Source organism: Hypomesus transpacificus, unplaced genomic scaffold (assembly GCF_021917145.1).
Source record: "Hypomesus transpacificus isolate Combined female unplaced genomic scaffold, fHypTra1 scaffold_255, whole genome shotgun sequence".
NCBI lineage: Eukaryota > Metazoa > Chordata > Actinopteri > Osmeriformes > Osmeridae > Hypomesus > Hypomesus transpacificus.
This window is the reverse complement of record NW_025813782.1, coordinates 12,397-84,485: the sequence shown is the minus strand read 5'-3', so window position 1 is coordinate 84,485 and position 72,089 is coordinate 12,397. Positions and strand designations below refer to the sequence as shown.

At 42.0% G+C, this 72,089-nt stretch overlaps 2 protein-coding genes and 1 pseudogene across 2 annotated transcripts; 1 reads left to right on the top strand and 2 right to left on the bottom strand.

Moving 5' to 3' along the window:
* Nucleotides 1-1,163: 1,163 nt before the first annotated feature.
* On the bottom strand, nt 1,164-2,939 carry LOC124462845 (piggyBac transposable element-derived protein 4-like). The gene is made up of 2 exons (XM_047014514.1): nt 2,592-2,939; nt 1,164-2,384 (listed from the first exon to the last, which is right to left on the bottom strand). The coding sequence occupies exons 1-2, from the start codon at nt 2,799-2,801 to the stop codon at nt 1,164-1,166; spliced, it is 1,431 nt and encodes a 476-aa protein (XP_046870470.1). The 5' UTR covers nt 2,802-2,939.
* Nucleotides 2,940-15,072: 12,133 nt separating this feature from the next.
* On the bottom strand, nt 15,073-18,893 carry cntrl (centriolin). The gene is made up of 8 exons (XM_047014513.1): nt 18,586-18,893; nt 18,347-18,482; nt 17,821-18,041; nt 17,338-17,499; nt 17,053-17,187; nt 16,754-16,930; nt 15,793-15,969; nt 15,073-15,232 (listed from the first exon to the last, which is right to left on the bottom strand). The coding sequence occupies exons 2-8, from the start codon at nt 18,459-18,461 to the stop codon at nt 15,119-15,121; spliced, it is 1,101 nt and encodes a 366-aa protein (XP_046870469.1). The 5' UTR covers nt 18,462-18,482; nt 18,586-18,893; the 3' UTR covers nt 15,073-15,118.
* An 18,641-nt stretch (nt 18,894-37,534) lies between these two features.
* LOC124462847 lies at nt 37,535-37,652 on the top strand (annotated as a pseudogene).
* The last annotated feature ends 34,437 nt before the right edge of the window (nt 37,653-72,089 follow it).

Here is a 72,089-nt window from a genome sequence, read left to right as displayed (position 1 = left end):
AGCTCCTGAATAGCGTTTTCCATGCATTTACAATGTTTGGCATGTAACTTCTGGCTGAAGGGTTTTCTTGATGTTTTCACTGCTTTAACATATTTATGTGGGTGTAACTACATGGAAAATGTGTTTTGTGAAGATGTTTAGCCATCAGATCCCGTTTTTTAGACTTTGTTTTTTTTATTGCCTTAAAGTGCTTTTCAGCTCCTGAATAGCGTTTTCCATGCATTTACAATGTATGGCATGTCACTTTCTGGCTGAAGGGTTTTCTTGATGTTTTCACTGCTCTAACGTGTTTATGTGGGTGTAACTACATGGAAAAGGTGTTTTGTGAAGATGTTTAGCCATCAGATCCCGTTTTTGAGACTTTGGTTTTTTTATTGCCTTAAAGTGCTTTTCAGCTCCTGAATAGCGTTTTCCATGCATTTACAATGTTTGGCATGTAACTTCTGGCTGAAGGGTTTTCTTGATGTTTTCACTGCTTTAACATATTTATGTGGGTGTAACTACATGGAACATGTGTTTTGTGAAGATGTTTAGCCATCAGATCCCGTTTTTTAGACTTTGTTTTTTTTATTGCCTTAAAGTGCTTTTCAGCTCCTGAATAGCGTTTTCCATGCATTTACAATGTATGGCATGTCACTTTTGGCTGAAGGGTTTTCTTGATGTTTTCACTGCTCTAACGTGTTTATGTGGGTGTAACTACATGGAAAAGGTGTTTTGTGAAGATGTTTAGCCATCAGATCCCGTTTTTGAGACTTTGGTTTTTTTATTACCTTAAAGTGCTTTTCAGCTCCTGAATAGCGTTTTCCATGCATTTACAATGTTTGGCATGTAACTTCTGGCTGAAGGGTTTTCTTGATGTTTTCACTGCTTTAACATATTTATGTGGGTGTAACTACATGGAACATGTGTTTTGTGAAGATGTTTAGCCATCAGATCCCGTTTTTTAGACTTTGTTTTTTTTATTGCCTTAAAGTGCTTTTCAGCTCCTGAATAGCGTTTTCCATGCATTTACAATGTATGGCATGTCACTTTTGGCTGAAGGGTTTTCTTGATGTTTTCACTGCTCTAACGTGTTTATGTGGGTGTAACTACATGGAAAAGGTGTTTTGTGAAGATGTTTAGCCATCAGATCCCGTTTTTGAGACTTTGGTTTTTTTATTGCCTTAAAAGCTTTGTAAGGAAATTATGTAATTTGAAATGTATTGTGCATTTCTCTCACCAGACTGTTGACGGTGGACGATGTCGCCATTGAGAACAGCAGTGTCTACCAAGTGAAAGAAGACTTTCTTATACCACTTGGTAGTCTTCCTGGCACATTCGACAAAGCTGTTCACCATGTCCGCCTTGTCCACAGCCCCCATCTTCTTGTTATAGTCAAGAACACAAGCTGGCTTGAGTTTCCTCTCCCCGGTGGCATGATCAATCCTTGCCGTGGCTGACATCACTGATGAATAAACAGTGGTGAGCATATGAACGTCACGTTTATCATGCCACTTAACGGCCAACTGACTGCCATTTTGTTTAAACTCCACTTCACCCTTCTTCATTTTAGGGCTGAAGGCTGGCATCCCCTTCCGATCTGCACGAACGGTCCCACAGGCCCCCGTTCCTCGGGAGAGGAGGTGCTGGAACAATGTTGGACTGCTGTACCAGTTGTCGATGTACAGGACGTGGCCCTTTTTTAGGTGGGGTGCAAGTAAGGTCATCACGACCGAGCCAGATATCCCAAGTCCTGGAAAGTTGGTGATGTCAGTGGTGGATCCCGTGTAAATGATCATGTCCTGCACGTAACCGGTCAACACATCACAAAGGACAAAGAATTTGACACCAAACCTATGCCTTTTTGATGGGATGTACTGCCGAAATGCCAGCCTACCCTTCCACTTCATTAGGGATTCATCGACACAGAGGTCTCTGTGTGGCACAAAAACCCTTTGGAATGAAGTGGTGAGAGCACTAAACACATTTCGGATCTTGTGCAGGGGATCATTTACGTTAGCGCTTGCACTGTCGACGAAGTGCAAGCAACGGAGGAGAAGCAGGAAACGGTCCTGGGAGAAAATTGTGGCGAAGAAGGGGGTCAGGAGGATGGGATCTGTGGTCCAGTAGTCTCGGAGGGACGACTTTCTCACAATTCCCATCAGGAGGACAGCGACCAAGAATGAGTACATCTCATTCACGGTTGTCCGCACCCATTTAGCAATCTTGCCTTTTACTCCGGACGGCATCATCTCCTGCTGCACTGAAGCATAGCGGTTTGTTTCCTCCACTATCTCCTCGACTAGTTCTTCTGTGAGGAACAGTTTGAAACACTGAGCCTCAGTGGGATCTTCGGGGGGGGTCTGCACCCCAGACAGTGTTTCATTAAACACAACTCTGGGTCCCTGGAGGAGGGGATCCCTCTCTGAATTGCTCCTCCCAAGGTTTCTTCCATTTTTTCTCCCGGTGGGAGTTTTTCTGGGAGTTTTTCCTTGTCTTCCTTGAGGGTTTAGGTTGGTTGAGGGGCAGTTCTATGGGCGCATGTGAAGCCCTCTGTGACATGCTTGCGTGTAAAAAGGGCTATACAAATAAATTTGATTTGATTTTGATCCAGGGGGAGTGAAATCACTGGCGGCCAACCAGCTCGTGGAACTCACCTCCTCCACTTCATCCCCCATTTCCATTTCACCTTCACTAGAGGGACCTTCGGCCTCTGGGTTTGCAAGGTCCTCTAGGTTTGGGGGCAGACCCTCACCATCACTGTCATCACTGCTACTTGCATCGGTGTTGTACTCCTCCTCTTCATCTGAATTAAAAAACATTTCTTGGATGTCGATGTCTGTAAGTTGCTTCCTTTTGCCCGAAAAATATGCAATTTCTGGAGTAATACTCTGGATAAGTGAGTCTGCTAATTGACTAAATGTCGTTTGTTTGCTGTAAGTTTGCTGTCGGTGTTGTCCTTGTCGAGTACGAGTAGCAAGTGGCGGGTTGCGAGAGACACTGACAGCAACGTTACGTCATCTGTCATTGAATGGGGAAAGAATCTCAGCAGTGCTGAGGTATAAATATTTGATTTGCTTATGTTTTCACATATTTTTACAAATAGGGGGCGTATCAGATATTCCGATTATCCAATATATTCAAATGAACCCAAAATTGCCTTTTATATGGAAGTTGTACAGATGACAACAAGTTAGCTTCCAAAAGCTATTGATTTGCCGGTGATGGGGGCAGCCATATTTGTTTACATTGCAATGCAGTATGGGTGGATCAGTAAGTGAAAATAAATTACTTGTAAAAAGTTAGTGTGGTCAAATACAACGTAATGTCTTTCTTTTCACCAGGTTATTGCTACGTACGGTGTATATACTGTTCCGATTTTCAAATATTCACATATAGTGATTTTAACGTGTTTATGATGTGTGCACGTTAGTTATGTGGACAGAGATATGAGCTAATGTGGCTAATAGGGATCAGATAGACTGCTTTGTTTTCTCTTGCTTTGGTTAGCTCGTCATAGCGAGTGACCGGTGGGAGGGGTCAAATGTACAGTGGCTTAGCATCTTGCCGCCTATCCCCCTTGAAATTTTGGAGGCGTGCCAACTTATTTACATATCTTTACCTTTATTTGCTGTCAATATCTATCAATTACTTTATTACTATTACAATGGATATCTGGATCGTTGGATTATCAATCGTCCACTGGCTGGAGCGCCACCTGACCGCCACCCGGTCTGCAAGGTTCGCCCGAACCCTGGGGCTGGACTGCCAGGTCCACTGGATGGGCCGACGCGGGATGAGGTGGGAGCAGCTGGTGCCACTCCTTCGCCGGACGTCGGGACCAGCACCGGCCGTGATGGTTATTCATCTCGGGGGGAACAATCTCGGGTCGCAGTCGGGGTGTAGCCTTTTGCGCAGCATTAGGCGAGACCTCGACTGCATCCACTGGATGTTCCCCGACACCATGGTGCTGTTCTCCGATATCATCCAGCGGAGAGTGTACCGGAGCCAGGCGAGGGGCCGCAGTGCCTATGGCATTGAGAGGTCAAGGCGGTTCGTGAATGCCGGAGTGGCCGGCTTCATGGGCAGAGTTGGAGTCGCCAACAGCAACATCCGCCATGACCAGGACGTTTTTAGGAGGGACGGGGTTCATCTGAACCGTAGGGGGAACGAGCTGTTCCTCGAGAATGTCCTGGTCGGCCTGAGAACCGTCCTGTAAGCGTGTGGCTTACGAAACAACACAAAGGCTATTTTCAAAGCCACCCAAATACCCAGTAAATGTGCAATTTTCATAATGTGATCAATCACCAATAGGCTATAAACCTGCACTGATGCGCAGCGCGAAACAGTAACGCGCACTCGATGTAGAAAGTTGTGGGATGTTGCTGTGGCTGTACCAGTAATATTAGTATTGATGCCGGTGGGACTTTTGTAGTAAGGGTCAGCCGGATGGTCCAGCGGAACGGCAGGTTGTGGACACCACATGTCAGTGTTTCTGTGTTCACAGTCGCAGGAGTTTGGAGCGGGAGTGTAGGCTACCGACCGGCAGGAGTTTGGAGCGGGAGTGTAAGCTACCGACCGGCAGGACTCAAGGCGCAGATAGAGGACGACACTGAACAAAACGAGATAAACGTGTGCCTCGACTAGAACCAATGCCTTGAATTAAAACGTTGTAATGCCAAATTGTTTCGTCTGTTTATAATCTGTTTTCATTTAGGTGTGCCATATTATTTGGGTGTGCCACACGTGTTATTCGGCAAGATTACCATCAGAATTTAAAAAAACTTCAAGTTAAAGTATTTTATTGTCAGATGCACACAACAACACAAGGTCAGACTGGGCACCGAAATTCTTGGGACAAGACAAAGCTAAGCAACCTGGCATAACATATGTACTCAATGTGTCATCATTGTGGAAAAGTAATATTTCTCTGACTGGTGAATGTGAGCGCAAATCATGTGAGCGGGAATCATGTGAGTGACGTGTCTGACGACAAATATTAGTAAAAAGTTACTGTACTGTGGTAAAATTAAACGTATATTCCTTTTTAAAACACGTTGTTGCAAATTAGGGAAGTAGTTGCTATTCCGATATTCAAATATTAACATATTGTGGTTGTGGTATATGATTTTAGTGGTAATGGTAGTGTATAGGATGATAAGCTAATTGCTATTACCGATAACGTAGGCTGCCATGTTTATTGTTTTGATCAGTACTCAATGAATTGTGGGTGTCAAAGGGTCAACGAGATAACCTACTCTTCTCACGAGAAAATACTGAGGCGTACGGGGTCAAGTGGTACATCATCAAGGGTCATATTTGTTGCCGGAAGATTTAAAAAAATCAAGAGCAGTGAAAACATCAAGAAAACCCTTCAGCCAGAAGTTACATGCCAAACATTGTAAATGCATGGAAAACGCTATTCAAGAGCTGAAAAGCACTTTAAAGCAATAAAAAAATCCAAGTGTCAAAAACGGGATTTGATGGCTAAACATCTTCACAAAACACCTTTTCCATGTAGTAACACCCACATAAACACGTTAGAGCAGTGAAAACATCAAGAAAACCCTTCAGCCAGAAGTAACATGCCAAACATTGTAAATGGATGGAAAACGCTATACAGGAGCTGAAAAGCACTTTAAAGCAATAAAAAAATCAAAGTCTCAAAAACGGGATCTGACGGCTAAACATCTTCACAAAACACCTTTTCCATGTAGTAACACCCACATAAACACGTTAGACCAGTGAAAACATCAAGAAAACCCTTCAGCCAGATGTAACATGCCAAACATTGTAAATGCATGGAAAACGCTATACAGGAGCTGAAAAGCACTTTAAAGCAATAAAAAAACCAAAGTCTCAAAAACGGGATCTGACGGCTAAATATCTTCACAAACTACCTTTTACATGTAGTAACACCCACATAAACACGTTAGAGCAGTGAAAACATCAAGAAAACCCTTCAGCCAGAAGTTACATGCCAAACATTGTAAATGCATGGAAAACGCTATTCAGGAGCTGAAAAGCACTATAAAGCAATAAAAAAATCCAAGTCTCAAAAACGGGATTTGATGGCTAAACATCTTCACAAAACACCTTTTCCATGTAGTAACACCCACATAAACACGTTAGAGCAGTGAAAACATCAAGAAAACCCTTCAGCCAGAAGTAACATGCCAAACATTGTAAATGGATGGAAAACGCTATACAGGAGCTGAAAAGCACTTTAAAGCAATAAAAAAATCAAAGTCTCAAAAACGGGATCTGACGGCTAAACATCTTCACAAAACACCTTTTCCATGTAGTAACACCCACATAAACACGTTAGACCAGTGAAAACATCAAGAAAACCCTTCAGCCAGATGTAACATGCCAAACATTGTAAATGCATGGAAAACGCTATACAGGAGCTGAAGAGCACTTTAAAGCAATAAAAAAACCAAAGTCTCAAAAACGGGATCTGACGGCTAAATATCTTCACAAACTACCTTTTACATGTAGTAACACCCACATAAACACGTTAGAGCAGTGAAAACATCAAGAAAACCCTTCAGCCAGAAGTTACATGCCAAACATTGTAAATGCATGGAAAACGCTATTCAGGAGCTGAAAAGCACTATAAAGCAATAAAAAAATAAAAGTCTCAAAAACGGGATCTGATGGCCAAACATCTTCACAAAACACCTTTTCCATGTAGTAACACCCACGTAAACACGTTAGAGCAGTGAAAACATCAAGAAAACCCTTCAGCCAGATGTAACATGCCAAACATTGTAAATGCATGGAAAACGCTATACAGGAGCTGAAAAGCACTTTAAAGCAATAAAAAAACCAAAGTCTCAAAAACGGGATCTGACGGCTAAATATCTTCACAACCTACCTTTTACATGTAGTAACACCCACATAAACACGTTAGAGCAGTGAAAACATCAAGAAAACCCTTTAGCCAGAAGTTACAGGCCAAACATTGTAAATGCATGGAAAACGCTATTCAGGAGCTGAAAAGCACTTTAAAGCAATAAAAAAATAAAAGTCTCAAAAACGGGATCTGATGGCCAAACATTTTCACAAAACACCTTTTCCATGTAGTAACACCCACGTAAACACGTTAGAGCAGTGAAAACATCAAGAAAACCCTTTAGCCAGAAGTAACATGCCAAACATTGTAAATGGATGGAAAACACTATACAGGAGCTGAAAAGCACTTTAAAGCAATAAAAAAATGATCGTCTCAAAAACGGGATCTAATGGCTAAACATCCTCACAAAACACCTTTTCCATGTAGTTACACCCACATAAACACGTTAGAGCAGTGAAAACATCAAGAAAACCCTTCAGCCAGAAGTTACATGCCAAACATTGTAAATGCATGGAAAATGCTATTCAGGAGCTGAAAAGTACTTTAAGTGTACAGATGGCTTGCTGCTGTTTAAAATCATTTATGTTGTTATATGAATATTCAGATCCGTCTACGCATATGAATCTTCCCTAGGAGCACTGTTGAAATATTTTGGAGCTGGGTCACAACCAACGCTACCTGCACCACGTGCCAGTGCTACAGTTGATGATACAGCAGGTCCGTTTTCAGCAATCCCAGATCAGTATATATTGTAGGTATTTAATTTAATATCAGTTTCTTAAGAAATAAGAAATACTGTAATACTGTTTATCTTTAACTTATTTGGAGTTGAATGTTTTGCACTTTTGCACATTGCTTTTTTAAACCATAAGCTATGGCTAACAAGTGGTTAACTTGTGTACAATAGATGCATTGTCTGGTTTATTTAGCTACTTTTCAGTACACCACATTAAGGACACCACTTAGTACTGTAAGACTTTGAATACTTCAAGTTTAAATCATCACCTGACCAATCTTGTGGGTTTGCTTCTGTTAAAATTTGAAACCGTATAAGGGTGAAAACATGCCAGGCAAACATTGATATGATGTAAGCAACACAACCAATAATATTAGTTATAAGTTGTTAACATTACATACTGTGGCACTCTGAGTTTCAGAATGTACAGTGTGTTATACATTTTAAAAATCATTATTATTAACATTGCTAATTAGTGCATTAGATTAAAGTGTTCGAATAATCAAGCATCAAGAATTATCAATAATATTTGCGTCACAGGGGGGCCCCTAAATCAATTCTACTTAAGGCCCCATAAAAGCTTGGCCCGGCCCTGAGGACATGTATTTTATGTATGTGTATAACCTATTATCCTTATCCGACATAAAACCGCAGTGAAAAAGCAGAGGGCAGGCAAACAGTGCGAGAGCCTGGAAACTGGACTTTCAATCGAAACGTGACGTGATAAATAATGGGAGACCAACGCCGGAGCTAAAAGGTTTATTTCAAACGACGGGACAAAAGATAATGCGATCGACTACTCACATTCAAAGCCAAATCGTTTTTTTGAACCTCCAGAATAGATTTGGCTTTGGATGAACAGCGGAGACTAAATATTAGCAAGGGCGGCTGATTTTGGTGAGCTGATTTTGAGAAATTAAACTTAGCAGCCTAAGTTGTGTTTCTGGTTGCTATGGTAATTTAGTTGCTATGCTAGCTAACTAGCTAGATAAGGAAACTTTAAATAACCTTAAGCGATTTAAATGGAAGAGTTCAATCTGCATGAAATGATAGCTAGTACCTGATGTTATAGTCTCTTAGATGTAACTTATACAATTATAATGGGAAAAGGTAGAAACCCCCAGGGTGCTTGTGCAACTTCATTTAAAAGTGTTAATATTCAGATATTAACACAAGTTTATCACAAGCCAACTGTATGTACCTTACCTATGTGTGTGTGTAAAGAATGCTGATTTGAAATATGAAAAACAACCAGTAGTCAATGTGCAAGCTGCCAATTGTATTATATAATTCCTCATCAACAGCAGGAATCCTTTAACTACAAAAAACCATAGCATCCTTTTAAAAGTAGTGATGGCATAAATTTTTTTTTAGTACGGCCGATCATACTGGCTCTTTGCCGACACAAGGGACAAATCATAAGCTTATATGTGAGCTTTACGGCTGTTTTACGGTGGCCCTGAAGTGCAAATGACACCCCCTAATATGAGTACATCCCCGAAATGAAAACACCCCCCCCCCCAATACGAGTCAACTCCCCCTAAATCGGATGACTTGTTCACCTCCGCCCAATACAAAAACACGCTCCCCCAACTGGAAAACGACATTACATTAACTCAAAAACACATTACATTAACTCTGAACGGAAAGGGTAGGTACTACACTTTAGCGCTGATTGGATGCAGTAGGCTAACTAACAAGAAATATGAAATTGATCGACAGAAGTACAAAATGCCATAGCCTGGCAGAGTTACGTGCACCAGAACATTTGTTTGGCTATCGAAGAATGTAGCAAATAGTAGGCTACTTAGGCAAAAGTATTTTGTGTAAATGTAAAAATCGATAGCCAAACAATTATCCTGGTCCACGTTACTCTGTCATTGTGGCATTTTGTTCGTCTGTAGTGGACTACTAGTTTTTTTTTTCTGATAAGTCCTGCTTCCTTCAACTGCGTTTTTAGCGTGCACATAGGCTATATTGTAAAACGTCAGCATATCTGAGATTATTTCATAGGAATGACCCTGATTAAAATAAAGAGTAGTGTCATGACTCTGAATTGTAAACATTAATGTTTCCTCTTTCCTTCCAACCAAAACGATCAAGTTCATGATAATAACAGAGTTACATGGACTAGTTGTTTGGCTATCGATGTTTACGTTTAACACGCAATTTATGCTTTTGCATACGTAACCTATGCTACATGCTTCGATACCCAAATAAATGTCCTGGTGCACGTAACTCTGTCAGGCTATTGCATTTTGTACTTCTGTCGATCAATTTCTTATTTCTTGTTAGCGCTTAAGTGTAGTACCTACCCTTTCCATTCAGAGTTAATGTAATGTGTTTTTGAGTTAATGTGCTTGTTGTTTTCCATTTGGGGGTGCGTGTTTTTGTATTGGGGGGAGGTGAATAAGTCATCCGATTGGGGGGAGTTGACTCGTATTGGGGGGGAGTGTTTTCATTTGGGGGATGTACACTTTTAGGGGGTGTCATTTGCACTTCAGGGCCACCGTACTGTTTGGATGTCAACACATGCACATACACACACGTGGATGCCTGCTAAAAGAATGACATCGATTTGTTGGGTAATGCATAGAATGCGTATAGGTGGATAGATGGATCTTTAAATGATGATGTATTTCTTTCAACAATGGGATGTCTAATACATCTGTTGGAAAGGAATTTGTTGTGCAAACTGAACCGAAATGTTACGCACTACTGATTTTCTTGTCTATTCCTTAGGATAAAGAACACTTGGCCTAGCAATCCCATACACATCCCCCAGCAGTGGATTACATTAAATTTACATTTAGCAGACTCTCTTATCCAGAGCGACATACAGTAAGTACAGGGACATTCCCCCCGAGGCAAGTAGGGTGAAGTGCCTTGCCCAAGGACACAACATCATTTGGCACGGCAGGGAATCGATCCAGCAACCTTCTGATTACTAGCCCGACTCCCTCACCGCTCAGCCATCTGACTCCCAGTGGAATGCAAAGATTTTTGCGACCACATACGTGGCCTTCCTAGAAGCTGGGCCTGAGCTCCTGTGGTTCACACACGCTAATCATATTGGGCGCATTAAGACTGCTACCCCAGTTGTTATCATTGTTTGTAGTACGACTCTTGAAAACCGTACCTCAGTATGCTAGTAATAGAGAAGTAGGGAAAGGTATTGTCCTAGATATTGATGCTTTGTTGAAACAAGGAGTCAAAGGTAGACTTAAGGTCAATTTGATCCTTTAAGGCTATTAAAATACTTGACATCGATTTGTTGCGTAATGCCAAGGGAGTAGGTTTGATTTGGACATTGGTGGGGTCCGTGGGATATGAAAGTGCTTCCTAAAGTTGATTGTTTTTTTTGTATTCGCAATGATAATTGAAAAGAAATCAATAAATCGGCTTAATTAACATGTTTATAATGCATATCTGAATATCAAAAGAGAATATGCATTCTGTAATGTTATAGGTTAAAGCAACTAATGAAAGAAAATTAGTCAACTTAGAAGAGTTTTCAACTTTACTCTGGTGCAACTGTAAACAACATCAACAACATTGTAAATAAATATTTTTGAAATAATACAACAACAGGTGTATCACTAAATGTACAGATCAGTATAATTTCCTGCTGGGCATTTCTTCCTCCAGTGCCCATGAGCCAGCTGCAGGGTCATCAGCCAGGAATCACTAATACTAACATATACACAGATTAGTGTCCATTGTGCTCTTCCTATTTGAAAGAACCAAACACACGCCTACGTCTTTCTGTAACAGAAATGAACTGCTGATAGATTTCTTTAAGGTCAATGTTGTCCAGTGTCTCCTGATGGACATGGCACACTGCAAGATTGTTCAATCTGACTTGAGTCATGGTGGTTCTCAGCCATGTTTTAAGCCTCCTGAGAGCACTGAAACTTATTTCAGCCTCAGCTGATGCAACTGGTATGACTAAAAGCAGCCTGATAAGGGACTCAACCTGATCAAACAGACCTCTCACTTCAACTGTCAATCCTCTCATTATTTCTGCCACTTCAACACTAGATTTGACAGTGTATTTGGACCTAAACATGGCTAGTTGGACCTTAGTATGTCCCTGTTCAGCTCTGGGTACTGATCTACAATGTCATTCACTTCTCCAGTCAGGGGAGTTTCCTCCAGCTTTTGGAAGACATTTAGATCTGGTTGGTTGAACCTCTCCTCAAACTGAATGTAAACACTATCAAGCATTTTCTAGAACTCTGTTCTATAATGCTCCTCTGCTGACTTGGGGATGTGCTGGCTTGCTTCACTCGTGAATCGTTTTGGTGGCATTCTTTGGTGAGGAATCTGAATGGGCTCAATCCCAAGGGAGTCAACCATAGCCACTGCTTTCTCAAAAACCTCATGAAAGCTCTCCTCATTTCTTTTGGCATGTACAGTAGATTTCACACACTGTATGGCACTTCTCATACCTGCAACAGTTTCAGTCCTTTTTTGAAGGGATGTGTTCAGACACTCCAGCTCCTCTATCACTTCTAATGCCAGACAAAGACCAAGTACCGTTTTCCCTTTCTCAAATCTCTCACGCAGACCATTTGCTCTCATGCCTGTGTTTGACCCACTTGATGCCATCTCCTCCAAGCTAGACAAAACACGTTCGTACTGAGACAGCACCGCTCTGATAGCTTTGCCCCGCACTGTCCACCTGGTTGGACAAAGTGGTCTGAGTGATTTTAATGGTACCTCTGAACTTATGGCTTTGGAAAATATGTTCTTGAATTTTCCTGATTGCTTGTTTAATGTGCCAAGCTCATGCACCCACTGTAAGGAATCATTGATCAAGGGACTGGCTCTGCATGCAGACTGCGTAATCAGGTTAAGACAGCGTGCCCCACAATGTACATACAACGCTAACGGTTGCTGTCTCTTCAGTTCTGCTTGTGCTCCAGAATATTTGCCTGACATATTAGCAGCACCATCATATGTCTGGCCTCTTAACCCAGAAATGGGAATATTGAGCCTCAAGAGGACATCCTCAGCCATTCTTGCAATCTCCACTCCAGTAGTACCAGGGACCTCATACAAACCAATGAAAACCTCCCGTGGTACCAGGTCATGGTCCACATATCTAAAACAAATAGCCTCTTGTTCTGTTCCTGTGACATCTTGTGTGCCATCAATGATGAGTGAATACTGCAAAACTGGTAGCATCTGGATGGATTGTGCAATACTCCTGACAATACAGTTTCCTAGCATCTGCAAAACCTCATTTTGCACTTGAGGAGAGGTATAGTCATGACAGCGAGCTAACCAAGTACTGAGACGTACATCATCCCTGGCTTTAAATTTCAGAAGTTGAAATGGATTGCCATCTTTTGTCTCATGGCCTCGTAGTGCTATGCCCTGCCTGGCAAGGTACTGTATTGATCCTACAATATTTTGTAGGCAGCACCTAGCATCCTCTTGTTGCTGTGCCCATGCACTTGAGAGCTGCGAATCTATTGGGCTTCCCTCTTGAGCACTAACTGTCATGGCATGATGGTGGGATTTGGTATTTTGATGCCGCTGAAAACTGGCAAGTGCATTCTTCCAATTATTAAATCCTTTTGACGAAAAGGCAGGGTCTACCTTTTTATATAGTGTGCTTTTCTTTATAGTGTATGTTTTCACACAGTGAAAACAGAGAACCCCTTTGATGGAGGGGCTAAAGTGCAGCCATGGATACTGCTTGAACCAATTCTCTTGAAAATGGAGGAGCTTGTGTGACACTGATTTTTAACCCTTTGTGTGCTATAATTCTTGCCTAAACAATACGGACAGCGGGTGTATTATTGTATTGTATATTGTATATACACAGTAGTGGCTGGATTTTGGTAGGGTCGGGACCCTACCATCCCTATATAATCCTACGCCCTTGGGTAATGCATAGAATGCGTATGATATTCAAGTCAAGCGCCCCCCCATAGTGAACGCAAAAACATTACATTTGGCTCCCCCCCTCCCCCCAGGGTGCTAATGTGGAAGAAATTGCGATTTCCTGTGTGCTTACATTATTTACTAATCAATAGAACTAGTCATTGGATACTAGTTAGTATGTTCTCATGTAAGCTTGCTATTAATAAGAGTAGATTGTGTGGGTTAATAAATGTTCGGGATCAGGAGAAAGTACTGGCTAAATGTTCCTTGTCATGACTACAAGGAGAGTTCCAACTATGAACTCTCTAGTCTGAGTGGTCATGTGTGGGGAGCTGTGAATCTCTTTCTCTGAGACTGTTGTAACATCATTACTGCCTGACTGTCACTATCTATGTTTACGTTCTTGTGCCTTATAAAAGATGGTCCTCCGGCCTTCAGAGCCGAGAGAGACATGATTGAGACCTAAGCCTGGTGTTGTGTTGTCATTTTATTGTCAGAGGTCTGGTTTTCTCTCCCAATCTGCAGATTGATAATACTTATTAAAATCCAGAACTTAACTGAACTTAGTCACTCCGTTTATGAAGAGACGGACAAAACACTTTCTTCATCACTAGGGAATAGCCTCCCTAGCACCCTGCTAGGCCATTAGCTAGCTTAACATAATAATTTGCAATCCACCTAGTAGTGACCACTATTTACCCAACTTGTATCCTAGTTATCCTGCCCGACCATAGTGTATGTAGGCTATAACTTGAAATGTATATCCATCACAATAGCCGTAGGTTACCTGTGTGAGGGCAGCGATACTGATCCCAGCTGAACTGTTTGCACTGCTGCTAGCAGGGGAGACGTCTGTGTCGGGGTCGTCCTTGTCGGGGTCGTCCGTGTCGGGGTCGTCCATGTCGGGGTCGTCCGTGTTTTGTTTTTCTGCTTCCACTCTTATGCTTAAAAGGCATGTTCAGTTGTGTTGTGCTCAATGAACTGCGTTGTTGTGACTTTCGAATCGTAGTAACTATAGTGTATTGTATCGTCACATGATCAAATAGAGACTTGACATTGGACAACAACATACATATTACCCAGCAATCATCATTGCCAATCACAAAAATACCAAATAAAATAACATATTATTCATTTCATTGAATAGTTTTTTGACAGTTTCTAAAGTACATGTAGGATAAGCATATGAATTTTGAATAAATTGCTACTTTTCCCCAAAATATTATAACAACCATGACTGAGATAAGTTTGCCTTTTTAGGTGTGTAAATAGCATTTGACAATACTGCCATATTATCAACAGCGCATATTAGAACATAAGTATATCCAGGGAGTACAGCGCTGTACTGAAGGAGGGCCCGTCGTACGAAGGTACTTGGAGGGGGGACCCGTCGAGTGACGCATGTAGGTCTTCGGGCCCCAACAACCCATGGACTCAGGTGCACCCGCACCTGCTGCTACCCCTGTAGTTACGCCCCTGGATGGAGGTATAATAAACCGGTGGCTACCAACTAGATAACACGTGGAAATATGGACCATTAGGTTGAAAGTTTCCAATGCGGTAAGTGAATACCCATAGGTGTCATTACCAGAAAAGCACATAATCAAGTTGTCAAAACATTTATTAAGTAAAACAATAATGAGATCATCTCAAAATAACTGGGTCATCTTCCCCCACAGATGCATCGGAGGGGACTGAGGTACCACAGGATGAAGGCTTGCTGGCGCAACTCTGTCTGTGTTGGCTGGACTCGGAGGCTGAGACTGTAGCACATACAGATAATTAATTAATGAGTAATTCTACTTCTAATTAAAGTTTGATTTTAAGTGGATTTATTATTCAGTCGGATCAACTACATAAAATCTAATAAATTGAATACTTCACACACAATTATCGGTGGTTTGAATGGACCAACTATAAGTCTCACATCAACAGAAGTTATACAGAATATGCAATACATTGTGCGAGCTAGACCTGAGGTATTAGATGTTCCTGCGTAAGGATTGGGAAGAAGAGACTGCTCACAGTTCAGAACCCTCATGGGCTTCTAACCCTCAAAATGAGGGTAAAAGAGTCAAGTAAATACTGAACCTTTATTTGGAAAACTCCTTATGATGCTGGCTGATCTAAACACAGTCAATGGCTGATTTTAGCTTGATTAAATGACTCATATACAATTGATTGTCTTAAATGGAGTACCTTAATACTATATAATGTGAATTTTGTATTTAGAAAATGTTGTTTTCTAAGAGCACTAATAACTCCCCATTGGTGGACTCGGTTGCCAAGGCGTGGCCTTGCTTGAAAATAATTTTGACGATACCTGAGTCTCCATGTATATCCTGGGAACAGTGCGGTGCAGAGAACTGAGCTGGTCAGTAGCAGTAGTCAGCTGCTGGGCAGCTATCTTGTCAGCTAAGGACATGTCCGTTTTGATCTTCCTTAGCAGCCTGTTGAGACTCCTCATGTACTGCTGGCTCTCATGCTCTGCCATCCTTGCCTGCTCAAAGACACATACTGTCACTGCTGGGTGTAACACATTTGATCTTCAGGCAACTTGCTGATCTACCTTTGTGAAGATGTTAGCAAAGAATAGGACACTGGGAAAATGACTTAACTTGTTTAAACTCATATGGCACTAAAAGTCAGTCTACTTCATTTAACTAAGTTGGGTGCATCCAGTGCCCAACAAGTATTTTGCCTTAAGCCAAATTTTTCCATAAGTCGCCGACACTTTTGAAATGGTCGCAGACAAAAAAAAAAGTGTTGCTCAGGCTGCTGCATTTATACTTCGGCAAACAGTCGCCTGTGCTTAAGGTTCGCGAGACGTAAACAGAATCATTTTACCGTTACATTCATAGCCATGGTTACATTGTTAACGCTTTGTAGCCAGGCAATCGATCGGAGAAAATGGCTGTAGCTAATTTTGAGAAGCATAATAAAGGTGTGGATATGTTCAAACTTGCTCCGCCAATCTCTCCTCTATTCCTTCCACCATAAACAGCTGTTGAGCGTTCACTGGAAATTCAAAACAATGAAGTCAACGACGCGTGCCGTCTATTTAGCCAATCATTGCGCGACACTATGTGACGACATCAGCGCCAGTAGAAATTTCTCCTGGTAGGCGACTCTTTCAAGCGACGGTTAAGTGTCGACCGTGAAGCCATTTCTGTCGGCGACCTTTTCAAAAGTGTCTGCGACCTAAGTATAAATTGGGCTTTAGTGTATTTACAAATACTATTTCACCCAGGAGTTAGGAGTTCTGTTTCTGATTGACCTCTGACCTGACTGCAGTGGCCCTCCAGCACAGCCAGCAGACAATCCCTCTCCTCTTGGCTCTGCTCTAGCTGCAGTGACACCTCCACCTGCAGCCTGTTCGCTTTCTCTAGCTCCTCCTCCAGCCTGCCAAGCTTCTCCCTCAGACCCTGCAGTTCTGTTTCTCTGTGAAACTCTGTGGACAGCTGGGGACACATAACCATGAATGATGAATGATTAACATGAAATCCCACATTCAATGTTACATTAGCGCAGTGTGATAGTAAATAATGGTAATGGTCCCATTAATGCAGACAGAAAGAAATACCTTCAATGAAGAGAGCGGCTTCTGCAGGTCTGCAACCTTCTGCTCCCTCTGTGTAGCCAGCTGCACCTGGGCCAAGATGTCCTGCTTTGCCTGCCGCTCCTTCTCTAACTCTAGCTGCAGAGCAGTCTGCTTCACCTATACAAACCAATTTATTTTTAAGTCTGTCCCAATGCATCAAGGCTGTTATTTCCCATTCCACTTTGGCCCAGTATCTACTGTCCCTCCACACTGTTGTCTATTGCAGTGTCTATAACATTCTGCCCTTGTATATAATGTATGATGTACCAGGCTGCGCCTGTGGAGTCTCTCTAGTTCCTCTTTGAGTTGGCCAGCCTGCATGTGGTGCTCCAGCGGCTGGCTTTCCAGCTCTGCCTCATAGGCACACATCTTGCCCTGAGACTCCCTCGGTGCAGCATTGCCCTTCAGCAGGGCATCTAGCTCTCCCATCTGGATAACGCATAAAACAGAAAAGGCATGACACAAAGTCAAATCAGCACTCAACATAATAACATCAGTCAGTAAAAGGTCATGACATCATACTCATAAATAAGCCCCATCCTACCCCTCTTCTTTATATTATTTCTATTGGGGGCCTTTATCAGCTTAATTTTATTCATGGGACATAGAGAAAGTCAGGAAAGCAAGGAGAAAGAGGGTGAAAGTTATGCAAGAAATGGCCTCTGTTGGATTCAAACCCAGGCCCCATGTCTTAATCGTACACATTATTTCCAAGTGAGCTACCGGGGCACCCCTGACCCCTCTTCTAACCTTCTGGCAAGTCTGTGTGGCCTTGGCTGCGGTCTCCAGTTGGCTGAGGTTGTGTTGACTGCACTCTAGCTGACGCATTAGTGCTTCATTTTCCTTCTGTAACTTCTGGCAATGTTCCTGTGCCTTGTATGCCTGGTCTCTAACTCCCCTCAGGTACTCCTTCAGCCCTGTGATGATACCTTCCAGGTCTTTCTGTAAAACGTTGTTTGCCAGGATTTGATCTGGAGGACAGTGTGGTAAGGACAGGTTAACGATTCAAAGAATACCCGTATAGATGGTTTGCAGATGATGAAGTAATAACTAACACAAGCACTTCTGATACTCTAGCCCTCGGTCTTGCCCCTAACCAACTTGCTTAGTTGTTAACACTTTTATTGGCATAGATTATAATACTGCTGGGGGCCTATTAGTAATCAATCACTAGCCTAGAATTAGTTGATCGCCATGAAGCTAAGATGATAACAATCGACCATAGTGAATTACAACCAAACCAGCCCAAAACTGGCCACTTGGGTTGGTCACTTACTGTCTGTGAATTGCTGCTCCAGGTCTTTGATCTCCTCTGTCTCCCTGGCTATGCGAGAAAGCATGTTGTCAAGACGACCCTCCAGTTCATGGTGTTTCCTGCTCCTCATATCCATAAGTTGCGTCTTACTGGCTGCCTGGGCAGTCATTTGGGTATGAGTAAACGTATAGGCGGCCCATCAGAACGTTATAATAAAGCCTCTAGGGTCGAAAAGAGGGACCCTTTTTAAAGACACTCACTTTTTCTCCTCTTGCCTACTACCCTCCACCCTCAGATTCTTCTGTTCCCACACAGAGATGGCTGATGTTGCCTTTCGAACTTCACGGTTCTCTACACACTCACATCCAGACTACTACTTACCTTCCCCTACCCATTTTCTATCATTCTCTCTTGTTCTCTCTTTTCCTGTCAACCTTCCCTGATTCTTCATAGATTCTCTCACATTCCCTTTCCGCATCAACATAGGCTTAATATGTCTAACCAGCGAGCAGGAATTAGATCAAACAAAGGTCTTGGCATGTAGCCTCAAAAAGAGGGAAGTTCCATAGCTCCACCCCTGTGGTATGTCCCCTGGGAGAGTTCTCAGAGTTCTTAAAAGCACAGTGTCCTGTTTCTCCACTTGTTGCTCTAAGATCTCAGTCAACAGCCTTCTCTCTTGTCTAGCAGGCAACTTTGATTATCTTTTCAGAGATGGCTGTTATGATCAGATTAGATTCAGCTGCCATGGAAACACACAAACATTTTTAAGAGCACCCTGTATCCAAACCAACCAATGTTAACCAGGGATGGGCAGTATTTATTATACATACATTTCAAATATGTATTTCAAATACAAAATAGTATTTTTCATATTTATTTTTTTGATATTCCCGTGATAAAGTCGGTGATTGCACACACACACAGATGTCTGGAATTATATATAGGGCACAGTGCCCGTGATGCAGCCCGAGAAAAGCTTTTCTCAGTGGCTTTGGTACCTAATCTCTCAGACCACTATTTTGATTCTCAAGTACTTCAATCTCCACAATTTCTAGACTTTCTATCATAAATTTCGTTTTTTTTTCTTTTGACCAAATTGCCAATGTTCTTGTTCAATAATTCAAATTATTATGTTGCCTCAAATCTGCTGTGTCCTACATGATCAATTACTTATGTCCTGTTGATCAAAATGTAATATATTGGTTCTCTGATAAATAGTCTTAACCCCACAAACATCTACACATTTGTTACGGTGTAGTAGAGTGGACCAAACGCAGCACAACATCTTTCAGAATGCGAAGCTCTCAGCCATCAACCACTGATCCGCACATCCTTTATGTGCTGAGATGGACACCTGCAAAATGTGCACAATGCCATGTTCCCAAGGTAATTGCCCCCCCCCCCTTCCGAAAACACTATGACATTTGCACAGACAGACAGTGATTCCTTGCATTATAATATAGATGCTGCCTCTGATTGGTGCCTACTCAGTAATTTGCCCAGATTAGTTGAATTCAGTGGTTGGAGTTGGGTAAATACTCCTTGACAAGTTCTGTTGCTACTTTCTAATTACATTTCCGGCTACATTTAAAATCAAAACATATTGATTGATCTGTTTTCAATCAAATGATTGTAAATAAATATTTGATTGTTAAATGATTGTACCCTAATTTAATTGTTTAGTAGGTTCATAATTTTGCAAACCATTGCATGAATAACTGCCTGACACATAATTTTGTATTATATTTATGATTAACAGTCAAATTAATAATTATTTAAAAAGTTAGTTTCTATTGAGGAGGTCTGTCTTTAACCACTGATCAATTGACAATAACTAATGATTACTTTATTACTTTTATACTGTTTGGAATGCTCTGAATATAATAAACAATGTTTGAAACTATACCCTGCTATATTAGCTCATGAGAACATGGAACTTCAGGGCCATTTCTAGGAGCCCAATATAAAGCCTAAGCAAACGCTGTCTAGCACCATGAATGTGGCGTCTTCTGTCTGTGCTTGCGAAGGCTATGTTGATCACCCCCTTAACGTTTCTTGTGGGAGTAAAACCTATTATTGATACAAGACGTAGCCCACCTGAAATATTCACAGATATTTAAGACAGTGAAGTAATGATCTTTAGAACTATGTTAGCAAAGCAAAGTTAAAATAAGAGTGCATATGACTCCTTTGGAATTTATGCAAGCTGATTCGAGGACTCCCTGACAAGGTTGTTATTAAACTGGGGGAGATGGTTGACTGATGGTTTGAGCATTACAAAAAGATTTCAAACATTATACACCACCATGCAGCACATTTAAAATAGATAGAGAAAGAGGAGGAGAACATGGTTAAAACTAACTCCCAGCTTGTCAAAAGAAACTAACCACTATGTGCACAGCCAGAAAAATACCACCCCTGAGCCTTAAATCCTAATTTGTCTCAGTTCAAGTCCAAAGTGTTCCCCGTAGCTTCATACAACCATCATCCACCACCACCCCAGCCTAGAAATGGCACATATAGGCTAGCATCAGCATACTATCAGGGACAGGCCCCATACCCACAAGGAGGAAGGAAAGGGCCTGGAGGTGCAGAGGGAGAGAGAGGGGAGATATTCAGGGTGATACATTGTGTTTTGGTTGCTGACCGTATGGGTATTCGTTTTGTGTCCAGCTGAGGGGCAACTAGAACTGAAGCACCCCTTCCCCCCAGTCAAATTGAATGGGACAATCCAGTGTGGAAACACTGGGATAATTGTGAACTTTCCTAGAATCTACAAAATTGGTTGTTGGACTTTTGCAGACGCATTGAGACAGGATTATAACAAGGATTACATTCCAAATATGATGCACAAAATATACTTTCACTGTAACATGAACTATGACCCTGACTCCATAGATTTTTAATGGGGCATTGAATGGGAGGAGTACTTTGATGGATGACACTCTGGATTTTTTGAACAACAAGACTAGGGGGCCCATGGTAAGAAATGACTGCACCATCACACCTAGCTCCCTTTAACCAACAGTGGGAACTATCACAGCTGAGAGACTTTTTGAGAGGGATGTTAAAGGGGCAATTGACTGCAAAACCGATTTTACCTTGTCATTGTTGAAAAACGACAGTTCGGAGGGTAAACTGAACATACCGTGAATATCAAAGTCTATTGACACCTCTTTCCTATTCAAATCTCAAAAAGAAAAAATTTGGCTGTAAAACGCTAGCTTTTCAACAAAGCCACCGGTCCTACGTAGGACCGGTGATCGCCCTCTTATTGGCTCTGGTCTGTATCTTTGTCACGCCCCAGAATTTACATCCAGACCAACCAGAGGTAGCGTCTATCTCCGATACTAGTTTAGCTGCGCGCTGCTCTGTGTAGGCTACTTATAAGGAATTACAAAGAAGAACGTTTTGAATTATAACAAGGATATTGATTATGGACCACGGTCGTAAATGCTGTGTTCCTGTACAGGGAAGGCTAACACTTACAGTCTTCCCAAGGAGCCAAACATTCAACAGGCATGGCTGCTGTTGTCTATGAGAAGATCCAGGCGAAGTTCGACACTCAATCATTCATTTGCTCTGAACATTTCACCCAAGACAGTTTTGACAACCTTGGACAATTTCAAGCAGGATATGCTAGGAAGCTGAACCTGGAAAGGAGGTGCTGTTCCAACGTATGCTCATTGCAACCGCAAGCTATAAGGACAGTAAGATGTTGTGCTAACAGTTATTAGCAATGCTAACGTTTCCTGTATATAGCATACCAGGTAGAATGCTAAATACGTTTCTACACACATCAAATGACCTTAGCTAGACTAGCTGTAGTCGGCATTAGAAGGGAAGCTTCCGAAAAATACCCAGAAAACGAACTGCAGTCTGGCTTATTGCTAACGCCTGTCTAGATAATCTATTTGAAAGAACTGGAGAAAGGCAGGTTTTAGATACAGGATACATTAGCATTGCTAGTAACTGTTACTAGTAACACCTAGACTGTAGGCATGTTAACAAGTTTAGCTTGCTAGTTAATGCAAGAGCATAGAATGTGTAATAATTTAGCCTAGTTTATTGGCAATGGGGCTAACGTTGATTCATGTTCCTGACTGTGTTTCATTCAAATAAATAACCTGTGTAATGAAAATCGACAATTCACGATGCATGTTTGTCCAGATCTTTGTCATGTTATTTTACAGCAGGGGTGTCGAGCTCCGGTCCTCGAGGGCCGCTGTCCTGCATGTTTTAGATGTTTCCCTGATCCAGCTCACCTGATTCAAATGAATGGTCGTTATAACAACCCTTTTAATTGAATCAGGTGTGTTGGAGCAGGGAAACATCTAAAACATGCAGGACCGCGGCCCTCGAGGACCGGAGTTTGACACCCCTGTTTTACAGCAAGATATCTAGAGCTAGCCTAGCTAGCTAACTGAAGCCGAGTAGAATCACGATTGCAACAACGTTTGGTTGCTAAGCTGTAGCCTAATGTTCTACCCACCTAAGTCAATCCAGTTTGCTTCAACAACAGAAGTGGAAACAAGTAATGTTATCATTTCAAATGTTATATAGTAAATCTGTTGAAAACAGTGTTGTGTAGACACAATAGATTTATTTGCGCGTTTTTATTTCAAGTCTCCAACTTCAGTGTTTCAGCGAGTGCTGCTGTTGGCCGTGTTGCGTTTTTGCTCCCAGCTTCACTCGTTGATAACCAACCAATCAGCGCGCAGTTTATCTAAATATTAATGAGCATACCATAAAAGCAGAAAAGCTAGTGTTTTTTCCCGGGAACATTTCAGACGATCTGTAAGAGGGCATAGAACAGCACCCGGGCCATTTTCAACCCAACCAATGTTACATACCCTATTCGGAGACCTTAAGGAACAGTGTGAAATACCCAAAAAACCCAGTCAATTGCCCCTTTAAAATAACAGCAGAGAGCCATGTTGTAACCACTGAACCCAGACAAGTGGTGCTCGAGGCATCTGTCTGTTTTCGCTGGTGACCCCTGAACTCGACAGGGTTGTACTCTGTTTTCGATTCCATACCACAAGCAAAAGCATCACAGTATCACCTCACATTCACCTATGATGGAAAACAATACACACACACATCACATTTTTTGTGATTCACCCTCCATCTTCAACCTGTCACGATGTGAGGTGGGGTTGGACCCAAATGCAGGGGAGTACCAAGGCATAGTGAGGAACACAGGTTTAATTCTCAAAACGGGAAACAGACAGGGTACACGCAGGGACAAAGGGTAATGCTAAGACCAAGACTGGACATAAAGCAGGAACCTAAATACACAGAAACAAACAAGACACAGGTGAACACAATGAAACTAACGACAACTGAACGAGACAGGTGACGACAATGACAGGGAAACACTAGGGCAGGGCAAAACCAAAAACAATAGGGGGGCACGGCTGTGGCCGTGACAGTACCCCCCTCTCAAGGGACGTCACCCGACGACCCACAAGGCAGGGCAGGGGGTCAGGGCAGGTCCGGGGGACGACCTGGAGGCAGGGCAGAGGGTCGGGGCAGGTCCGGGGGGCGACCCGGAGGCAGGGCAGAGGGTAGAGGCAGGTCCGGGGGGCGGCCCGGACGCCGGAGCACGGGCACGGGGGCACCTGGGAGCGCGGACGAGGAGGCGCCTGGGAGCGCGGACGAGGGGGCGCCTGGGAGCGCGGACGAGGGGGCGCCTGGGAGCGCGGACGAGGGGGCGCCTGGGAGCGTGGACGAGGGGGCGTCTGGGAGCGCGGACGAGGGGGCGTCTGGGAGCGCGGACGAGGAGGCGCCTGGGAGCGCGGACGAGGAGGCGCCTGGGAGCGGGGGCACCGGGGCGCATGGGAGCGCGGGCACCGGGGCGCATGGGAGCGCGGGCACCGGGGCGCATGGGAGCGCGGGCACCGGGGCAGGCAGCAGCCAGAAGTCCTCGGGCGGAGGAGGAGGCCAGAAGTCCTCGGGCGGAGGAGGCGGCGACCAGGAGTCCTCGGGCGGAGGAGGAGGCGGCCAGGAGTCCTCGGGCGGAGGAGGAGGCGGCCAGGAGTCCTCGGGCGGAGGAGGAGGCGGCCAGGAGTCCTCGGATGGCCTGGCACTGGGCGGCACAACCTCGGGGCGAGGCAGGGGCTCAGGGCAGGAACGAGGCTGGGGCACAGGGCAGGATTGAGGCTGGGGCACAGGGCAGAAACGAGGCTGGGGCACAGGGCAGGAACGAGGCTGGGGCACCGGGCAGGAACGAGGCTGGGGTACAGGGTAGGAACGAGGCTGGGTGAACTCTCTGCTGGGTCCCATCTTGGTCTTAGCATTCTGTCACGACGTGAGGTGGGGTTGGACCCAAATGCAGGGGAGTACCAAGGCATAGTGAGGAACACAGGTTTAATTCTCAAACCGGGAAACAGACAGGGTACACGCAGGGACAAAGGGTAATGCTAAGACCAAGACTGGACACAAAGCAGGAACCTAAATACACAGAAACAAACAAGACACAGGTGAACACAATGAAACTAACGACAACTGAACGAGACAAGTGACGACAATGACAGGGAAACACTAGGGCAGGGCAAAACCAAAAACAATAGGGGGGCACGGCTGTGGCCGTGACACAACCGTATTTTCCAGCATCTAACAGGTTTACAGTTGCTTAACAACTCTGTTCTCATGACATACATTGATGAGCTTTAAATTTGTTATAAAACCATGAGTCATGCCAAGCAGGCTCGTTATATTAATTGACAGTCCTGCCTGATAAATGACATAAAGCAGCCAAAACAAAGATACATTGGTATCAGGAGGAGGTACTGTTCCTAGGTCTGTTGATTAGCAATAACACTAAACGCAAGACCCTAGACAAGATATCAGAAACCCAAAACATGTCAAAACTATAATTAAGCTGAGAAGGCCAAGCCTCTTCGAGAATTGACTATTATTAAGGATTGAAACCACTACCCTTCAAAAACGGTGGAGGCCTGATAGGATAGATCTTTCTGTCAGAAGGCAGGCCGGAAGGATGCACGACAATGACAAAGGGTTCACTTCATTTATTTAGCACCAGATCATGTGACCGTCCACGGCAGAGTGGTCAGCATGAGTGGGGCAACAGGTCTCACAGACGTTCTTATAGACATTAGCTAGACATGTCCGAACATAGAATGTACAGACTTGTTTCCTTACATAGTCTAACATGATCAGTACATGGATACGGTAGAACAGACAAACAGGTGGCATCGTAACTCATATAAGTATTGTTTATACATGTTTCCTCCTTCCTGTCTCCCAAGAGTCTAAACAGAGTGCATTCCTATTCCAAATCCATACTGGCGGAGGCTCATTGTATGGCCTCTTGACCTCAGCAAAGGACATGTTTCTTGTGTACAAAACAATGCAGATCAAGGCCCCACTGTTTTTTATTAGTAAACTTTGCTGTGATGCTCACGGTAGCTAGCGCATCGTGAAAGAGGGGAGATGGTGGAGAAATTATATACAATTATTAGTGGTGGGCAAAGATTATTTTTTTAAATCTAGATTAATCTCACTGTAATCTTGGAATTAATCTAGATTAATCTAAATTAAAATGGCTCATTTAAATTCTGCCAAGGGATTAAGAATATGTGTGCTACCCAAATAATTACTAAAAGTAAGTCTTTGAGAACGGGTTTCTCAGGTGAGCGAGGAGATTAGTTAGCTTGGCTGATAGAACTGTGCTGACGGGCTTACCTCGGTTGCACTCAAACATGGTAGTTTGACGACAACTCTTCCCCTGCGCTACATCAGTGCTTGGCCCGGCATATTCACATTAACTAAGGGATGCTTTGCGTTCTCACGTTAACGCAGCACATTAACGCCGATAATTGCCCACCGCTAATGATTATTATAATAATTGGTTAACCCTTTCAGTCAAGACCACTGTGCAAACCACCTGAGAAGCTGTGCAATATTCGTAAGACCAACTGTCAAACTTTCTCTCTCAGAACAACCTGCTAGACCCCAACCAATCAGGCTTCAAGACTCCACTCCACTGAAACTGCCCTGCTGTCAGTCACTACTTCCCTCCAGTCTGCCAGAGCTGCTTCAAGGTCATCCATCATCATTCTCCTGGACCTTTCTGCAGCATTAGATACAGTGAACCATCAGATCCTGCTTGCTAGACTTTCTGAAATGGGCATCTCTGGCACTGCACTTCAGTTGACCTCCTCCTACCCGTTGGGAAGATCCTACCAGGTCTCCTGGGGAGGCAGCTCTCCACTGGTGTCCCACAGGGCTCTGTCCTATAGGACCCCTCCTCTTCTCCCTGTACACCAGCTCACTTGGACCGATCATCACCTCCCATGGCTTCTCCTACCACTGCTACGCTGACGACATGCAGCTGTACCTGTCGTTCCCTCCTGATACGGGGATCTCACCTAGAATCGAGGCCTGCCTCACAGACATCTCTGCGTGGATGACCAAGCACCAACTCCAGCTGAACCTCGCTAAAATAGAACTTCTCATCATCCCGGCCAAACCCTCCATCTCCCACGATCTCTCAATCACCCTGGGATCTGTGACGGTGACCCCATCATCCTCTGCCATTTTTTTTTTGTTACAGGAATGTGTTATACAGACTAATGTCATTGTTGTAATTGTGCCAACACAAAAGAAACTGAGGAACTGGAAGATAACTGTCCTGGCACTGACAGTGAGGACTGAGTGTCCTTAATCTGTTATTCCTTATTCTTTTTCGTACAGTTTTATATATCATATTTCATGAAAATAGTTTTTATGGTTGATCAGTGTTGTTTTGATTTGTGGAAGAATAAATGAACAACGAACAAATGGACATTGCTATAAGTACAATTATTAACGACATAAGTCTGTGCAACACAGTCCGGCAAAAAAACAAAAAACAGCTGCCTGTCTCACAGGCACTTTTGCAGCCGCAGTGTATCACATGCAAAACACTGTCAGGGGCCGGATTTCTGATCATCCAGGTGACGTGCCAACCATATCCTATTACATATCCAAATGAGCTACCTTATTGGTATAGAATGATCACGTGTCGAACCGTGCCACCAAAATCCTATTACGCTCTGAAGATACTAGTTCTGCATAAAACATAGACGCATCGATAATCGACTGGAATTTCAGCAACAAACTTTTTTTTTGGTAGCTTAGCACGACTCGTTCTTTTTATGAGCTAAAGATTGTGTAGATGCCAGACTGTGGAGCGGGATGAAACGATAACAGGGTTCACCTCACAGCCCAACATAACAGAAATAAACATATTTTTTGTCGAGGTCCAGAGAACTTGAACAGAGGTCGGTCTTTAACCACTGATCAATTAACCATAACTAATGATTACTTTATTACTTTTATACTGTTTGGAATGCTCGGAATATAATAAACAATGTTTGAACTATACCCTGCTATATTAGTAATAACTAGAGAGCGTACAATTTCTGGGGAAATTGTGGGGTGTGCTTGCTTGTTGGTGGGTCCGTTTTCCCATTTAGTGATATTTTCAAGCATTTAGCATAATCATACTGCATAATTCATTAAGAACACCCTTTGAAACAAGAAACCCCCTTGAAACAAGCTACTGTAACAACGTTGTCACTGGCAGTATTTCAAATGGAATTGCGATTCAAACAGTAGGCTACTGTCTGTTAACTGAAAATAGGACCGCCAAAACATAAATAAGTTTGATATTAATTTAAGGGGACATGGCTAATTCAAAAGCAGTTTGCTAGAGGCAAGTTAGCTGCTGTTGCTATCCACACTTCACTGATTCTTTGAAAGCGCCGGAAATGAGAATGTTTCTTTTGTAATGGATAATGTATAGAACGCTGGTCATTATTGGGAAAATAAGCCCCTTCAGGGCTAAAGGGTTTACCCTGTCGGGGTTTATTTTCCCAATAATGACCAGCGTTCTGTACATTATCCCACTTATTACACGGCTACTTGCCAACAAAAATAACTTAACACAGTGTCTCTTTTTACAATGTATTTGTTACCATTTTTATTGTTGATTAGCAGAGAAATTGTTCGCAAAAGACGTTGAACTTCATAGACTTTGAACATTCTTCAGGCTTCAAATCAGCTGACGTCACTAAGCAACAGAGTAGGCTGGGGTTGAAAAGTTACCGGACTCCTTGCCGAGTGCTACGAAAGACGTGAATCTGAGGCAAAAATGCCACTTCCCTTGACAGCTGTCAAATATACATAGCAACAGTGTTGTGCACGTTCAAACCTCTCATGAACTCGTTCAAAGTTCAGTTCATACAAGTCAATATGAATCGTTCACGTTCATAGTTCATCATTTTAATTCTGAACGCGTTCATAGTTCAGTTCATTTCATAGTTATAATGCGGAAATTGCAAATTAAAGACTTAACTTGTTTTTTAACACAGGGTGACCAGACGTCCTCTTTTACCCGGACATGTCCTCTTTTCAAGATCTAAAAAATGCGTCCAGCACGGATTCCAAAAACGTCTGGGATTTCGTCTCGTTGGATGTTTGTGTTTCTTTGGGTCTTGGCCACCGTACGATAGACATATATACATGTCTTTAACAAACTGTTAATTACGCCCTTACAAGTTTAGACAAATGTATCTCCCTTATGTTCCACCTTCTTGCGCGAGCAAGAAGTGTTGCCAGATGCACGATCATTATCCTCCAAATACAATAATTTCGAGCCTTTGGTAGCTACGATACTTCGGCATTTCCAATCTGGCAACCCTGAGCACCTTACCGCCTCCACTAGTTGCATTGTTTACAACAGCACATGACATCTGCAGCCATGCCGAAACGTAAATGTGTCTTTATTTTCTTATTTTAATATGTGGCTATATAAATAATGTATTATTTGTTATATTTATTGCTTTAATATATGGACAAGCCACATAAACAACCACTGAAAAGCCATCTTAAGTTGGCTTCCGTTACCTAGCAACCTAGCGTTGCTTGTTTGGTCTACATGTGTGTGGAATGAATCATGGGTAACGTAGTGCGAAGTCGAGTTAGTTAGTTTAGGTTAGTCTACATTGCAAACATTTTACAGGCACTGAGCAACTACATAGTGCAAGCATTCGTTTTAGACAGCGTCAGTCCTTAAGAGAAGGAAAACATTCCGTAACGTTTTAGCTAGACCTCCGATAATATTAATTATCAATTAATTATTTGTCATTAAGTTTCGTTCAGTTCATCGTTTTCATAAAAATGAACGTGTTCAATGAACGGGTCCATACACAACACCGCATAGCAACGGTCAAATATGCAAAAATTGTTCACCGCAGAACGTTGGGAAGCCCCATTCAAGTGAATGGAGCATTCTACAGTATTAAGAACAGCCGTGTAATAAGACATGATTAAGTTTAGCCATAGCTGTGGCATTGAAGACAGTACTGTAGCCTACACTGCCAGCGGGCGAGCCGAGTCTGTGACTCAGAGGCTAACGTCAAAACAAGACGCGGTCTCAATCAAATTCCAAGTTTTACACAAATAACAAAAATACTCTGACCCAATGGCTGTCTTCACAATCGCCATATCTTTAAAACTCTGTCCAAAAAGCTGTCCATTTGGATGTAGAATTGACCCTGGCACGAAATTAAGAAAATACTCATCAGACGCATCAGACGCAGTGTAAACAGTCATTGACAACCATAGACTTAGTTGACAAAACTGTTGCTGCCGCAATCGTCAATGGAGGCTGACGGGGCTCCCACGTAGCAAACAAATAAACGTTTTTACAGCAACCTACATTAAAATATCACCACCTGGCTGTCTTCACAATAGTCATAGCGTCATAAAATTTTCCTCTTTCAGTTTTTTTAGTGTAAAATTGAACTATAAAATTAGCTACTAAAAATACTACTATGACGCTTTAGCATGGCTGCCGCCTAAAGACTAGGCGGTCTCACGGGCGACCCAGACTCTCTCAAATTACAAAGACTTTGACGACCTAAATCAAACATCCGAGATTGCAGTTCCACTCGAAATCGCTTTCTCAACAAAGCCAAATGGTTGGGATTATTTGGGGTGGTATTTTTTACTCGTAATCCAAGCTCCAATATGTGTGCTAGAACGTCTCTATCACGTTGTATCCATGCGTCGCTGCTAACGTGTGTTGACGTTGTGACGTAGCTGCTAACGTGTGTTGACGTGGTGACGTAGCTAGCACAGGTTACCCTTTGTCGACTAAAGGCACTTTGTCGCCACAAAAACGTTGTAACCTCCTAAACTGTGCAACTGAACGTAAATCCGAATAGAAGCAACGCAATCGCTACCAAGACGAAACTTTTGACACCACCGTTGTCTATGTGGTCCAAATATTGACTGAGCCTTAGGGGCGCGAAATTAAACAATAAATAATATATATGTGAGATAACAATGGTTTGTGCTCGCCGAAGGCAGCACACCCCAATAATAGTAAGTCGCTCTGGATAAGAGCGTCTGCTAAATGTAAGTGTAAACATAATAAACTTCCAGCGACTCTGTGTGTAACAGACGTGGTCTTGCAAGTTCCGTCAGAGGCATACGGGCCACTGTCCGCTCCGTACGGGAGTCGAACTTACCACCTCTGACTTCCCAAGCGCCACCACTACCAACTACGCCAACGAAAAGCTAGCAATTCCGGCTACATGTGCACTACTTGAGAAACGATTTTCCCAACAATTAGCTCAGCCGCTGCTTCATTTTTACACTGCAGTCATTGAGTCTGTTCTCTGCACATCCATCACTGTCTGGTTTGGATCAGCCACTAAACTAGACAGGAACAGACTACAACGGACAGTCAGGTCTGCAGAAATGATTATTGGTGCTGACCTGCCCACCATCCAGGACCTGTACATCTCCAGAACCAGGAAACAGGCAGGGGAAATCATTGCAGACCCCTCAAACTCTGGACATAATCTATTCCAACTCCTTCCCTCTGGCAGGCACTACAGAAAACACCAGACACAGGAACAGTTTTTCCCCCTTGCCGTCAACAGTTGACAAATGAATATATTTTATTATTATATGGCAACGACGGTACGACCTTTCTGATTGGCTAATGGGTAGTCATGCCAGCCACGTATTGACCGCGGTCTGATAAGTATTCTTAATGCCCTCTGACGTCATCTTCAAAATGGGTGATATCGACGAGTCAGCTGCTGAGTTTTACTATCCAGATGATGCTGAAAACATCAACAGTGACGAGGAAAAAACAGCAGAAAAGTGTTAACACCGAGAGAAAAACGACAAGCAACCTGAAAACATTTAAAGTTTTTTACAATCAATCAACAAGGGACATAGACAAACGTCTAATTTACCAGCTCTTGAGCTTGACTGTTTGCTTTCAAAATTCTTCAAGGACGCACACAAAGTAAATGGCGAAGCATACGAGCCCGATACTGTCTCTAGCATTCAAAGGAGTATTCATCGCTTCCTAACAGACGATAAATATCCTCACAACATCCCTAAAGGACACGGCCTTTGAAACATCCCGTACAGTCTTGGCTGCCAAAAGGAAACAGCTGATTGTCAAACATGGGAAAGGAAACAGACCAAACGCCACCCGGCCAATTACACATTGCGACGAGGAGAAGTTGTTTGACAGCGGAGATTTAGGCATTTCCAACCCCTGAGGCCCTTCAAAGAACCATGTGGTGTGCTGGGGCGACGTAGAAATGCAGCGTGACGAGAATGGCAAAGAGTTGTTGGTGTGGCTTAGCGAACGCGGCACAAAGACCCGTAGAGGCCAAGAAAATGGTCACCGAAGAGCTTTTCGGCCAAAAATGTATGCCACTGGCACTATAGATGTCCAGTAATGATTTATAAGATCTTTAAAAGCCATAGGCCAGCTGAGACGAATTCTGAAGATTCGCCCTTCTTTCTTGCTTTGTCACAAAGTAGCCAGGACAGAAACATCTGGTACAAGAACGCCCCCCTAGGCAAAAATGAAATCGGCAAGTTTATACAGAAAGCTGCTGAACGCTCTGGTATAGCTAAGCGAATCGGTGGAAAAGTGAGCAACCACTCTGCCCGCAAAACAAGCATCAGCAGGCTATTGGATGCCAACACACCAGAAAACTTTGTGGCACAGTTGAGTGGACACAAGAACACCCAAAGCCTTCAATCTTATAAATCGGCCAGTGAACAGCAGCAGCGGGACATGTCCAGTATCCTGAGCCGAACACAACGACCTCCAAACCAGAACATACCAGCCCCCTCGTAACGTCCTTATACTGATGCCTCCTAGTTGCCTACTAATGCAAATGATGATGAACACAGCAAGTAGGCCTCCCCTTCCCTCGGCATTGCTAGGAGAAAACACACCAGCCGCATTCGCCGGGGCAAACATCAGCAGTATTACTGGCTGTAACTTTCAAATCTTTAATGGTCCAGTTAAAATATGCCACAGCTTTCAGAAGAAGCGAAGATTTGGCATCGAAAGTGAGGATGAAGACTGGACTCTTTGAATCACTTGTGTCGTTATTTTGTGTTGAAATTAAAGCCATTTTAGCATGTTGTCCGCTTTCTATCAAAAGTAATGAGTACAACACATGACACATGTCAAGTGTACTATAATGTTTTAGTGTAAATGCCATGTGTATTATGTGCTGGACTGTTATGTGTTGAATGTGTCTGTGTTCGGGGCGTTGCTATGCTCTACAAATGCTGCTGCGATAATTGCCAATGACCGGGCAATTGTGTAATTGCCAATGACCGGGCAATTGGCTAATTGCCAATGACCGGGCAATTAGCTTGATGGGAAGAGAGTGGTGTAGGGCGTGGGGATAGGTCCGTTCCCTGTATAAGAGGTGGATGAACGTGGGGGGGAGATTGACACGACGGACGGGAGCGCTAGCAATTCGACAGCTCTGGCGACAACGGAGTGAGAAGGGACCCTGGGGAGGCTCCGGATGCGGTGCCTGGTCTGGTGTCGAGGCTGACGTTCAACCTGCTCTACGTTCGCCTTGCAAAGGGAAGTTCATTACTAGGGATGGGCGAACGATGCCTTGTGAAGCTTTGGTGGTTTCTTCCGGATTGTGCCGGCCCAAAGAGCCGAACTATCGGCGCATTGAAAATGAACAGCGTCATCTAGCAGCCGCTTAAACTGGCTGAATGAGGCGTAGTGGTTGTCTCCGACGGTAGACTACCCTACGTTATTCAATATTTAATTAAGGCTACATGTGTTCATTTTGATCTGATATTAGTTCTCACACATTAAAATGTTGTGATACATCCGTAGGCCTTTAGAATTGTCATTTTCTCACAGTAAAAGTTAAAGAACGTCGTACGAGAGTCCCTGCATTGGGGCGCGAACTCAGGATTCCAGATTCGCATTAACAATATGTTGGCGTACAATGCTTTAACCAACTACACCACCGAAGAAATCATTACTTTTTGTTGCGGGTGGACGGAGTTTATACGATATGGTCTTTATATCAATTAAACTAGATAACACCGATTTTTTCTTAATATTTGTGATATGTAGGTCTATTGTGAACTGGGGGAACTTTATTTTTACAAATTATTATTACTGTTGACAATGTTGACGAATCATCAACATTTGTTTTCTGGGCACTGTATAGACCTACCTAGTCCTATCATGTTACGTTTCATTTCAATAAAATAACACAACACAAATGCACGGATTTATAATTATTACTATACGGATATGGCTAAATAATAATGACTGATGGAAGAAACTCTAGCGATGCCTGGTGCTGCTTCTCTGACAATGTGAGATTTGTCTTTAACAAGAAGCGGTGGCTTTGTTCCTTCCATGGCTCTGGTTCAGAAGAGCGGCAAAACTTCGAACCAGTTTGTGACGTTTGAAGCATTGAACATCATCTGTCACGTGGTTTCGAAATTTGATACAAGCTCCAAAACACTTTTTCGAAACTGTGCGTATTGGTTTTGCGACACAAGCATCGATGCGTCAGTGCCATACGTCCCATCCCTATTCATTACTCCACCTCACTGTGCTTCTGTTCCACTAGCTCGGTCTGTTAAAGGGTGTGAATTTGCCTAAGCATTCCAGTCCCGCACTTCCGTTCTTTGCAGCTTGGGGAAGTCCTCAAGGTGGGCGGAGTGGCGCGTCACCAGCGTCATTACGGAGGCATTCGCAGCCGACAGTGGTGCGCAGATCAGGGTCAGCGCTGGAGCAGGCGAAGGCGTGTGTCTGCCGTACTGGACAGTGACTGCACGCTTCACCGACGGTATTCAGCGCGGGGCTACTGCATAGACTGCCTGTTTCATTGTTTTTAATACTGGTCGGTAGGGACCGACTGACCAGTACCAATTTATATTTGTCAGTACTGCAGGCTGTTGGAGAGGACAAGGGACTGTTAGGTGTGGGAGCAGGGCCCACCATGGTCGGCTATTGCCCAGCGACTACTCCCCTCTTGGTAGTGACTTGGCGGTGATTTTGTGGTGACTTTGCTGTGCTCTGTTGTGGGTACTTAAGTACCTTGCTGTGGGGTACATTGTTCTGTGGGGGCGCTCGCCGGTCAAGGCATATCTGGCCAGTAAGGGGGGGGTATGTCCATCACCAAGTGGGGTCCCAGATACAACTGTTCTGTGCCACAGTCCTGCCTTTTCGTAAAAATAAACGTATTCTGTTTCTGGGTATTGTCTGTGACCTGGGAGGATCTGGTACTTGAGCGTGCTGCTAGGCGCGACACACACGACTTGAGAGCTAGGTAAAATTAGCCAAGAGGTACCATTTTCGTAAAAGAAATGAAAAGAAGCTAAAAATGCCTAAAATACTTAGAGCCTCGACCGTTCGGTCATGCTGGGAAATATAAAACCTCGTTCCAGCCTCAGTTTGATATTTCCCGGCATGACCTCACTCTCGGTTAGTAAGTAGTTATTATTAAATGATATATTATATTTATTCATTTTATCCTAAACATTTCTGTTATACTGCATATTTTCAGTTTAAGTACATTGAGAGCAACCAAACCCAGAAAAAAATCCTTGTATCTGATAATGTACTTGGCCAATAAACATGATTCAGATGATAACATGGGACGTCAAGGCCATCAAATAGGCAGATAGATGGAAGGTTTGTTTGATTTCATGATTCTTTGTAAAAAATAAATATATATATTTAAAATACACTAATTTGTTTTGATACATGGTGTGGTTGCTGTATTGTGTAGGTAATTTTGTTACACTTAAAGTCAAGGTATTTGGTATGTAATTTTAAAACATGCAAGTTGTAAGATGTATCTTAAACGATACAAATATTTAATCGTGATTAATTGCATTAATGCCGTAGTTGACTCGCGATTAATCGCACATTTTTATCCATTTTAAATGTCCCTTGATTTCTTTTTATCTCGTTATTTTTTCTAATTTTCATGCTCTTATCAACGTGGAAAAGTGGATGGGAATGCTTAATGCATGTTTACAAATGAGCAAGCATGTGAAAAAAAAGTACTAATTTTACTAGGCCAAAAACAATGTTAATCGCGCGAAAAACAAAATGTACGCCGTTGATTTGGGTTTGCGTTAGCCGTTAATAACGCGTTAAACTGGCAGCACTAATCTATTTCCATCCCTGGTTCCATATGCCATTTTGCATAAACCGACACCAAAAGGTTGTGGTTCAATGCCCAGTTTGACTGAGACTTGAAATGTGTTATTTTAGTTGTTAAGGTTTTACATTGAAACTACAGGCCACGAGTATCTCCCACACCATTTACCATGACAGTTTTAAAATGGTGTGCCATTTTTCCGGAGGAATCCACCATTGCTTCTGTCATGGCTCTAGGTTAATAAGCCTCCTTCCCCTCTGTGTGCACGTGTGTCACTGCAGCTGTTCAATTCCTCTTTACTTTTATTTTGTGTTTTTTTTCCCAGTATGGAATCCTTGTTTTTGTCCTCTTGGAGACCAGGGGGCTATTGCACGAAACCAGGATAAGGGATTAAATCGGGATTTTCAAGTTATTCTGGATGAATTTAGCTTTGACTTTGTTGCAAGAAAGCAGGTTGAATTAAACCCAACCTAGTAACCATGGAGATGTATTATTTAACAGCCAGGCTAAAATTAATCCTGGAGTGTCGTGTTAAATCAGCTGCCGCTCTGATCCGAAATAAACGTTTTTACAGTTATTCCGTTGTCTTCTGAGTGTGTTCTTATGTATTATTCTTATGTGTTTTATTAACATGCATTTCTTGTCACTATTGCTATCACAAGTTAGATTTTAAACCCTACTATTGCAATTGTTTAGAAATGGTTGATGAAGTTGCAACTGATTTCAATGAAGTCAGTAATGAAGGCGAAATACACTGCTCAGAAAATAAAGGGAACACTAAATTAACACAACCTAGATCTAAATGAATAAAATAATCTCATAAAATACTTTACTTTGATTCCATTGCTAATTGATAATTTTTGTTGTCAGCAAATTCAACTATGTAAAGAAAAAGGTATTTTATGAGATTATATCATTCATTCAGATCTAGGATGTGTTATTTTAGTGTTCCCTTAATTTTTTTGAGCAGTGTATAAAGTCCCATTCACCTGTGTTTCTTACTGCACCATGGCATGCCGATTTCTGAACTAAGTTTTGGATGACGAAGCATTGATATTGAGACATGCTTTCAGACGTCAGAGAGAGACAAAATACATTGTTTTACAGATATGCCTAAATGTGGATTTAAGTCACTTTTTTCTAGTTTCTTTATCTCCAGATACAGTTTCCTCACTTTTCCTTTTTTATTTAAATACCAAGGTCTAGATCCTGGAGACTTTGACTGACAGTATTCTGTGCATCTGCCAGCTCAATTAGCTTTTTCAGATGTTGAGTAGAGACATCTGACACTTTGTGAATTCTTTAAACCACCCATTGATTAGCACAGCAGGAATTGTGCATGATTTAGATTTCCTTTTGCCCAAACTATGTTGCCAGGCTGGCTGTCAGGCTGTAGCCTACTGCATCTGGATCCTGTAACAAATATATATGAGTGCTATATAACTGACTTTTATTGTGTTAATTGTTGTGTGGTTTGAGGTGAATTCTCATGTGATGCCTTCTTGCTGCATACAAATTGCCATTTGAGCAAAGAATAAACTGAACTGAAACAACTTCTCAACCTTTACGGGCCAAATATGCATTTCCAGACGATTTACATGATACCTCAGACCTTCTGGAGTCCAGTGACACAGTCTCCTCATCATCAGCTGCAGAAGTCGCTTCCCATACTGCAGAAGTTCCTTCCCCCTGCCATATTGAATATATTTCGTACTGCTAAACCAGCGTGGCAACGCACGATCTTGTCCGATCTCGGAAGCTAAGTAGGGTTGGGCCTGGTTAGTACTTGGATGGGAGACGCCTGGGAATACCAGGTGCTGTATGCTATTTTGCTCACTCATTCACTTACAAAACAGAAATCTTGCAATATGCACAAGTAGTACCTTCATAAAAATGTCTGGAAGCTGTTTTCATTTTGCTGAGAGAGACCACCTTGGATTGGCAAATACAAAATCTGGATATGAATGAGTAACCTATGGTTGTCAAACTATTTCATACAGCCGAACCAGCATGGCAACGCACAATCTCGTCCGATCTCGGAAGCTAAGTAAGGGTTGGGCCTGGTTAGTAATTGGATGGGAGACCGCCTGGGAATAAGTGGTGCTTTGTGCTCTTTTGCTCACTCACTCACTTAGAAAGAGAATTATTGCAATACGCACAAGTAGTGCCTTCATGAAAATGACTGGAAGCTGTTTTCATTTTGTTGAGAGAGAGAGACAGAGAGAGACCACCTTGGATTGGCAAATACCAAATCTGGATATGAATGAGAAGCCTATGGTTGTGGGCCTGGTTAGTACTTGGATGGGAGACTGCCTGGGAATAACCGTTGCTTTATGCTCTATTGCTCACTCACTCACTGAGAAATCTTGCAATATGCACAAGCAATACCTCCATGAAAGGGGCTGGAAGCTGTCTTCATTTTGCTGAGAGAGAGACCACCTTGGATTGGCAAATACCAAATCTGGATATGAATGAGAAGGCTATGGTTGTCAAACTATTTCGCATGGCAACGCACAATCTCGTCCGATCTCTGAAGCTAAGTAGGGTTGGGCCTGGTTAATACTTGGATGGGAGACCTCCATTGCAATAGCAAAATTGCACTGTTGTAATTGGTTTTCGGTTGATTTTGGTAAGGTGGAAGTTAAGCCTGTGTTGACTGACACTGTATATATGTTATGTTATCTTTCTATTCTCTATCTTGGGACGCGACCACTCATGAGAGAAGCTGGACGGTTAGCTCTCGTGGTGCGTCAACTTGGGGAACCAGTATAAGCTAAAAGTAGCTTCTATGTTTTTGTCCGGCCTGTTTGGAAATCGGTTAACGGACTGACCTCAGTGATGTTCGAGAACTGTTCTTGGTTCTGGATAATGGAATGGATGTTGGAACCCAGGCTAAAAGGACCATTGTGTCAGAAATATTAATCTATCAAGCATTGCACAGTCAGTCGGTGAACAAGTTTAAGAACGTTTATTGCTTGCGGCTGGCCCACAAGGAGGCAAAACATCACACGCCATTGTGCTACAAGTTTGTCTGCTAGCATGTTGTGCGTGTGTGTGCCTTTTGACCCCTGTAAGCTTGACCACATGATTCACCCAACACAGATAAGGCCAGACATCTTTTATGGCCTCTCCAGTAAGAGAGGGTGGTCAGCCCAGGTCACCTTGTTTACATATGCCTCATGTTACCCAAAATTCAGATTTGGGGGTAGGCTTCTCTATACACACAAGGAATGCTGAACACAGAATCATTCTTATACAGGATAAATGTGTTACATCTTCAAGTTTTCCAACATATCCCTCCTGTTTATCCAGAATGAAATGTGTTATTCAAAAGCCACGCCTACATACAGTCAATAAAATAAAAAATACATAAAATAAAAAATGTGTTATATTCAATAAGACTGCATTATAATCTAGTAGTGTGAATGCTTGTACATGACGGAAGCCCATGGTATTGGGTAAAACCCGTCATCACGCAGCAGAATGGTCATTTGACGTGTGATGAGTTGGACCTCATCTCAGATCTCCTTCAGATAAAATCAAATGGAAACAAAGATTGCAACAAAGACATCAATACAGAAATTATCAGGATATAAGAACATGCCTACTTGTTGTCTACATGGTCATCTCTAAACCATCAAACATTCAGTAGACTGTCAGTCAGGTTTTTCTAAGACAGGCCCTGATTGTGCTCTTCCTCTCCAGTTTAGGTGATAAGCATTTCTCTCCAAGTCAGGGAGTCATAAGCTTCAGTTGACCAAACAAAAACCTGTTTAACCCTTAAGTCACCCCGGATTTTGTCTCCAAATGCACTCCCCCACAACTTATCTCCATTTAATAGATGGCAAAAGAAGCTCCCCCTCCCCCGAAGGTGATCTCCTACAGAGTAGTCAGGACTTTAGATCAACAGACATTTCTCTCCAGCCTACTGATAACTCTTTTACAACCTCTTCATGATAAAAGATCTCTTTGGCACATCTCCTGAAATCTCCTTACATGTTCTCAATTTGTTTTCAAATTAATATCAACTTTCTGTGGTGCAACCAAGTTTCTCAAAAACTAAACATCAAGTTTAATGCAACTCCCAAATAATACTTCATCAAGTCACATAAATGAAGTATTGTAGTATCACGGTCACAGTATTGTTATCTCCTCTTCCAACAGTCAATAACTGTTCTCAAAACATTCAAACTTCTGGCCTGGAACGTAACAAATCAACTGGAACATCTTTACATAACTGGTAGAACGTATCATCATCCTTTTCTTTGGCTCTCGACGAAGGCGGTCGCATTTCTCTCCCTCCCTGACCTTCCCTGCTTGGCTCTGTCTTGTCTTGTCTGTCTCAAGATACTCTCTCTCCACTACTCTCCGAAACTAGAAGCATGGAATTAATTAGCTGGTCTCTCAATGCAATTGACACCATCTTCTCGAAGAGAAGCTCGGGTTTGGGGGAACCCAACTGTCCTGACGGGACGTACGTAGCTGGCTACACAATGGACGCGTGGGGGAATTGGCGTGTCGTGTGTCTAGCGGCGCTTTCCGTGGAGGACGTTGAAGACATCTTTATATTCGGAACCGTGATCACAGGCTTTCTGCTGTTTGGAATAGGCGGTTGGCTTGTATATCGGAAAGCCAAGTATATGGCTGCAGCCATCAAAAGCCTCCTTAGGCTGCCCGACCTGATTGATACGGTGGGTAGAGCCGTTGGAGCTCTGACTGTGAATTTACAGCGTAATATGGATTACAACAGGGAGAAGTTCGCGGCTCTGCAAAGGAAGTTCAAGGAGCTGGAGATCTTCCTGAAGGGTGGACGTGAAAATTGAGTCGCGTCTACTCGTCTAAACAACTAGACCAATCTTATCTACTTTCGGCCCCGTAACCAGCACAGGCCTTGGCCAAGGCCGTATTTTCCAGGACTTAACGTGTCAAATCGGTCACCACAATCCAGTCTCCTTAGGCAGGGACCTCTCACTGGATTGAGACAGCATCTCTCTCCTGTCTGCGAATTTCAGAAGAATTAGACTACACAGTAATTAAAATTAAATTCTCACAGAGGTCAGTTGAAAGCAACTGACTCGTCATTGATCCATACCTAAGTCTTTACAACATTTTGTTAGCTCAATAAAGTTCATGCATAACTTGTTCTCTCTCAAATAAAGTATGCTAAAAAAAAAAAAAAATCTTAGTTTTTCTTGAATTGCAAATCCATATGCTGTGAACACTCTTGTTATCACTCCCTCCTGTTGAGACATGATTAATCTCATGGCTCAATATTATAGCATAACGAAATAAATTCTTCAGAAAACATAAGTTCCTCCTGTGAATTTACACAACCCATAATTTTGGTGACACTTCTTGCATATCTCTCAAGACAGTCACATCCCCATTATACCTTTCCTAATGTTAGGACAGACCTGTATGGCTGCCTCTTTTGCTGCCACATCTGCTTTAGCATTCCCAGAAAAATAAAATCAATGTAATCAGTATGAACTTCTAGTAGAGCAAACAAATTCTCCATAATCGCTCTCTTTCCTTGTAGATAGTCACTGAGGTTAAAACATTGCATATTTTAACCATAGGGAACAGCAATGAGATGCTCTTGCATTGTTCAGTAACATAAAACTATTGTTAAAATGTTGAAGCACACTTTGTAAACCTGTGTAATATGTTTAATCACTCAGCCGGAATAGCACTGTGCCTTGTTGAGGTCTCGCTTGGCGCATGCAAGACAGTTGGACTGCCCTTTTATTTAATTTTATTTGAGCAGTAAACATGATCCATTCCAACCACTAATTTTCAGTCAGAATCCAGACTAATCAGACTAATCCAGTTCTTAATGCTAGTTTGTTTTGCTCTTCTCAGCAGTGTTGTCTTTATCTGTCCTATTGTTTCCACTAGTGGCATCATACAGGAGCAATCACCTTTTCAAACCATAGTAAAGGGAAGACTGTTATGAATTTTAGCAACAGTAAGCTACAAATGGTACCACGGAGGTCACAATACTACGGATGAGGAAATAGGTCACCCATCCTTTCTACCTTTCCCTGCTTACTGTCTCCTATCTTTTTAGCCTATTTAGTCTACACCCTATGTCTCTGTTGGCCGTTGATTTCTTCACTGAGTTTGAGACGTGCCTTTCTTTAAGAGAATGACTCCTCTTTGTAGTCAGACTCGTGCCTCAAGACTGTGGTGAGTAACTAATCTGTTCCTGTATCAATGTCCCTTACTTTCTTACAATGTGACAAATGCATCCAAGACGTCCTCTCTGCTATTTTGACTGCAGTGGGTGTGGTGAGTACCTGATACGGTCCCTCCCACCTGGGCTGGACCAGGTCTTTCTTTTAATAACTTTAATCAATACCCAATCTCCTGGTTTTACTCATCCACTCTTTGGTTTACTGCTTCACCAGGAACAGAATTTAGCAGAAGTTATCTCTTTTCTAGTTAGCATTTTGTATGAAATCGGTTAACTTTTTGAACCACCTCTTCAGGAATTTGGACTACTTCTAGTAGAACCAACACAAGTTCTTCAGAATTCTCTTCATATATATATAGAGAGAGAATCTTTCCTGGTGATCATTGCCCTATTCATCCATTGTTGAGCAAACATATATAACAAGACAATACCTCATCATTTGATATTCAACTCCTATTACTTATGTCTAGATATCTGTTTCTTTGTTCCCTTTTAAACAAAATCAACTGTTAGTCTAATTTCTTTTACTCCAAAACCTTTCTTTCTTTCAAAACAGTTAAGTTTAAGATCTAAATTATTTTAGATTCTCTGTTTAACCAAATCACACCTCTTTTAGTCAAATATATGATAAAAACCATTGTCATTATCCCAAACCATAACTAAATTTGTATGTTTCTCAAATGAAAATATAGACTAAATAATGTTCCCAATGTAGCTATTAACAAAACATGTTTTCAACTATATTTTCCATAAAGGTCAGATAGGTAGAACTTCATAACTTGCTTTGGCTGCAGTCCAAAACAAGCTAATTAGCACAAACTATCATAACCACAATTTATCAGACTTAATGAGTCTTCCCAAATTATTTCAGAACAAAGGTTATAATAACCCTCCTTATGCACTAATACCGTTTATTAATACAACCTTATCAGAGCCTAACTGTTTATCCGAATTACTGAGCACCTCGAGTGGAGTACTGTAGCTAATGCTGCCAGGAACCTTGGGGTTACCATGGATGACGAGCTCTCCCTCATGGCCCACATTGCTGCGGTCTCCCGGTCGTGTAGATTAACCCTCTACAACATCCGGAAGATCAGGAGATACCTGTCTGAGCACTCCACCCAGCTGCTTGTCCAAGCAATGGTCCTCTCCAAGTTGGACTACTGCAACTTGCTGCTTGCCGGTCTCCCAGCATGCGCAACCCGCCCTCTTCAGAGGATTCAGAACGCAGTGGCTCGCCTGGTCTACAATCTACCCAGACGCTCCCACGTTACCCCGCTCCTCATCTCCCTCCACTGGCTACCCATAACGGCCCGCATCACATTCAAGACCCTGGTACTGACCTTCCGAGCAGTGAACGGGACCTGCACCCGACTACATCAAGTCTCTCCTGCAGCTTTACACCCCCACCCGCCACCTACGGTCTTCTTCAGACAACCGCCTGGTGGTCCCACCGCTCAAGACCGCCCGGTCCCAACACAAGCTCTTCTCCTGCCTGGCCCCCCAGTGGTGGAATCAACTCCCCACCTCCATCAGAGACACAGACTGTCTCTCCACCTTCAAGAGAAGGCTCAAGACGCACTTGTTCCGGGAGTACAACGGTACTTAGGAATGGTTTGCTGAACCCAACGCAAGTTTCCTCAAGGATCACAATGACTCTTGCTTAGACTGTTGCTCTTGTTGGTTACTGGTAGCTGATTTAAACTGTTGTATTATATTTAATCCTATTTTTATTGCTTTCCTACAGGTACACTTGCACTTAGAGATTCATGTTGTGTAATTGTAATTTGCTTAACTACATGCTCTTATGGTTTCTTCCCTTTAGCACTTATTTTCTGGTTGTTCACAATGTGTACTTCTGTTAGCTACCTGCAATGCTTTGGGGCTATCTTGTTGTTATTATCAGTCACCTATGCCCTTTGTAAAGCTCTCTCTTGGAAGTCGCTCTGGATAAAAGCGTCTGCTAATGTAAATGTAATGTTAACCGTGGAAAATTTGTCTTATAGCCAAAAACAGTGGCAGCGATAGCCATGGCGAGGGAGCAACTTCCAATGAAGAAATTATTGATAAAAAGGATTCGTCTTCTTCAGTTATTTGGAAGTTCTTTGGCTTTTGAAATCCGACAAAGAGCAGAGCAATGTTCGGTGCAAATTGGTGTAGTAAACAGGTGGCTACCAAGTCTGGTAATACAACAAACTGCAAATGTGGGCTTCTTGTTGACCTCGACCTACGGTCTCGTTTAACAAACGTTTTAACAAATCTCTCCTTACAAAGGTGTTGATTAAATTCTCGTAGATCTGTCGAAAGTCGGAATCCTAAATCAATCACGACAAATCTGGCGCAGACGCCATGTTGTCAACATCTCCAAGGCAACCGCTTGCTAGGTCCGTAAATCGTAAAACCGTAAAATGGTTTTGCGGATTTCTTAGAACGTCTCTGGACCAATAAGAACAGCGTATTGGTCCAATTATAATACTAATATATAAGAAACCACCTGAAGCAAAATCACTCGTTGGAACATGCAGAAAGTGTGAGTTCGCGCCAAGGTATTAATATGTAGGCTATTGATAAAAAGCAAGGTTTTAAAAAGCTTAAGTTACTTGACCCCAGGTACATGCTCCCTGGCCGCAAACATTACTCTCACACCGCTCTGCCTAAACTTTATGCCGAGTGTAGGAAAAAAGTTGAGGAGGAGACTTATTTAGCTACTGCTACAGATCTGTGGTCTATCGTTTAATTATCGAATGTAAATATAAATATCTATTAAAAAAAATCCTATATCGCACAGCCCTAATGCATAGTTCCCTTTTCAGAACATCAAAGTGTTTAAACCAATCATCTCTTCACAACCACAAAACGTTCTCTTGTTTCATTTCATAACCTTCCATGATCCTCTTACACCAATCTTTCATGTAACCTTCTAATAATTTCCTCATAATTAGTGGCCAAGTCATTTTACTTTGTGATATGACACACAATTGTAATGTGTATTACACAATACAAGCTAATATCATTAAGGAAGTACATCTACTTTCGGAAACAGTAGTCTACTATTTCACTGAAGTATTAGCATCATGACATTAGCCTCTGTTGCCCGGGCAACACATACTACGGCGGTCTATGATGCATCTGTTTTCAATCGTTAAAATAAACATTCCTCACAAATACATTTTCGTTGTAGGATTTATTATGACATTAGATTACAAGTAAACGATTTGTGGGTGAAATTATCATTACCTGTGGTTTCAAACCAGTGTAGCTCACTGCGTTGCTGTAGCCTAGTCTAGTAGCTAACAAAAACATCTCCACAGCTGTTTACAGTACTAGTAGGAAGTTAAACGGCGGCACATGTTTGCCACTGACCTTACTTAAATAAAAAGTATTTCAATAGGTGAAACTATCTGACTAGTCACTACTAACCTGAACTCCATTGCTACAGCCTAAACCTTGTCAATCTGTTCATGAAAATAATTCATTTCAGCCTAGACCGTAGAAGTAATGTTAAATCGAATTCAACCAACGCAATCGCTACCAAGACAGTCTAGCAGTAGTTGGCAGTAGTAGCCTACAATTTACGCAGTAGTAGTAGCCTACAATTTACCGGGGCAGCTTCTCCACACAGCAGGGCTATATCGCATTTTGCCTTGTTACTGACAATGATCGCTACCACTGACATTTTTATGAAGGAGTGATATACCCTAAATAAATGTCAAGCTTCTTTACGTTTTTGGGGGCATATTTTCAGTTAGCCTATGGTACTATTTGAATCGCGATTCCATCTGAGATAGCTACTGCTGTTAACATCGTCGTTAAAATAAGCTTCAAAGGGGGTTCTTATTAATGAATGAATGCAATATGAGTAAGCTAAATGCCTGAAAATATCACAAGTAGGGAGGACAATAGAACGCGTCATTTTTGGCCTAGGCTAACCAACTGTCAAATACTGTGGAACGCCGGTAGCAAACGCATTAATTCGAATGCTAAGTTAGCCTGAATGTAGCTAAGAACGCCACTGAGAATTCTGGCACCGGAATTTTAAGGTCCACGTCCTTTTCTTAGCTCTATAACTAGCGACTACTATCGAGATATTAAAAACAAACATGCCAGTTAACATGTAGACACTTACCCCTTAATGCTATCAAATGTTGGTTGCAATACATATTGAGGAAGTGTGTGAAAATAATGTTTATACTTTTTGCTGCTTTGGCTACCTTTCATAGAAGGTCGGCACCACCGGGAGACATATCTTAAATGAAAGAGTAGGTTGTTTTCTTCAAAATAAGGTATATTTAGTCAATTTTAAAACATATACATTTTGAGAAAAATCAAGTTGAAGACATGTTGCTGAAAATCCCATAGGAATGCATTGAAATCTGAACGTTCTATCGAGAAAAAGGTTGGTTTTTCCCTTGTAACTTTTTCCCACATGTCGGCACCACCCTGATACTTCCTGGAAAGCAAGGTTACGTAGAAAGACGTCATCAGTCAAATTTTAAAGAAAATCGAAAGACATACATTTTGTGTTTTGGCTCCCTGAATGAGTCTTTCAGAAACCTGTGACGTCAGACGTTTTGAGCCTCTAGAACTCCCGCGCTTGACTCATGCTAGGCTGCTTCCAATGCTCACATCAATTGATCGACAGTATTAGTGTACTACTAGCCTTATTATATATACCCGTATGTGGATGTAAGTATCGGTCATGGTTACTGGTTTGAAAGATAAATATTTTTGACACTTTACATGCATCTTTTCAGTGTGCAGAACAAAAAACAAACATTGATGATATAAAAACCACTCTCTTGGTGATTTAAAAAAAAAGAAGTTTCTATCGAAATGATTCATGGTCGTGATATGCAAATGTTGTTGTCACGTAGCACCAATCGGAACCAATCATTACCCTTTTGTCTGTCAGGAAATGCAAATCTATTTTAAAAAAAAGCGCGAATATTCTTTTTTTCCAGCAATCAATTTTGCAAGACAGGAAATTCTATGGCAGATAAAAAGACAAGAACTACTGAAATTGCATTCACAGGTGAGGGGGAGCAACACATGGCCACTTGCAAAAGTTTAGGTATCATTTTAGATCCAAATAGTCTTAGGGTTTGTGGTAAATTACCATTAGAAACATTAACAAATGGGATCATGATCTACATTATCACGCTTTGTCACACATTAGTATTTCAAATGCCAGCGCACCTTGTAACGTTTAATATAATTAAAAATGACTTTAAACTCCACAAGCATTGAAAAGATGTAACTTTACCGGACAAAATGACCAATTTAAATGACCAAATACTGTAGGCCTACTGGCAGGGCCGCCCATAGAAATGGCTGGACCCCTGAAAAGGTCCAGTGAATGAGCCCCCCCTAATAGGTCTTTAGGCTACTTATATTAACGCATGTACGTGTGTGCTCTCTCTCTCTACATTAAACATATGTAAACAGAGAGATACTTACTCAGCGATGGGTGCTACATTATAGAAAAACAAATACATCTTTATACATAAAACTTAAACATAAAGTTTAATAAATATAACTGAGAGGCCTTAACAACTTGTGTGGTGCCGGGCCAGACACACACACATAAAAATAAGAATTTGACATACTGAGATCTGCTACACTCACACCACATTTTCTAGTATAAAATGCAATTTACCTGCCTTCATCTTTGCCTATTATACAGCTATCTTCCTTTTCTTTCTGGATGCAAAGTCTTTTATAATGTGTTTAAAGTCAATTTGTTTAGCCATTTCACACTCAATGGCAAGTATTGTGATTGAGCCTCTCCTGGCTCATTGTGGAGCGCAAGACTTTGAGTTTACTTAAGGACCTTTCTCCTCCTGCCACAGTGAATTGGTTAAGGTAAAGTGCAGAATATCCTCAGAGCAATGAGCAATGCAGAACATGCGCTTTCTCAGTGTCAGCTTTGCTCAAACTAGCTTCCTCTTTGCTAGCAACGTGACTACTGCTGCTCGTCTCTGCCATAGATATATCGATGGTCTCTGCAGCCTGGCTGGGAGCATCTTTCGAAGTTGACTGGAGAGCAAGCAACAACAACCATTATCTAGCGGCTAACTTGGTCTAGCGTTATGTTGTGTAGTCTGTCCTGTACCCTGACTCTGTTTAATAATCAACACTTGGTCCAACCCTGCGTTCGCACCACTCGTTGACTTCACCGGTTAAGTCAACAATACAATGTTTATGTTTGCTTTTTTTAAGTAGACCCTAATCGTGAGTATTTCAGTTCAAAATAAAATTGGTTATAATTTCTTAAAATATTTTGGGACGAACATGATTATTGCTGGCATCGCGGCGTGGCCCCACCACGGCAGGGCCCCAGAAAGTTTTCCCATATATGGGCAGCCCTGCCTACTGAACATGTATTAGCGATGAATGATAGGTGTAGAACGCTTGTTATAAGCTTAGCGAGTGGCAGGCAGACAGCAGGCAGTTTATGAAGGGTCACTCTGTTTGAGGATGTAGACATCCACAGAGGACCCATCTTAGATAAGTTGTTGGAGTCAACGTCAGAGGAGTTTGATGCTATGACTCAACAAGTTCTAGAACTTGTATTTGCTAGTTTAGTGAAAGTTTGCTGTAGGTTGGTAGCGGACCACTTGGAACAAGGACGGTATGATGATGTGTCTGAAGATCAGTATCATGTCCTCAGATCAGTGCCCAAAACAAATGTTTCATGCGAGAGGGATTTTGTGATATTTGATTATTTGATTAGATCAAAGTTCAGGGCAAGTAAAATAGCATTAGAGGGTATGGTCATGTTTAAGAAGAATAGGTCCTGGGAATGGTTGTCAGGGTTAGATCCAGATAGAAGAGCTGAAGTTCTCGCCTCAGCTCGGACATCTGTGAAAGGATTTATAAATAGGTTTGTAGTCTTGCAATGGGTATGTAATATTCAGACTGTATTGGGTAAGTAGTCATTTGTTTGGTTTTAGCATTGTGTTGTCTGATCAAGTGGGCCTGTGCGGCACTGACAGACTTAGCTTTGCAGTGTGTCATTTAGCTATTGGTATGTAATATTCAGGCTTTGTGGTAGCTTGAGGATATTCATGATGGACCATTTTGTGATATGAGACAGGGGGCCCCAGTAGGGGGTGACTCCCTGTTAAGCCAAATGGTCTGCCATAATATCTGATAGCTGCATTGGGTAAGTACTAGTAGTATTTGTTTGGTTTTAGCATTTGGTTGTCTGATCAAGTGGGCCTGTGCGGCACGGACAGACTTAGCTTTGCAATATTAAAACGGAGTATGTCTATAAAAGTAGATACAGGTAGGATTAAAAGTAAAACAGTTTGGTGATATGAGACAGGGGGCCCTGTAATGGGGTGATTCCCTGTTAAGCCAAACTGTCTAGCTAGTATAGAAGTAATAGATACAAGTTGCTCCCCTGAACCTTCACCATGGATGCAGAGGTGCCCAATTGTCCTCTGAGAGCTATCAACCTGTAGGTTTTTTTCACAGGCAATGACTACATTTTGGACCATAAGTTTCATATCCCTATAAATAAAGTATATTATTTATAATACAATTAGTGTATACTTTTTTTCCATCATAAACAAACAGACGTGTTCAAATCAAGGTATTTGAAAATAATGGGCAATGTCTCAACAAGCACACACAAAAACCCTGTTCAATGTTAAATACACCCCCAAGTGGCCCAATTTACATTACAGCAGTAATGCTAAACGTGACAAACATTTGCATATTCGTGGTCTCGATTTAACATAATTATTTATAGCGAAGTACTGGACACCCCATTAGCTCGCAATGTACAAAGAATGTAAGTCTGGATAAGAGCAGATAATCTGATAATAGCATCAGCTAAATTACAAATGCAAGTCATATTTCCCGCGCTGGCTAGAAGCAGAGCTCTGTGACGTAGAACAATGGCGTTCTTAAAGGGAAGCTTACAGCTTCTCGGTGCCACAAAACTCAAGGCTTAAAGCGGTGGAACGTTTCAAAAAATTACCTAAAATCACGCCTAAAAACTGGATTTGTGAGAAAACTAATAGAGGTAACTGAAATCTGACTTCGGATAAGTTTAAGTTACGTTAGGTTACATACGGAATTGAAAGAAAAACGGAGCAAAACTGATAGGAAATTTTTGGTCTGTCCTCCCTATCACAAGACGGGAAAAACCATACAGGAGCCTGGTGGCAAGGTACAGTGTACAGTAGTGCAATGTTACTGATAGTGCAACCAGTAGCTGAAAGTGACAGAGTATAAGTGAGTGTGCAGTAAATCAATGTCTATATCAGTGTCCATTCAGAAGCCTGATGGCCCTTGGGTAGAAACTGTTGTCCAGTCTGCGTGTGCGCGACCGGATGCTGCGGTAACGCCTGCCAGAAGGCAACGGGGTAAAGAGACTGAAGGATGGGTGGGAACAGTCTCTTAGAATCCTGCCGGCTTTCCTTAGGCAGCGTGTGTGGTAGGTGTCCTGTAGGGCTAATAAACTAAATAAACATTCCTCACAAATAAATTTTCGTTGTAGGATTTATTAAGACATTAGATTACAAGTAAACGATTTGTGGGTGAAATTATGTGGTTTAAAACCAGTGTAGCTCACTGCATTGCTGTAGCCTAGTAGCTAACAAAAACATCTCAGCTGTTTACAGTAGGAAGGCACTACCCTTACTTAAATAAAAAGTCTTTCAATAGGTGAAACTATCTGACTGGTGACTATTAACCTGAACTCCATTGCCACAACCTAAACTTTGTCAATCTGTTTATGAAAATAATTCATTTCAGCCTAGACCGTACAACGAAAGTAATGTTAAATCAAATTCAACCAACGCAATCGCTACCAAGACAGTAGTAGCTAGTAGTAGTAGCCTACAATTTACCGGGGCAGCTTCTCCACACAGCAGGGCTATATCGCATTTTGCCTTGTTACTGACAATGATCGCTACCACTGACATTTTTATGAATGAGTGATTTTCCCCTAAATAAATGTCAAGCTTATTTACGTTTTTGGGGGCATATTTTCAGTTAGCCTATGGTATTATTTGAATCGCGATGCCATCTAAGATAGCTACTGCTGGTAACGTCGTTGTTAAAAATAAGCTTCAAAGGGGGTTCTTTATTAATGAATGAATGCAATATGAATAAGCTAAATGCCTGAAAATATCACGAGAAGGGAAAAACTTACAATGACGTTTATTGGCTTAATGCTAAGAGCTTCTTAAGAGCGTTCTAAGAGTGTTCTAGAGCGCTCTTCGAACGTTCTTACGAAGTTCTTATGAGCTTCTTAAAGAATCTGGGAGACATGGCCAATGACGTTTAAGTCAGAGATTAGGTAAATTTTTACACCAGTCTGCCAAATGTATTCGTTTTGATTCAACTATGAGGTTGATGATCACCTATGAGGTTGCTGATCACCATTCCCTCTTGCAGGGGAAGAAAAAACTTTGTTGCACGAGCATTCTTTGTTAGCTACAAACTTCTGCTGGGCGTCTAGCATATGGTCTAGCTGGCAAATTGTTACTGAGTAACAACTTTGTTGCTGGAGCATTCTTTGTACATTGCGAGCTAACAATGTCCGGTAGGCTTCTTCGCTATCAATAATGAAGTCGCTATAAATGATGTTAAACCGAGACCACTAAGCCCTCAAAGAAAATGTATTGTCAAGATACAAAAGAAAGGTTTGAGGTTACTCTGAAAATTATTAATAAAATAGGCTAATATAATAATAAAACTGCTAAATCCTTCTCTAACTAGGCTCCTCTATCTTCCATGATGAAACATTACGTTTTTTAAGTACAAAAGTTCAGACAAATCTGACAACCGCTTGCCACAGGAAAAATTCTTTATATTTTTACGCAGTCACTGAGATCTGATTTCCAGCACTGAGAATAGCTCACTAGGATAAATTGGTGTCCTGGCAACGTCAGAGGTTCAAATCCAGCCAAAGCTGACAATCTTGTCATGTCTCTGATTCTCTGTTTAGCGAGACTATAAGCCACTGCAAAGAAAGCCAGGTAAACCGCAGTCACTAGATGTCGAAAATTTCTTCTGGGTCATCTGAACTGCTTGGCCACTTATTATTATACTTAGGACTAGGAGTCTATGGCAGCCCATAGAACCGATTGGTGCGAAGTTTTGAAATTTGGCACACTGATTTGGAACGGTCTCCTGATTATCGTCACCAAGTTTCATGTTGATCCCTGAAGCTCTATAGCGCCACCAAGGCGTCAAAGTTGGAGGTGCGTTTACGCCCACAACTTTTGAACCGTAAGACCAATTTTCTTAATTGAGGTATCATTGGATTCCTTGGATGCAGACGATTCGATTGAACCCCGTGACGTCATTGTCGTCATGATGGTTTTCATGGAAATTGCAACAGATCATCTTCAGACCATGCCGACAAAAAGTTATCAAAATGTTATCGATGAGTCAAACCGTTCACGAATAACGCGCAAACGATTTTGACAAAGAGGATGCCAAACCGGACGTGAGGCCTTGACTCTGTGACGGTTTACCGTATGGAGTCGAAACTTTGGAAATGTCATCACGAGCATGTAATCTAATCATCTTTTTACCACAATAACCTTGATATGTCAAAATAGGACTGAATTACAGCCGTTTATACTTGGGTGAAATCTGACAAAGCTCGCCACGGGAGAATTGGCTACCTTTTTTTTATAATGTAACTGAACACAGAATTTTCCAGCAGCGAGAATAGCTCACTGGGATAAGACGTGCTCCTTTGAAATGCAAGGTCGTAGGTTGGAATCCAGCCACAGTCATCAAGTATGTCATGACACTGGTTTATCTGTTTAGCGAAGCCAGGTATGCCACAGCAGCTGTCTAGCAGTATAATCATAGTGGTAACGATAAGGTTTCATTGTCAGGGGATTTATAGTCAAGAAGAAGCGGATTTATTGTGCTTTGTAGATATAACGCTGCTACATGTAGCCAGCGCATTCTGTCTCAAAATGACATGAATGTTTTTTATGAAAAGTTTTGCTTTGCTGCTTTAGCTACTGAATTTCCATATCGAATGATGCTTGGCCCCTTTGATTGCTGCTTGCAGCTATATTTATTATTATACTTAGGACTAAGAGTCTATGGCAGCCCATAGAACCGATTGGTGCGAAGTTTTGAAATTTGGCACACTGATTTGGAACGGTCTATTGATTATCGTCACCAAGTTTCATGTTGATCCCTGAAGCTCTATAGCGCCACCAAGGCGTCAAAGTTGGAGGTGCGTTTACGCCCACAACTTTTGAACCGTAAGACCAATTTTCTTAATTGAGGTATCATTGGATTCCTTGGATGCAGACGATTCGATTGAACCCCGTGACGTCATTGTCGTCATGATGGTTCTTCCGTCATTTGTATTTTAAGAAATGCCAACTTTTTCATACTCCTCCTGGGCCGTTGCTCCGATTTTCATGGAAATTGCAACAGATCATCTTCAGACCATGCCGACAAAAAGTTATCAAAATGTTATCGATGAGTCAAACCGTTCACGAATAACGCGCAAACGATTTTGACAAAGAGGATGCCAAACCGGACGTGAGGCCTTGACTCTGTGACGGTTTACCGTATGGAGTCGAAACTTTGGAAATGTCATCACGAGCATGTAATCTAATCATCTTTTTACCACAATAACCTTGATATGTCAAAATAGGACTGAATTACAGCCGTTTATACTTGGGTGAAATCTGACAAAGCTCGCCACGGGAGAATTGGCTACCTTTTTTTTATAATGTAACTGAACACAGAATTTTCCAGCAGCGAGAATAGCTCACTGGGATAAGACGTGCTCCTTTGAAATGCAAGGTCGTAGGTTGGAATCCAGCCACAGTCATCAAGTATGTCATGACACTGGTTTATCTGTTTAGCGAAGCCAGGTATGCCACAGCAGCTGTCTAGCAGTATAATCATAGTGGTAACGATAAGGTTTCATTGTCAGGGGATTTATAGTCAAGAAGAAGCGGATTTATTGTGCTTTGTAGATATAACGCTGCTACATGTAGCCAGCGCATTCTGTCTCAAAATGACATGAATGTTTTTTATGAAAAGTTTTGCTTTGCTGCTTTAGCTACTGAATTTCCATATCGAATGATGCTTGGCCCCTTTGATTGCTGCTTGCAGCTATATTTATTATTATACTTAGGACTAAGAGTCTATGGCAGCCCATAGAACCGATTGGTGCGAAGTTTTGAAATTTGGCACACTGATTTGGAACGGTCTATTGATTATCGTCACCAAGTTTCATGTTGATCCCTGAAGCTCTATAGCGCCACCAAGGCGTCAAAGTTGGAGGTGCGTTTACGCCCACAACTTTTGAACCGTAAGACCAATTTTCTTAATTGAGGTATCATTGGATTCCTTGGATGCAGACGATTCGATTGAACCCCGTGACGTCATTGTCGTCATGATGGTTCTTCCGTCATTTGTATTTTAAGAAATGCCAACTTTTTCATACTCCTCCTGGGCCGTTGCTCCGATTTTCATGGAAATTGCAACAGATCATCTTCAGACCATGCCGACAAAAAGTTATCAAAATGTTATCGATGAGTCAAACCGTTCACGAATAACGCGCAAACGATTTTGACAAAGAGGATGCCAAACCGGACGTGAGGCCTTGACTCTGTGACGGTTTACCGTATGGAGTCGAAACTTTGGAAATGTCATCACGAGCATGTAATCTAATCATCTTTTTACCACAATAACCTTGATATGTCAAAATAGGACTGAATTACAGCCGTTTATACTTGGGTGAAATCTGACAAAGCTCGCCACGGGAGAATTGGCTACCTTTTTTTTATAATGTAACTGAACACAGAATTTTCCAGCAGCGAGAATAGCTCACTGGGATAAGACGTGCTCCTTTGAAATGCAAGGTCGTAGGTTCGAATCCAGCCACAGTCATCAAGTATGTCATGACACTGGTTTATCTGTTTAGCGAAGCCAGGTATGCCACAGCAGCTGTCTAGCAGTATAATCATAGTGGTAACGATAAGGTTTCATTGTCAGGGGATTTATAGTCAAGAAGAAGCGGATTTATTGTGCTTTGTAGATATAACGCTGCTACATGTAGCCAGCGCATTCTGTCTCAAAATGACATGAATGTTTTTTATGAAAAGTTTTGCTTTGCTGCTTTAGCTACTGAATTTCCATATCGAATGATGCTTGGCCCCTTTGATTGCTGCTTGCAGCTATATTTATTATTATACTTAGGACTAAGAGTCTATGGCAGCCCATAGAACCGATTGGTGCGAAGTTTTGAAATTTGGCACACTGATTTGGAACGGTCTATTGATTATCGTCACCAAGTTTCATGTTGATCCCTGAAGCTCTATAGCGCCACCAAGGCGTCAAAGTTGGAGGTGCGTTTACGCCCACAACTTTTGAACCGTAAGACCAATTTTCTTAATTGAGGTATCATTGGATTCCTTGGATGCAGACGATTCGATTGAACCCCGTGACGTCATTGTCGTCATGATGGTTCTTCCGTCATTTGTATTTTAAGAAATGCCAACTTTTTCATACTCCTCCTGGGCCGTTGCTCCGATTTTCATGGAAATTGCAACAGATCATCTTCAGACCATGCCGACAAAAAGTTATCAAAATGTTATCGATGAGTCAAACCGTTCACGAATAACGCGCAAACGATTTTGACAAAGAGGATGCCAAACCGGACGTGAGGCCTTGACTCTGTGACGGTTTACCGTATGGAGTCGAAACTTTGGAAATGTCATCACGAGCATGTAATCTAATCATCTTTTTACCACAATAACCTTGATATGTCAAAATAGGACTGAATTACAGCCGTTTATACTTGGGTGAAATCTGACAAAGCTCGCCACGGGAGAATTGGCTACCTTTTTTTTATAATGTAACTGAACACAGAATTTTCCAGCAGCGAGAATAGCTCACTGGGATAAGACGTGCTCCTTTGAAATGCAAGGTCGTAGGTTGGAATCCAGCCACAGTCATCAAGTATGTCATGACACTGGTTTATCTGTTTAGCGAAGCCAGGTATGCCACAGCAGCTGTCTAGCAGTATAATCATAGTGGTAACGATAAGGTTTCATTGTCAGGGGATTTATAGTCAAGAAGAAGCGGATTTATTGTGCTTTGTAGATATAACGCTGCTACATGTAGCCAGCGCATTCTGTCTCAAAATGACATGAATGTTTTTTATGAAAAGTTTTGCTTTGCTGCTTTAGCTACTGAATTTCCATATCGAATGATGCTTGGCCCCTTTGATTGCTGCTTGCAGCTATATTTATTATTATACTTAGGACTAAGAGTCTATGGCAGCCCATAGAACCGATTGGTGCGAAGTTTTGAAATTTGGCACACTGATTTGGAACGGTCTATTGATTATCGTCACCAAGTTTCATGTTGATCCCTGAAGCTCTATAGCGCCACCAAGGCGTCAAAGTTGGAGGTGCGTTTACGCCCACAACTTTTGAACCGTAAGACCAATTTTCTTAATTGAGGTATCATTGGATTCCTTGGATGCAGACGATTCGATTGAACCCCGTGACGTCATTGTCGTCATGATGGTTCTTCCGTCATTTGTATTTTAAGAAATGCCAACTTTTTCATACTCCTCCTGGGCCGTTGCTCCGATTTTCATGGAAATTGCAACAGATCATCTTCAGACCATGCCGACAAAAAGTTATCAAAATGTTATCGATGAGTCAAACCGTTCACGAATAACGCGCAAACGATTTTGACAAAGAGGATGCCAAACCGGACGTGAGGCCTTGACTCTGTGACGGTTTACCGTATGGAGTCGAAACTTTGGAAATGTCATCACGAGCATGTAATCTAATCATCTTTTTACCACAATAACCTTGATATGTCAAAATAGGACTGAATTACAGCCGTTTATACTTGGGTGAAATCTGACAAAGCTCGCCACGGGAGAATTGGCTACCTTTTTTTTATAATGTAACTGAACACAGAATTTTCCAGCAGCGAGAATAGCTCACTGGGATAAGACGTGCTCCTTTGAAATGCAAGGTCGTAGGTTGGAATCCAGCCACAGTCATCAAGTATGTCATGACACTGGTTTATCTGTTTAGCGAAGCCAGGTATGCCACAGCAGCTGTCTAGCAGTATAATCATAGTGGTAACGATAAGGTTTCATTGTCAGGGGATTTATAGTCAAGAAGAAGCGGATTTATTGTGCTTTGTAGATATAACGCTGCTACATGTAGCCAGCGCATTCTGTCTCAAAATGACATGAATGTTTTTTATGAAAAGTTTTGCTTTGCTGCTTTAGCTACTGAATTTCCATATCGAATGATGCTTGGCCCCTTTGATTGCTGCTTGCAGCTATATTTATTATTATACTTAGGACTAAGAGTCTATGGCAGCCCATAGAACCGATTGGTGCGAAGTTTTGAAATTTGGCACACTGATTTGGAACGGTCTATTGATTATCGTCACCAAGTTTCATGTTGATCCCTGAAGCTCTATAGCGCCACCAAGGCGTCAAAGTTGGAGGTGCGTTTACGCCCACAACTTTTGAACCGTAAGACCAATTTTCTTAATTGAGGTATCATTGGATTCCTTGGATGCAGACGATTCGATTGAACCCCGTGACGTCATTGTCGTCATGATGGTTCTTCCGTCATTTGTATTTTAAGAAATGCCAACTTTTTCATACTCCTCCTGGGCCGTTGCTCCGATTTTCATGGAAATTGCAACAGATCATCTTCAGACCATGCCGACAAAAAGTTATCAAAATGTTATCGATGAGTCAAACCGTTCACGAATAACGCGCAAACGATTTTGACAAAGAGGATGCCAAACCGGACGTGAGGCCTTGACTCTGTGACGGTTTACCGTATGGAGTCGAAACTTTGGAAATGTCATCACGAGCATGTAATCTAATCATCTTTTTACCACAATAACCTTGATATGTCAAAATAGGACTGAATTACAGCCGTTTATACTTGGGTGAAATCTGACAAAGCTCGCCACGGGAGAATTGGCTACCTTTTTTTTATAATGTAACTGAACACAGAATTTTCCAGCAGCGAGAATAGCTCACTGGGATAAGACGTGCTCCTTTGAAATGCAAGGTCGTAGGTTGGAATCCAGCCACAGTCATCAAGTATGTCATGACACTGGTTTATCTGTTTAGCGAAGCCAGGTATGCCACAGCAGCTGTCTAGCAGTATAATCATAGTGGTAACGATAAGGTTTCATTGTCAGGGGATTTATAGTCAAGAAGAAGCGGATTTATTGTGCTTTGTAGATATAACGCTGCTACATGTAGCCAGCGCATTCTGTCTCAAAATGACATGAATGTTTTTTATGAAAAGTTTTGCTTTGCTGCTTTAGCTACTGAATTTCCATATCGAATGATGCTTGGCCCCTTTGATTGCTGCTTGCAGCTATATTTATTATTATACTTAGGACTAAGAGTCTATGGCAGCCCATAGAACCGATTGGTGCGAAGTTTTGAAATTTGGCACACTGATTTGGAACGGTCTATTGATTATCGTCACCAAGTTTCATGTTGATCCCTGAAGCTCTATAGCGCCACCAAGGCGTCAAAGTTGGAGGTGCGTTTACGCCCACAACTTTTGAACCGTAAGACCAATTTTCTTAATTGAGGTATCATTGGATTCCTTGGATGCAGACGATTCGATTGAACCCCGTGACGTCATTGTCGTCATGATGGTTCTTCCGTCATTTGTATTTTAAGAAATGCCAACTTTTTCATACTCCTCCTGGGCCGTTGCTCCGATTTTCATGGAAATTGCAACAGATCATCTTCAGACCATGCCGACAAAAAGTTATCAAAATGTTATCGATGAGTCAAACCGTTCACGAATAACGCGCAAACGATTTTGACAAAGAGGATGCCAAACCGGACGTGAGGCCTTGACTCTGTGACGGTTTACCGTATGGAGTCGAAACTTTGGAAATGTCATCACGAGCATGTAATCTAATCATCTTTTTACCACAATAACCTTGATATGTCAAAATAGGACTGAATTACAGCCGTTTATACTTGGGTGAAATCTGACAAAGCTCGCCACGGGAGAATTGGCTACCTTTTTTTTATAATGTAACTGAACACAGAATTTTCCAGCAGCGAGAATAGCTCACTGGGATAAGACGTGCTCCTTTGAAATGCAAGGTCGTAGGTTGGAATCCAGCCACAGTCATCAAGTATGTCATGACACTGGTTTATCTGTTTAGCGAAGCCAGGTATGCCACAGCAGCTGTCTAGCAGTATAATCATAGTGGTAACGATAAGGTTTCATTGTCAGGGGATTTATAGTCAAGAAGAAGCGGATTTATTGTGCTTTGTAGATATAACGCTGCTACATGTAGCCAGCGCATTCTGTCTCAAAATGACATGAATGTTTTTTATGAAAAGTTTTGCTTTGCTGCTTTAGCTACTGAATTTCCATATCGAATGATGCTTGGCCCCTTTGATTGCTGCTTGCAGCTATATTTATTATTATACTTAGGACTAAGAGTCTATGGCAGCCCATAGAACCGATTGGTGCGAAGTTTTGAAATTTGGCACACTGATTTGGAACGGTCTATTGATTATCGTCACCAAGTTTCATGTTGATCCCTGAAGCTCTATAGCGCCACCAAGGCGTCAAAGTTGGAGGTGCGTTTACGCCCACAACTTTTGAACCGTAAGACCAATTTTCTTAATTGAGGTATCATTGGATTCCTTGGATGCAGACGATTCGATTGAACCCCGTGACGTCATTGTCGTCATGATGGTTCTTCCGTCATTTGTATTTTAAGAAATGCCAACTTTTTCATACTCCTCCTGGGCCGTTGCTCCGATTTTCATGGAAATTGCAACAGATCATCTTCAGACCATGCCGACAAAAAGTTATCAAAATGTTATCGATGAGTCAAACCGTTCACGAATAACGCGCAAACGATTTTGACAAAGAGGATGCCAAACCGGACGTGAGGCCTTGACTCTGTGACGGTTTACCGTATGGAGTCGAAACTTTGGAAATGTCATCACGAGCATGTAATCTAATCATCTTTTTACCACAATAACCTTGATATGTCAAAATAGGACTGAATTACAGCCGTTTATACTTGGGTGAAATCTGACAAAGCTCGCCACGGGAGAATTGGCTACCTTTTTTTTATAATGTAACTGAACACAGAATTTTCCAGCAGCGAGAATAGCTCACTGGGATAAGACGTGCTCCTTTGAAATGCAAGGTCGTAGGTTGGAATCCAGCCACAGTCATCAAGTATGTCATGACACTGGTTTATCTGTTTAGCGAAGCCAGGTATGCCACAGCAGCTGTCTAGCAGTATAATCATAGTGGTAACGATAAGGTTTCATTGTCAGGGGATTTATAGTCAAGAAGAAGCGGATTTATTGTGCTTTGTAGATATAACGCTGCTACATGTAGCCAGCGCATTCTGTCTCAAAATGACATGAATGTTTTTTATGAAAAGTTTTGCTTTGCTGCTTTAGCTACTGAATTTCCATATCGAATGATGCTTGGCCCCTTTGATTGCTGCTTGCAGCTATATTTATTATTATACTTAGGACTAAGAGTCTATGGCAGCCCATAGAACCGATTGGTGCGAAGTTTTGAAATTTGGCACACTGATTTGGAACGGTCTATTGATTATCGTCACCAAGTTTCATGTTGATCCCTGAAGCTCTATAGCGCCACCAAGGCGTCAAAGTTGGAGGTGCGTTTACGCCCACAACTTTTGAACCGTAAGACCAATTTTCTTAATTGAGGTATCATTGGATTCCTTGGATGCAGACGATTCGATTGAACCCCGTGACGTCATTGTCGTCATGATGGTTCTTCCGTCATTTGTATTTTAAGAAATGCCAACTTTTTCATACTCCTCCTGGGCCGTTGCTCCGATTTTCATGGAAATTGCAACAGATCATCTTCAGACCATGCCGACAAAAAGTTATCAAAATGTTATCGATGAGTCAAACCGTTCACGAATAACGCGCAAACGATTTTGACAAAGAGGATGCCAAACCGGACGTGAGGCCTTGACTCTGTGACGGTTTACCGTATGGAGTCGAAACTTTGGAAATGTCATCACGAGCATGTAATCTAATCATCTTTTTACCACAATAACCTTGATATGTCAAAATAGGACTGAATTACAGCCGTTTATACTTGGGTGAAATCTGACAAAGCTCGCCACGGGAGAATTGGCTACCTTTTTTTTATAATGTAACTGAACACAGAATTTTCCAGCAGCGAGAATAGCTCACTGGGATAAGACGTGCTCCTTTGAAATGCAAGGTCGTAGGTTGGAATCCAGCCACAGTCATCAAGTATGTCATGACACTGGTTTATCTGTTTAGCGAAGCCAGGTATGCCACAGCAGCTGTCTAGCAGTATAATCATAGTGGTAACGATAAGGTTTCATTGTCAGGGGATTTATAGTCAAGAAGAAGCGGATTTATTGTGCTTTGTAGATATAACGCTGCTACATGTAGCCAGCGCATTCTGTCTCAAAATGACATGAATGTTTTTTATGAAAAGTTTTGCTTTGCTGCTTTAGCTACTGAATTTCCATATCGAATGATGCTTGGCCCCTTTGATTGCTGCTTGCAGCTATATTTATTATTATACTTAGGACTAAGAGTCTATGGCAGCCCATAGAACCGATTGGTGCGAAGTTTTGAAATTTGGCACACTGATTTGGAACGGTCTATTGATTATCGTCACCAAGTTTCATGTTGATCCCTGAAGCTCTATAGCGCCACCAAGGCGTCAAAGTTGGAGGTGCGTTTACGCCCACAACTTTTGAACCGTAAGACCAATTTTCTTAATTGAGGTATCATTGGATTCCTTGGATGCAGACGATTCGATTGAACCCCGTGACGTCATTGTCGTCATGATGGTTCTTCCGTCATTTGTATTTTAAGAAATGCCAACTTTTTCATACTCCTCCTGGGCCGTTGCTCCGATTTTCATGGAAATTGCAACAGATCATCTTCAGACCATGCCGACAAAAAGTTATCAAAATGTTATCGATGAGTCAAACCGTTCACGAATAACGCGCAAACGATTTTGACAAAGAGGATGCCAAACCGGACGTGAGGCCTTGACTCTGTGACGGTTTACCGTATGGAGTCGAAACTTTGGAAATGTCATCACGAGCATGTAATCTAATCATCTTTTTACCACAATAACCTTGATATGTCAAAATAGGACTGAATTACAGCCGTTTATACTTGGGTGAAATCTGACAAAGCTCGCCACGGGAGAATTGGCTACCTTTTTTTTATAATGTAACTGAACACAGAATTTTCCAGCAGCGAGAATAGCTCACTGGGATAAGACGTGCTCCTTTGAAATGCAAGGTCGTAGGTTGGAATCCAGCCACAGTCATCAAGTATGTCATGACACTGGTTTATCTGTTTAGCGAAGCCAGGTATGCCACAGCAGCTGTCTAGCAGTATAATCATAGTGGTAACGATAAGGTTTCATTGTCAGGGGATTTATAGTCAAGAAGAAGCGGATTTATTGTGCTTTGTAGATATAACGCTGCTACATGTAGCCAGCGCATTCTGTCTCAAAATGACATGAATGTTTTTTATGAAAAGTTTTGCTTTGCTGCTTTAGCTACTGAATTTCCATATCGAATGATGCTTGGCCCCTTTGATTGCTGCTTGCAGCTATATTTATTATTATACTTAGGACTAAGAGTCTATGGCAGCCCATAGAACCGATTGGTGCGAAGTTTTGAAATTTGGCACACTGATTTGGAACGGTCTATTGATTATCGTCACCAAGTTTCATGTTGATCCCTGAAGCTCTATAGCGCCACCAAGGCGTCAAAGTTGGAGGTGCGTTTACGCCCACAACTTTTGAACCGTAAGACCAATTTTCTTAATTGAGGTATCATTGGATTCCTTGGATGCAGACGATTCGATTGAACCCCGTGACGTCATTGTCGTCATGATGGTTCTTCCGTCATTTGTATTTTAAGAAATGCCAACTTTTTCATACTCCTCCTGGGCCGTTGCTCCGATTTTCATGGAAATTGCAACAGATCATCTTCAGACCATGCCGACAAAAAGTTATCAAAATGTTATCGATGAGTCAAACCGTTCACGAATAACGCGCAAACGATTTTGACAAAGAGGATGCCAAACCGGACGTGAGGCCTTGACTCTGTGACGGTTTACCGTATGGAGTCGAAACTTTGGAAATGTCATCACGAGCATGTAATCTAATCATCTTTTTACCACAATAACCTTGATATGTCAAAATAGGACTGAATTACAGCCGTTTATACTTGGGTGAAATCTGACAAAGCTCGCCACGGGAGAATTGGCTACCTTTTTTTTATAATGTAACTGAACACAGAATTTTCCAGCAGCGAGAATAGCTCACTGGGATAAGACGTGCTCCTTTGAAATGCAAGGTCGTAGGTTGGAATCCAGCCACAGTCATCAAGTATGTCATGACACTGGTTTATCTGTTTAGCGAAGCCAGGTATGCCACAGCAGCTGTCTAGCAGTATAATCATAGTGGTAACGATAAGGTTTCATTGTCAGGGGATTTATAGTCAAGAAGAAGCGGATTTATTGTGCTTTGTAGATATAACGCTGCTACATGTAGCCAGCGCATTCTGTCTCAAAATGACATGAATGTTTTTTATGAAAAGTTTTGCTTTGCTGCTTTAGCTACTGAATTTCCATATCGAATGATGCTTGGCCCCTTTGATTGCTGCTTGCAGCTATATTTATTATTATACTTAGGACTAAGAGTCTATGGCAGCCCATAGAACCGATTGGTGCGAAGTTTTGAAATTTGGCACACTGATTTGGAACGGTCTATTGATTATCGTCACCAAGTTTCATGTTGATCCCTGAAGCTCTATAGCGCCACCAAGGCGTCAAAGTTGGAGGTGCGTTTACGCCCACAACTTTTGAACCGTAAGACCAATTTTCTTAATTGAGGTATCATTGGATTCCTTGGATGCAGACGATTCGATTGAACCCCGTGACGTCATTGTCGTCATGATGGTTCTTCCGTCATTTGTATTTTAAGAAATGCCAACTTTTTCATACTCCTCCTGGGCCGTTGCTCCGATTTTCATGGAAATTGCAACAGATCATCTTCAGACCATGCCGACAAAAAGTTATCAAAATGTTATCGATGAGTCAAACCGTTCACGAATAACGCGCAAACGATTTTGACAAAGAGGATGCCAAACCGGACGTGAGGCCTTGACTCTGTGACGGTTTACCGTATGGAGTCGAAACTTTGGAAATGTCATCACGAGCATGTAATCTAATCATCTTTTTACCACAATAACCTTGATATGTCAAAATAGGACTGAATTACAGCCGTTTATACTTGGGTGAAATCTGACAAAGCTCGCCACGGGAGAATTGGCTACCTTTTTTTTATAATGTAACTGAACACAGAATTTTCCAGCAGCGAGAATAGCTCACTGGGATAAGACGTGCTCCTTTGAAATGCAAGGTCGTAGGTTGGAATCCAGCCACAGTCATCAAGTATGTCATGACACTGGTTTATCTGTTTAGCGAAGCCAGGTATGCCACAGCAGCTGTCTAGCAGTATAATCATAGTGGTAACGATAAGGTTTCATTGTCAGGGGATTTATAGTCAAGAAGAAGCGGATTTATTGTGCTTTGTAGATATAACGCTGCTACATGTAGCCAGCGCATTCTGTCTCAAAATGACATGAATGTTTTTTATGAAAAGTTTTGCTTTGCTGCTTTAGCTACTGAATTTCCATATCGAATGATGCTTGGCCCCTTTGATTGCTGCTTGCAGCTATATTTATTATTATACTTAGGACTAAGAGTCTATGGCAGCCCATAGAACCGATTGGTGCGAAGTTTTGAAATTTGGCACACTGATTTGGAACGGTCTATTGATTATCGTCACCAAGTTTCATGTTGATCCCTGAAGCTCTATAGCGCCACCAAGGCGTCAAAGTTGGAGGTGCGTTTACGCCCACAACTTTTGAACCGTAAGACCAATTTTCTTAATTGAGGTATCATTGGATTCCTTGGATGCAGACGATTCGATTGAACCCCGTGACGTCATTGTCGTCATGATGGTTCTTCCGTCATTTGTATTTTAAGAAATGCCAACTTTTTCATACTCCTCCTGGGCCGTTGCTCCGATTTTCATGGAAATTGCAACAGATCATCTTCAGACCATGCCGACAAAAAGTTATCAAAATGTTATCGATGAGTCAAACCGTTCACGAATAACGCGCAAACGATTTTGACAAAGAGGATGCCAAACCGGACGTGAGGCCTTGACTCTGTGACGGTTTACCGTATGGAGTCGAAACTTTGGAAATGTCATCACGAGCATGTAATCTAATCATCTTTTTACCACAATAACCTTGATATGTCAAAATAGGACTGAATTACAGCCGTTTATACTTGGGTGAAATCTGACAAAGCTCGCCACGGGAGAATTGGCTACCTTTTTTTTATAATGTAACTGAACACAGAATTTTCCAGCAGCGAGAATAGCTCACTGGGATAAGACGTGCTCCTTTGAAATGCAAGGTCGTAGGTTGGAATCCAGCCACAGTCATCAAGTATGTCATGACACTGGTTTATCTGTTTAGCGAAGCCAGGTATGCCACAGCAGCTGTCTAGCAGTATAATCATAGTGGTAACGATAAGGTTTCATTGTCAGGGGATTTATAGTCAAGAAGAAGCGGATTTATTGTGCTTTGTAGATATAACGCTGCTACATGTAGCCAGCGCATTCTGTCTCAAAATGACATGAATGTTTTTTATGAAAAGTTTTGCTTTGCTGCTTTAGCTACTGAATTTCCATATCGAATGATGCTTGGCCCCTTTGATTGCTGCTTGCAGCTATATTTATTATTATACTTAGGACTAAGAGTCTATGGCAGCCCATAGAACCGATTGGTGCGAAGTTTTGAAATTTGGCACACTGATTTGGAACGGTCTATTGATTATCGTCACCAAGTTTCATGTTGATCCCTGAAGCTCTATAGCGCCACCAAGGCGTCAAAGTTGGAGGTGCGTTTACGCCCACAACTTTTGAACCGTAAGACCAATTTTCTTAATTGAGGTATCATTGGATTCCTTGGATGCAGACGATTCGATTGAACCCCGTGACGTCATTGTCGTCATGATGGTTCTTCCGTCATTTGTATTTTAAGAAATGCCAACTTTTTCATACTCCTCCTGGGCCGTTGCTCCGATTTTCATGGAAATTGCAACAGATCATCTTCAGACCATGCCGACAAAAAGTTATCAAAATGTTATCGATGAGTCAAACCGTTCACGAATAACGCGCAAACGATTTTGACAAAGAGGATGCCAAACCGGACGTGAGGCCTTGACTCTGTGACGGTTTACCGTATGGAGTCGAAACTTTGGAAATGTCATCACGAGCATGTAATCTAATCATCTTTTTACCACAATAACCTTGATATGTCAAAATAGGACTGAATTACAGCCGTTTATACTTGGGTGAAATCTGACAAAGCTCGCCACGGGAGAATTGGCTACCTTTTTTTTATAATGTAACTGAACACAGAATTTTCCAGCAGCGAGAATAGCTCACTGGGATAAGACGTGCTCCTTTGAAATGCAAGGTCGTAGGTTGGAATCCAGCCACAGTCATCAAGTATGTCATGACACTGGTTTATCTGTTTAGCGAAGCCAGGTATGCCACAGCAGCTGTCTAGCAGTATAATCATAGTGGTAACGATAAGGTTTCATTGTCAGGGGATTTATAGTCAAGAAGAAGCGGATTTATTGTGCTTTGTAGATATAACGCTGCTACATGTAGCCAGCGCATTCTGTCTCAAAATGACATGAATGTTTTTTATGAAAAGTTTTGCTTTGCTGCTTTAGCTACTGAATTTCCATATCGAATGATGCTTGGCCCCTTTGATTGCTGCTTGCAGCTATATTTATTATTATACTTAGGACTAAGAGTCTATGGCAGCCCATAGAACCGATTGGTGCGAAGTTTTGAAATTTGGCACACTGATTTGGAACGGTCTATTGATTATCGTCACCAAGTTTCATGTTGATCCCTGAAGCTCTATAGCGCCACCAAGGCGTCAAAGTTGGAGGTGCGTTTACGCCCACAACTTTTGAACCGTAAGACCAATTTTCTTAATTGAGGTATCATTGGATTCCTTGGATGCAGACGATTCGATTGAACCCCGTGACGTCATTGTCGTCATGATGGTTCTTCCGTCATTTGTATTTTAAGAAATGCCAACTTTTTCATACTCCTCCTGGGCCGTTGCTCCGATTTTCATGGAAATTGCAACAGATCATCTTCAGACCATGCCGACAAAAAGTTATCAAAATGTTATCGATGAGTCAAACCGTTCACGAATAACGCGCAAACGATTTTGACAAAGAGGATGCCAAACCGGACGTGAGGCCTTGACTCTGTGACGGTTTACCGTATGGAGTCGAAACTTTGGAAATGTCATCACGAGCATGTAATCTAATCATCTTTTTACCACAATAACCTTGATATGTCAAAATAGGACTGAATTACAGCCGTTTATACTTGGGTGAAATCTGACAAAGCTCGCCACGGGAGAATTGGCTACCTTTTTTTTATAATGTAACTGAACACAGAATTTTCCAGCAGCGAGAATAGCTCACTGGGATAAGACGTGCTCCTTTGAAATGCAAGGTCGTAGGTTGGAATCCAGCCACAGTCATCAAGTATGTCATGACACTGGTTTATCTGTTTAGCGAAGCCAGGTATGCCACAGCAGCTGTCTAGCAGTATAATCATAGTGGTAACGATAAGGTTTCATTGTCAGGGGATTTATAGTCAAGAAGAAGCGGATTTATTGTGCTTTGTAGATATAACGCTGCTACATGTAGCCAGCGCATTCTGTCTCAAAATGACATGAATGTTTTTTATGAAAAGTTTTGCTTTGCTGCTTTAGCTACTGAATTTCCATATCGAATGATGCTTGGCCCCTTTGATTGCTGCTTGCAGCTATATTTATTATTATACTTAGGACTAAGAGTCTATGGCAGCCCATAGAACCGATTGGTGCGAAGTTTTGAAATTTGGCACACTGATTTGGAACGGTCTATTGATTATCGTCACCAAGTTTCATGTTGATCCCTGAAGCTCTATAGCGCCACCAAGGCGTCAAAGTTGGAGGTGCGTTTACGCCCACAACTTTTGAACCGTAAGACCAATTTTCTTAATTGAGGTATCATTGGATTCCTTGGATGCAGACGATTCGATTGAACCCCGTGACGTCATTGTCGTCATGATGGTTCTTCCGTCATTTGTATTTTAAGAAATGCCAACTTTTTCATACTCCTCCTGGGCCGTTGCTCCGATTTTCATGGAAATTGCAACAGATCATCTTCAGACCATGCCGACAAAAAGTTATCAAAATGTTATCGATGAGTCAAACCGTTCACGAATAACGCGCAAACGATTTTGACAAAGAGGATGCCAAACCGGACGTGAGGCCTTGACTCTGTGACGGTTTACCGTATGGAGTCGAAACTTTGGAAATGTCATCACGAGCATGTAATCTAATCATCTTTTTACCACAATAACCTTGATATGTCAAAATAGGACTGAATTACAGCCGTTTATACTTGGGTGAAATCTGACAAAGCTCGCCACGGGAGAATTGGCTACCTTTTTTTTATAATGTAACTGAACACAGAATTTTCCAGCAGCGAGAATAGCTCACTGGGATAAGACGTGCTCCTTTGAAATGCAAGGTCGTAGGTTGGAATCCAGCCACAGTCATCAAGTATGTCATGACACTGGTTTATCTGTTTAGCGAAGCCAGGTATGCCACAGCAGCTGTCTAGCAGTATAATCATAGTGGTAACGATAAGGTTTCATTGTCAGGGGATTTATAGTCAAGAAGAAGCGGATTTATTGTGCTTTGTAGATATAACGCTGCTACATGTAGCCAGCGCATTCTGTCTCAAAATGACATGAATGTTTTTTATGAAAAGTTTTGCTTTGCTGCTTTAGCTACTGAATTTCCATATCGAATGATGCTTGGCCCCTTTGATTGCTGCTTGCAGCTATATTTATTATTATACTTAGGACTAAGAGTCTATGGCAGCCCATAGAACCGATTGGTGCGAAGTTTTGAAATTTGGCACACTGATTTGGAACGGTCTATTGATTATCGTCACCAAGTTTCATGTTGATCCCTGAAGCTCTATAGCGCCACCAAGGCGTCAAAGTTGGAGGTGCGTTTACGCCCACAACTTTTGAACCGTAAGACCAATTTTCTTAATTGAGGTATCATTGGATTCCTTGGATGCAGACGATTCGATTGAACCCCGTGACGTCATTGTCGTCATGATGGTTCTTCCGTCATTTGTATTTTAAGAAATGCCAACTTTTTCATACTCCTCCTGGGCCGTTGCTCCGATTTTCATGGAAATTGCAACAGATCATCTTCAGACCATGCCGACAAAAAGTTATCAAAATGTTATCGATGAGTCAAACCGTTCACGAATAACGCGCAAACGATTTTGACAAAGAGGATGCCAAACCGGACGTGAGGCCTTGACTCTGTGACGGTTTACCGTATGGAGTCGAAACTTTGGAAATGTCATCACGAGCATGTAATCTAATCATCTTTTTACCACAATAACCTTGATATGTCAAAATAGGACTGAATTACAGCCGTTTATACTTGGGTGAAATCTGACAAAGCTCGCCACGGGAGAATTGGCTACCTTTTTTTTATAATGTAACTGAACACAGAATTTTCCAGCAGCGAGAATAGCTCACTGGGATAAGACGTGCTCCTTTGAAATGCAAGGTCGTAGGTTGGAATCCAGCCACAGTCATCAAGTATGTCATGACACTGGTTTATCTGTTTAGCGAAGCCAGGTATGCCACAGCAGCTGTCTAGCAGTATAATCATAGTGGTAACGATAAGGTTTCATTGTCAGGGGATTTATAGTCAAGAAGAAGCGGATTTATTGTGCTTTGTAGATATAACGCTGCTACATGTAGCCAGCGCATTCTGTCTCAAAATGACATGAATGTTTTTTATGAAAAGTTTTGCTTTGCTGCTTTAGCTACTGAATTTCCATATCGAATGATGCTTGGCCCCTTTGATTGCTGCTTGCAGCTATATTTATTATTATACTTAGGACTAAGAGTCTATGGCAGCCCATAGAACCGATTGGTGCGAAGTTTTGAAATTTGGCACACTGATTTGGAACGGTCTATTGATTATCGTCACCAAGTTTCATGTTGATCCCTGAAGCTCTATAGCGCCACCAAGGCGTCAAAGTTGGAGGTGCGTTTACGCCCACAACTTTTGAACCGTAAGACCAATTTTCTTAATTGAGGTATCATTGGATTCCTTGGATGCAGACGATTCGATTGAACCCCGTGACGTCATTGTCGTCATGATGGTTCTTCCGTCATTTGTATTTTAAGAAATGCCAACTTTTTCATACTCCTCCTGGGCCGTTGCTCCGATTTTCATGGAAATTGCAACAGATCATCTTCAGACCATGCCGACAAAAAGTTATCAAAATGTTATCGATGAGTCAAACCGTTCACGAATAACGCGCAAACGATTTTGACAAAGAGGATGCCAAACCGGACGTGAGGCCTTGACTCTGTGACGGTTTACCGTATGGAGTCGAAACTTTGGAAATGTCATCACGAGCATGTAATCTAATCATCTTTTTACCACAATAACCTTGATATGTCAAAATAGGACTGAATTACAGCCGTTTATACTTGGGTGAAATCTGACAAAGCTCGCCACGGGAGAATTGGCTACCTTTTTTTTATAATGTAACTGAACACAGAATTTTCCAGCAGCGAGAATAGCTCACTGGGATAAGACGTGCTCCTTTGAAATGCAAGGTCGTAGGTTGGAATCCAGCCACAGTCATCAAGTATGTCATGACACTGGTTTATCTGTTTAGCGAAGCCAGGTATGCCACAGCAGCTGTCTAGCAGTATAATCATAGTGGTAACGATAAGGTTTCATTGTCAGGGGATTTATAGTCAAGAAGAAGCGGATTTATTGTGCTTTGTAGATATAACGCTGCTACATGTAGCCAGCGCATTCTGTCTCAAAATGACATGAATGTTTTTTATGAAAAGTTTTGCTTTGCTGCTTTAGCTACTGAATTTCCATATCGAATGATGCTTGGCCCCTTTGATTGCTGCTTGCAGCTATATTTATTATTATACTTAGGACTAAGAGTCTATGGCAGCCCATAGAACCGATTGGTGCGAAGTTTTGAAATTTGGCACACTGATTTGGAACGGTCTATTGATTATCGTCACCAAGTTTCATGTTGATCCCTGAAGCTCTATAGCGCCACCAAGGCGTCAAAGTTGGAGGTGCGTTTACGCCCACAACTTTTGAACCGTAAGACCAATTTTCTTAATTGAGGTATCATTGGATTCCTTGGATGCAGACGATTCGATTGAACCCCGTGACGTCATTGTCGTCATGATGGTTCTTCCGTCATTTGTATTTTAAGAAATGCCAACTTTTTCATACTCCTCCTGGGCCGTTGCTCCGATTTTCATGGAAATTGCAACAGATCATCTTCAGACCATGCCGACAAAAAGTTATCAAAATGTTATCGATGAGTCAAACCGTTCACGAATAACGCGCAAACGATTTTGACAAAGAGGATGCCAAACCGGACGTGAGGCCTTGACTCTGTGACGGTTTACCGTATGGAGTCGAAACTTTGGAAATGTCATCACGAGCATGTAATCTAATCATCTTTTTACCACAATAACCTTGATATGTCAAAATAGGACTGAATTACAGCCGTTTATACTTGGGTGAAATCTGACAAAGCTCGCCACGGGAGAATTGGCTACCTTTTTTTTATAATGTAACTGAACACAGAATTTTCCAGCAGCGAGAATAGCTCACTGGGATAAGACGTGCTCCTTTGAAATGCAAGGTCGTAGGTTGGAATCCAGCCACAGTCATCAAGTATGTCATGACACTGGTTTATCTGTTTAGCGAAGCCAGGTATGCCACAGCAGCTGTCTAGCAGTATAATCATAGTGGTAACGATAAGGTTTCA

What these genes read in the sequence shown, in the direction of transcription:
- LOC124462845 (XM_047014514.1), bottom strand. Translation starts at nt 2,801, where the DNA reads ATGTTTTTTAATTCAGATGAAGAGGAGGAGTACAACACCGATGCAAGT. An exon ending in CCAGTGATTTCACTCCCCCT is followed by an intron (nt 2,385 to 2,591) that starts GGATCAAAATCA and finishes CCCCTCCTCCAG; the next exon opens with GGACCCAGAGTTGTGTTTAA.
- cntrl (XM_047014513.1), bottom strand. Translation starts at nt 18,461, where the DNA reads ATGGATATGAGGAGCAGGAAACACCATGAACTGGAGGGTCGTCTTGAC. An exon ending in AGCCGCTCTCTTCATTGAAG is followed by an intron (nt 16,931 to 17,052) that starts GTATTTCTTTCT and finishes ATGTGTCCCCAG; the next exon opens with CTGTCCACAGAGTTTCACAG. An exon ending in GGATATACATGGAGACTCAG is followed by an intron (nt 15,233 to 15,792) that starts GTATCGTCAAAA and finishes TATGTGCTACAG; the next exon opens with TCTCAGCCTCCGAGTCCAGC.